This window comes from Malurus melanocephalus, unplaced genomic scaffold (genome assembly GCF_030028575.1).
Source record: "Malurus melanocephalus ecotype Western Australia unplaced genomic scaffold, MMel_1.1 scaffold_100, whole genome shotgun sequence".
Lineage (NCBI taxonomy): Eukaryota > Metazoa > Chordata > Aves > Passeriformes > Maluridae > Malurus > Malurus melanocephalus.
The window spans coordinates 2138361-2194605 of record NW_026623332.1 but is presented as its reverse complement, the minus strand read 5'-3'; the positions used below and the strand labels follow the sequence as shown (position 1 = coordinate 2194605).

The 56245-nt window shown below is 40.9% G+C and overlaps 4 protein-coding genes across 5 annotated transcripts in view; 3 read left to right on the top strand and 1 right to left on the bottom strand.

The window, feature by feature from the left end:
* The first annotated feature begins 3564 nt into the window (after positions 1-3564).
* DSE (dermatan sulfate epimerase) lies at positions 3565-37693 on the top strand. Of its 2 annotated transcripts, none has more exons than XM_057368993.1 (7): positions 3565-3701; positions 4161-4230; positions 16019-16487; positions 27609-27862; positions 31460-31699; positions 32710-32917; positions 34656-37693. In XM_057368993.1, exons 3-7 carry the CDS (start codon positions 16072-16074, stop codon positions 36418-36420), a joined length of 2883 nt encoding a protein of 960 aa, XP_057224976.1. In that variant the 5' UTR covers positions 3565-3701; positions 4161-4230; positions 16019-16071; the 3' UTR covers positions 36421-37693. The 2 variants fall into 2 exon arrangements, with proteins under 2 accessions (XP_057224976.1, XP_057224977.1); XM_057368994.1 differs by lacking the exon at positions 3565-3701 and adding an exon at positions 3817-3894.
* A 9355-nt stretch (positions 37694-47048) lies between these two features.
* CALHM6 (calcium homeostasis modulator family member 6) lies at positions 47049-49955 on the top strand. The gene is made up of 2 exons (XM_057368996.1): positions 47049-47716; positions 49476-49955. The coding sequence occupies exons 1-2, from the start codon at positions 47183-47185 to the stop codon at positions 49890-49892; spliced, it is 951 nt and encodes a 316-aa protein (XP_057224979.1). The 5' UTR covers positions 47049-47182; the 3' UTR covers positions 49893-49955.
* A 2592-nt stretch (positions 49956-52547) lies between these two features.
* The window catches only part of TRAPPC3L (trafficking protein particle complex subunit 3L), a 16034-nt gene continuing 12336 nt past the window's right edge, over positions 52548-56245 (bottom strand). The window contains exons 4-5 of the mRNA XM_057369001.1: positions 54488-54673; positions 52548-53470 (exon numbers count right to left, since the gene is read on the bottom strand). Of these exons, the coding sequence (XP_057224984.1) occupies positions 53351-53470; positions 54488-54673 (306 nt within the window). The 3' untranslated portion in view covers positions 52548-53350. The remainder of the gene's footprint in view (positions 53471-54487; positions 54674-56245) is intronic.
* The window catches only part of CALHM5 (calcium homeostasis modulator family member 5), an 8229-nt gene continuing 7106 nt past the window's right edge, over positions 55123-56245 (top strand). The window contains exon 1 of the mRNA XM_057368998.1: positions 55123-55930. Coding sequence (XP_057224981.1) covers positions 55391-55930 — 540 coding nt within the window. The 5' untranslated portion in view covers positions 55123-55390. The remainder of the gene's footprint in view (positions 55931-56245) is intronic.

Genomic DNA, 56245 nt, shown 5'->3' with positions numbered 1-56245 from the left:
CWAAGGCTTTTAAATGTATGAAGCATCAGCAGTCACTTGGTTTCTCCTCCCGAATGAGCCCTACATCACTTGCTCCATGTGGCCCTGCCACCTCCTTTCTCACTGTCATAGAATGGCGGCTGGGGCTTGTTCCCTCTCCACATCCTCATGATCCAGCTTGTCAATGCAGGAAGAAAAAAAAAGTACATTTCCCTTCCCTGCAARCCAGATAAGTACAGGATCTTCCTGGAAGTTTTTACTTCTCAAGAAAGGATAGATGCTACCAAGAGGTGGCTGCTCACAGTGTCTCTGATGCTCCAAACATTTTCAAGACATGTGCTGTACTTAGGTGCACAGTGACTTCAATGAGTGTGACCTAAAAAACGTGTCATTGTTGGAAAAGAGCAGCATTTCCCACACATGTTTGGCTCAGCCACATGGACATCAGGCATTGCATGTAATGTGGCTTGCCATAAAGACCAAGGAAAATAATGAGCATGCAACGCARGAGTAGACCAGTGTCTGACCTGAACCATTCTGGAGCAATGCCACACAAAAGGTCAGGTTGCTGTATGTTTCAGAATCACATGATGCAATTTAAGGAAATGACAGCTACAAAAACTATTAACCTCAGTGGGACATTTCCAATAAAATTAAATACATTTTTTTTTTTTAATGAGCAAATAAACTAGGGTTCTGATACTTGGAAGGAGAAAGGGAGTGAGAGATTTCAGGGGCCAAAGCAGCAAGAGAGTGAAAAATATATGATGGCATGTTACTGAGTCAGTCATTGAAACAATTTTATGGGTGGTGGCAAAAATAGATAGCCTGGGGACATKATTCATCACATCCTAATGAAGACACCTAAAACAGGTCAGATGAATACTGCTGTAAAAGAATTTCTTTTTCTCTGCAGTGTTGTAAACAGAGTCTAACGTGACTAGATCAGAGGTAGCTGCCAGTTAAGTATAGAACAAAAGTGCATGACAYGTTCAGAGGTTAGATGGATCCCACCCAAAGTTGCTGCTCCAAACTGACATTGTTTTATTGTTTAATTGTTTTCTTCTTGCTGTCAGCACTGAATTCACTGGCATGCAGCAAGGCTAGCAAACCACTGAGAGAAACTCAKCCTCAGCAAGAGGGGTTCTGCTCATGGCTAAAGAAGTGAAGGGCAGAGAGAGATCAAAGACAATCTGTAATCTTGCCTGTGCAAGTAGCATTTTGAACATAATCACACAAAACAGGACCTTGACAGGTCATCTGGTCCACCCCTTGCTCYAAGGCAATATTCATCAGACTTTCCAGATCTGAACCGTTCTTGTCAAATATATGTCCAACTTGCACTCAAAAAGCCTCCAGGGAAAGAGGTGCTATTCACTTCTCCTTTATTTACTCTTAAAAATACTTTCTTTATCCTAGCTAGCCTAAATTTCTCTTACTGCAATTTACATGCTGTTTTCAGAGGGTGAAGATAAGAGATTATTATCTTCTTTTTAGCAGCTTTTACATAGCTGAAGGCAATCTTCCTCCAGCTTCTATTCCTGAGGCTAATTTTTCCAGTCTTTCACTATACATGATGCTTGCTTAAGCTGAGGCCATTTTAACTTCAAAATTACTAGTGGCAATGCTGAAATTAATCCAGTCTGAACAGATCTCGCCTCTCTTAGATATGGCTGAATCATCCTATACATTTTAATTTATCTGTTTAGCCTGCCAAGCACTCTGAGTTACTGGGAAGTAAAAGGAGCCCTGTTTTGCACAAGAGGACATGAGGCAGAGAGGATGTGTGGCTCTCCACTCTGTTGGTATCTCCACCATGTCCTAACTGCACACCAGAGCAAGATCCAAGCAGCACATCCAATCCCATCCCTTCTGAGACAGAAAGCCAAGAGCCCATGCTCTAAGGGAGCCATGGTGTGCTTTGCCTGGGGATTCAGTCATGACAGGGCAGCAYAGGGCACTTTTTCCACAATACAGAGAGATCCACGCACAGAGCAAGGGCAGGATTTCAAAAGCCATTCATACATTATGCTTTTCAGAATTATAAGGGCATATTCCACTAACTTAGAGTCAGTTACTTAATATATTTACATATATAATGATGAAGACGTGAAAAAGTATGTAAACACCCTTCTCCTGATTACTTTAGGCACCCTGGTAATTCTAGAAATTCCTGTAGAATCAGCCTATTAGCCACATCTGGTCTGACTGTGAGTCTGCTGCTCTTCACATGTTCACTTGTATCACAACACCAATATTTTACAGCTCTGCTATCAATTCAGTAGAGCCTAATACCATTCAAATTGGTGTTTAGAAACAAATCTTCTAATGATTAATCTAGTGTTTGCATGACTGAAACTGAAGCACTTAGTGCATTTAGGCATGTCATTACTGGCAAAAAAAGCAAGGCTTCATTCCAGGTTCTGGCATTGCTCTTGGAGTTTGCAGCAACAATTTGTGGATCCCTACTCTTTAGGGCTGAAATTGTCAATAGGTATTGCTGAGAAATACAAGAGGAATAAAAGGATGAAGGGAAATTTATAGTTTTGTCTAGCTTCCACAAGTTTATTAGTCYTGATAGAAGAGCAGGAAATCATAAYGAACCTCTCTAAAACCATCCTCAGAAAATGTGAATTTTGCATTTTTAAATTGGGAACTGAGCACTGTTATGAGCCTGTTGACTGATTCAGTAACATTGTTAAACACATTACTAAAATAAGGAAAATGCTTTGTGAGTGTAAACTTCAGGTAGTTGAGACTGTCCTGATCTATATCACATTCAAGTATTTTTATTTTCATTACATAGTCGATAAAACATGCTAAGTTTTGAAGATYCAACAAACATTTGGAATTCTTCACTTTGAACTTTGTCTTGGCTGTAGTTACTGAGACAGAAAAGAGAATGTTCCGAAGGATCATTTATTTTATCCTCTTTTATATTGCTTTTGAATATTGCTTTTTTGCAGTTGAGTGACTGCGAAAAGTGTCGGGATGGATGACTTGAACAGTGACAGTGTTTCACCTCTTTTTTTTTCTTCTTCTTTTACAGGGGAAACGTTTATGCAAGTAGTCACCCATACTTGAAAAGAGCAGATTAACAAATCGGCTTTTTGTTTCTTTGCTGGCTTGAGGGGACTTTTGGAGGGGAGRTCCTAGTCCTTTCACGCACTACGGTGACAGCACTAGGGATGGACAAGGAACATGAATGGGACACCCGGGATGCTGTCACCTCCACAGCCATCCTGCCCGGTCCGTGGTACTGCTGCCGTACTCTCCAGCTCCAGGCAATCCTCTGCCCCCACTCCGGCGCTGGAACCGAAACATTCCCTACGGAGAAACGAGTCCTCCCGCTAAAACGGAGAATTAGGGCATTTCCGTGAAGTTCAAGGCGGGGAGGAACGGGCGGGGGGGAAAAGCCGTGTGCGCGCCAGGGATAAACAAACACAAGGGCACAGACGGAGCGAGAGGAGCTGCTGGAGCGGGGCGGGCTCCACCGCGCCGGGCCGCCATGGCGTGAGGGGCCGGCGGGGGGAGGAGGAGGAGGAGGACGGGGAGAGGTACGGAAGGAGGGCGGGGAAGCGGGAGGTGGAGCGGGAGCGGGGGAGTCACTTTCTTCCTGCGTTGAAAAACGCACCCCTCACCCCCTTCGCCGCTCCGTCCCCCGGGGCTGCGGAGGAGAAACTTTGTGGCAGGCGAGAGGCGCTCGGCGGCGGGCGGGGGCGGTGAGTGCCCGTGAGGGGCGGGCAGCGCTGCGCTGCGGTGCCTCCATCCCGCCGCTGCCGGGGCGCCTGGCGGCGGGACGGGGCGGAGCGGGGCGGGGGAGTGCTGGCTGCGGCTTTGGCAAGGGACGGGCGGTCCCAGCGCTGCCCCCAGCACATTCCCGGGGCTGTGCGGCTTCTCGGGGAGCGGCTCCAGGTGCCGGCGGGGCCGGGCTGAGGGAGYGGGTCGGCCGGGAGCGGGGTGAGCGGCGGGCGGGGGCCGGGGCGTCCCGCGGGGAGCAGCCCTCAGGCGGGACGGGCTTTTCCCGGCCATCCCGGCGGAGCGGGGCTGCTGTCGGGACACCCRCAGGACGGGCCCCGCTTGACCGAGGGAGGTGGGTGGGTGTGTGCGGGGGGACGTGGCGCTTTTCGTGGGAAGCTTCACCTGTGGGCGCCGTGTGTAACAGCTCCGCTCCTCCGCAGCGCCGGGACCGCAAGCGCCTCCGAGCCTTTGGCCACTGAGTTCAGCCTCCCAAACATGCGGGTGTGAAAGGTAAGCGGTAGCATCCTTGTGTTGTACCTAGGCAGGCTGAGAGTCAGGAAAAGAGCGACTTGCCCGATGCAACTTCCTGCCGCTTCTTTTATTTATTYTTTTTTTAATTGAAAAGTTTTAAGTGACCTGAGATTAGAGCTGTCAACTTGGGAAGGTCCGTCTTCTCAGCCCTGGGCAGCGAGTTGCAGTTCCTGTAGCTAGTACTGCATGAAAGCAAGGCATCATCACTTGGTGCGTCTCATGCCAGCTCATAAAATTCAATTTGGTATGAATGAAAGTAACCACCCTCTCTTATCTTCTGTCATTCCCTCTTGAAGCAATATAAAGCTGTGACATGTTCCTGCGTTTTCGATTTGGAGTGGCTTGGTTTTTAGCCATGAGCAATGGCAACATGAAAAGTAGACACAGCTGTGAATGAAATACAAGAAATATTGCTCAACTTGGAGATTTTTCAGTCACACTAAGAAGATCAACTGCAGTTTAAATAACACAAAAATTTTAATATAGTCTAAACAAAGACAAAGAAAATCTCAGCCAAAATATTGCCACATTATGTTTATCATGCCAGCTATTATTATAACTCATTGCAGTTTTTCAAGAAAGGAACAATTCGGCTGAAGGGCAGCAGTGGGAGTCAATAACTCAGATGCTGTTTATTATTCTGAAAGACTCTAGCTGGGTAGCCTTGGGCAAGTTGCTCCACCTCCCTATGGCTCTGTTTTCTTCCTCATAAAACAGATAAATGTGCTTGCTTGCTTCACAGCKGTGTTGAGAAGTTTAATTAATTAATTTGTTTTGTAACTACTTGTATTTTCTTGGGTGCATCTTTCTACAGAAGTGTTAAGTAGTATTTCCACTATGGGTTTCCTTAGTGTGTCTCATTGCTTGTATGTGTTTTTTTCAATGACCTTAATTAGCTAAGTTTTTAGGAGAAGTCARCAAAGTAATAGTTCTGGATTGGGATAGTCTTGACTCTGTAAACCTCACTGAGAYGTGAATCCAAAATATATTAACCACAGTGTATTTTAATGGGGCAGAGCTATTGATCCTCTTAAAAAATGAAGTTTTCTTACTATTCAAAGTAAGAGATTGCCTTTATTGTTTTGTTTGAGGTTTTGTGATGTTTCACATAATTTTGAATTGCCATGAGAAACACTCATGCGCTCTTAAGATAATAAAAGAAAAAGATACGAGAATGGTTTATAAGCATGCCTGTGTTCTCTGCTGTGAAGTCTGACCTCAGAAGACACCCAGTGCTAATTTTCCAGTAGACCTTCATGTAGAATTATTGGTTCTAACCTGTTCTTTGGTTATAGAGAACATTGCAAGAAAGAAATGCATGAACTGAACCATTGCTTGTCTGTGGTAAAAGTTGATTGATTTTGGTTGCCTAGGCAGCCTCAGTTTTTATTGCAGTGTGTTTTAGTTATTATGACTAGATATTGAGTAAATATCTGTACAACAATGGAGAGGAAAATATGGTTAATTACCTGGTCAAATGTGATTTTCATAGGTTGCATACAGTTGTAAGTAAAAAGGAGTATCTTAAAGCTGATTTTAGAGTGACATCTTGGGTTTSGTTCTTTTTAAAGGCTCATGAGGTCTGTGTGTAGCATTTATCTTCCTGGAGAACAATGGTACCAAGTACGTAAGCTTTTTTCAAACTGAATTCAAATAAAAACTAGATCAGTGGTGGTCAAAAGTCATTGACATCACCAGGCAGCTGTTGGGTTGTGAATGAACACAGGGAGTTTATATCCTAGTAGAGAATTGGTCTTATCCATCAGTACACAGCAGTCTGAGCAGTGAAAACTAGGGTTAAATGAGGAGGTAAATGTGTCCCTAAAACTGAAGTGTCCCTTCTCTCAGAAGTGATTGCATTTAACTAAAATTCTGTCACATTCTTAGTCTTGTGTATGGAAACTTGCACATCTGGCACCCACAGCATACTATAGCAATGAGCATAAATAAATTTAGTTACTATTGCTATTGTTTCTGGATGTTTTGCAAGAAATAAAGCACTTTGGCAAGGGGGTGGGGTGGAGCCTGAAGAAATTAAAATTGAAGAAAAAAACAGCTTTCCATAACCATTGTTTTCATGTTTAGACTTGGTAATCCAAAGAGATTGACTTTTTCTTAGCTAGGTGTATTTCATTGGTAAATATGTTAYCTCAGCAGCAAGTTTGTCCTGGCTGTTCTCACCTTCTTTGCTGTGTCCCTTCAGCTGAGGTAGATTGAAGAGCGCAGTTACACCAGTGGGAGTCCCCGAAACTGTTAAACCATGGTGCCAGTTTGTGTTCATGCCTGTAGCCACATATGTAATATAAATAATTCAATAGATTCTGCATTTGACTCCCTTTGAGCCAGACTTCTGTTTATCTGGGTAAACTTTGTGCTGATGTCTCTTAGCCCAGCTGGGATATGGTGAGGTGTAGCAGTGCTGCATTAGTAAAACCCCAAACCCTTGTGCAYTGTGCTTTGACCAGATTTGGTTACCTGCTCCGGACAAGAACTGGGCAGAGAAGGGAACTAAAGGAAATTTAGCAAATGCCATCAGAGATCTCTTTTCTGAATGCTTTGTCAGTACAAGTTTAGCAGAAGTTAACTGTTGGTAAYGGAGAGCTGACCAAAGGGATCTGGTCATTTTGGGGATCACATGAAGGACAGAGCACTGGAAATAATTTCTCACATCAGTTTCTGGCATGACACTTCCATCCACCCTTGGGACATGGTGAGGTGTAAAAGCACAGACACAATGTGGCTATTATGTACACAATCTGCAATTACCTTCGTTTTTCGTTTCGTTTTTCTGTCTGTTTTTCCTCTTGCTTAGACTCAGTTTATGCAGTAGGAATCAGCACTAGCATTGTTTATAGGGTAGGCAAAGGGTTGTAGGGACACTGGTCACTTGACTCAGCAGGTGTTATATCAGTACAGAAGAAATGTAATTTTAACATAAAAGTTCTTTCACCACAGTTGTCCTGGTTTATGCTCTTACTTTGTTTGCAGGATTTTTATCATAAATATTAAAAACGTTGGACATTTTTGTATAAACCTGGTATGCCTTCTTAAGCCTTCTAATCAGRTGGCTGTCTAGAGCTGTTAAAGTGTTTTGAAAAGTTGTTTACAAGCATTTCTGTGGATATGTTCCTTTAAAGCCTTTTAATCATATCCTTGCAATCATGGTTCATCACACATTTTGCCAAAATGATCTGTCCAGTTTCAGTTCTGCTATGAGAACCGTGCCTGCACAASTTACAGTCAGAAATGGGATCATAASATTCTAAATTTCAAAATTAACCCATAATGTAATGGTTGTGTTGACACCTGMTCACAGGTTGCTCATGCACACTGTGAGTAGCTGCATTTTGCTACTCAGTGTAATAACTGAAATATTAAAAAATGGAATAATGTAGCCATTTAGCTCCTACCTGCATTTGAGGCTTCTGTCCTTGAAATTGTAATCATCACTTTTATCAAGGCTTTTGTTAAGGATATTTTGGGGAACACTGAGAACAATGACAGCCTCGAAGGAGCTACAGGACAACACATTTTGTCTCTCCAGGTTTGTACCCTGAAAAAAAACAGTTACATCTGGGTACATGTTTATTATATCTATGATGACAGAGAGGAGCTGTATGCTCTGTCTATGAAGAAACCCTAGATAATGAGGTGACGGCAGGAAGCAGCAGAGGTAACAACAGAATTGTACCAAAAATAATGAAAAATATACTCATCTGTATCACCCTACCTGCAGCTGCCAGGTAGGGTGWTACAGTTTAGGTCCACAAACACAAAATGAACCAATAGTTCCGTGTGAGTACACATTTGGGGTCTGCATACTCACACTCTGAGATTATATGTAGATAGAATGAAAGCAAATGTTGATTTAAATTGCCTAAATTTCAGTCTACTTAGGTCCATAAATTGACCAACATCAGCATCTTTGGACATTGCTGGTGCTCCTACATCCTGTCATGATAATTTAACATATACAATTGCCATGGTGTAATCCCAGCTGGCAACTCAGCCCYGCASAGCCAYTTGTTCACTCCCCTCAGTRGGATGAAGAAGAGAATTGGAAGGACAAAAGTGAAAACACCCTTGGGTTGAGATACAGTCARTTTAATAGATAAAAGCCRCACAAAACAAAGAATTAATTCACMSCTTCCCATGGAYGSGCAGGTGTTCAGCCAYCCCCAGGAAAGCACRATTCCATCACATGTAATGGTTATTACATGGGAAGATAAATGCCACAACTCTGAACGCACCTTTCTTCTTTCCCAATATTACAGGCTAAACATGACATCATATGTTATGGAATAGCACTGTGGTCTGTTGGRATCAGCTGTCCTGGCTGCCCCCTCCCAACCCCTTGTGCATCCTCAGCCCTCTTGCTGATGGGGTGAGGGAAGAGGCAGAGAAGTCCTTGGCTGTATAAATGTTGCTCAGCAGKAACTAAAACATCCCTAAATTATCAACCSTGTTTCCAGTGCGAATCCAAAAYATAGCCCCATACCAGGTACTGTRAAGAAAATTAATGCTACCCTAGCCAAAACAATAAAAATAACACTAAAAGACTAATATAATTCTGTATGCAACACTGAGTCATAAACAGGATATGGAAACATAGTTAAAATGMGTTTTGATCCCATAGCAACTGAAGGATATGATGCATTTTAGAATTCCTSTCTATTAATACAAAGTCCTGTGGAAATGCTTTACAAATAAAAATATTTATTTGATAGCTTCAGCTAAAGTCTGTCGATAGATATACAGAGAGTGAGAGCTGGCTTTGTAAAACACCAGCAGAATCACTGTTTGTTTATGACACCTTGAAGGCAATTGAACAAAAGACAATTAAAACAATAAGCAGGGAATATTAAAACTGTTAATTATACTTAGGTGAGAGGAGAAAAACAAATGAGGGGATTTAAAATTTTTACAAGTATTTGGAAGAGTGAAGGTCAAGCCCAGAAGAGTTGGAAAAAGGATAGAAGCTAAAGTCTTGAATGAAAGCACTTGTTTCGGTATCAGAAGTTTCTGGTGTTGTAATCAGYCTCCTCAGAAATGAGGGAAGATGGATGGCATGCAGCTCCCTGCGGTGGTTTAGGCACAAAGAGGAGTTCTGACAGCAGTAAATTGGCTTTCCCCTTTTCCGTGTATGATTATTTTTTCCTGTCCTTGATTTGCACCTCCTGGGCATTGYCGTCACCCTGTGAAGTTTTTCCAGTTCTTCCTGTGCTCTGTGATTGTACCACTGGATCCACACAGAGGCTCCTGCTTGCCCCAGGCATTCTGTTCCATCATTCCCTTCTTGTGACAAGTGGYTGTGCCTCAGGGGCTGTGGGTTGCTGTCAGAGGAAACCCTAAACATCATTCCTAAATACCCCACACCAGAGGGTTCACAGCCTTACTGACCCTGAGTGGCTCTCTGTGCCCRGGCCAGGAAGACAAGCTACTTCTCAGTAGCTGCTAAAGGAATATTGTTTCACCACCCTGATTGTGCAGGAACCTTAGTTCTGTGCTTCTGAAGTGCTTGTTGCTGTCCTAGTCCTAAGCCCTAAAAAGGTGCCCTACCTACCTAACAGAGTAACACGTGGATGAATGGTTTGATTCACCTCTGGGACATTAAAGGAGCAGACAGAAGGAGGGAGAATGTCCTCCTGGCCTGGATAAAAATTCTCAAGCAGCCTTCCAATAGTGTTAACATCTGTGAAAACACTTCTGAAGTAAAAAGCAGGACCTAATTTTAATTATTGAAATGGCCTTTTGAAATTATGTCAGCACAGGATACAGTGCTGGTGTTCYAGAGGAAGTCTTTCTGTGGTAGCTTATAGTTTTGTGCCTTTGATCGTAAAAGTGACTGGGCTTTCATTCCCTGAATGTGGATGCCTTAACAGGCATGTCTGTACTGGTAGGGAATGATCGTCTGCAGGATTCTAGATATCAAAATTACTTCCTCAGTCATTCCATAGAGTGAAGTATGGAATAAAAGATACCGGTAAAGGTTAGTGTTAGTGCAACCAAAATATTACAGAGAAAGCATTTTTACAGGAGGATAAATTATAAAATAGAAGGAAATTCTAAATTCCCAAATTATGGTTTGGACATGCAGACCATTTAAATCATGTTTTTGCTTGAGGCAGGGAGAAGTTTATGAATTCAGTGTGTGTGTGTGTGTGTGTGTGCGCCCTGTTAGTTTAATAATACAGTGATAAAATAGACCAAGAAGCTTTTAACTGAAAGGAATTTACATCACAGGTATCTCACAGATCCTACTGTGAATTTGCAAGAATACTTTGCAGTTGCTGTCTTACCTGTAGCGTGGTGGAGAATGAACGCAACCCTCCATTCTTCCAGAATTATGGTCTGACACGGCTGTGTATTGCTCCACACAGACCCATTTGATTTTGTGTTAGATCAAAGGACAGGCACAAGTTTAAATCCTGACTGCTGACATGATGTCATACATTGATAATCCCTATAGGAGCTGGCTGTTTCTGGTTGCCGTTAGGATTTTTTCATAGCACAGCTGTTAGTCAGATGCAGAAGTTGATGCAAAGCTTCTTTCAAGGTATTTCAGATCATTTCAGAACAAGYGCATACTAACACCTGGGTACCTGAGCTATGCTTTATTTATGGCAGATGTAATTCTGAATTATATTTGGGATTTCAGTATTTAAGTTTTGAAATACCTTTGAAAGTGTATAATTGTGATGTAGCATGTTTTTCATAGTGAAAAAATCAGAGGAAGAGATGAAGTAATGTCCCCTGGTGGCTGAGGTTGTAATAGGTRTTTGTCAAGTTTTAAGTAGTGATTTTTACACCTTTCCAGTATTTTTATTGGAGAGGCAGATGGTCACTGGTTTTAGCTCACCAACCAAAAGGTGGCTGAAGGACTCCTGAATGCTCCTGACTCTTGGCACGTGGGAGTTTCCTACCCTGGTGTCTTGCCCCACAGCTTTGAAAGGGACTCAGCAGTACTGCTTGTTGTTGTAGAAGATACACAGYTTGGGACTTTGGTCAGCAGATTTGTTGTGATTATTACAGCACAAGGATAAGCTTATAGTTTTATTTGTTCTGCTCCATCTGCCACCTAATTATGCTGTATTGGATATGTTTCTCTGGAACTAAATGCAATGCATATATGGGAATTAGTCTCTATTGACCCTTTCACCTCTCCATTTTCATGGACCTGTCCTGCATTGTTTAATGCTAAAATGTCATTGGATTCAGTTGAAAAACTTTGTTACTCTCTCATTTTTAAATATGTTTGCAAAATATTTAGATTGGTGGTAAAACTGACTTGGTTGAACAAAATWGCACTTCAGTTGATGTAACTGTCATGATTTTAGAATGTTGCCATTATATGTCACCAAAATTTCCAGCTGATAAATTCCATGCTGTTCCTCTCATCAGCAACAAAGTCAATTGCAATGTGTGCAAAAAGATATTTCAGCTATTTGGACAAAGTGCAAAAAAAGAAGTTCCTACAGAAGTCTGCTTTTTTCCACTGTGATCCGACCTACTGCTCCTCGTGTTACATTTTGGCAGTTGTCAGCACTGGGACAAAAAGATGCACATTCCATTTGATGGAACAAGATTCCACACACATCTCTTCGCAATCTTACCTATTAGTTTCACAGTTTTGGTAGGACAGCAGCTGTTTCTGATTGTTGACCATTTCTTGTTAAAATATCTATTACTTTCTTACCTACTTTAGTATTGGGTGCTAAAATTGCTTATTTTAGTTCTAATACCAGTCCTTGTAATGTAATTTTTGACAAAACCGTAGTGATGCTGTTCWAAATGGAACTGCATGTTACAATATTACAAGCATTGAAAAAAATTGAGTTAAAAACCTTCTTTTTCACTGTCAATAATTTATGAAGTGCAAAAAAATTATGAAATCCAAGTTCATGCTGACTCAGAGGCCTACTCTACTGTAAAAGTTTGCACACTGAACCTGAAGATTTGATTTTTGTCAGTGTGATGGAGCAGATTTTCCTTTAAATGTTTGAACAYGTTTCTTACACAAACATTTGTTTCTCAGGTATCTCAGGTAACGATAATGAGAACTCTAGCTTTTGTTGAAAATAGTAGCTTCCCAGAAGAAGACAAAAAGTCTGACGTGCTGATGTCCCTACCTTAGGCTCTGGGAAGATCTTTTATTCAGAAACCTGAGTAATCTGTGGTGTTGTAATGCTTCCAGTTCGTGGAAGTTTTAGCCACTTGAAATCCCACCTTTTTTGTTCCTGAATTTAAATGTTGACAAGATGCCTGTGTCAGAGGTGAGTCATGGGCTGGTGTGGGGGATCCCAGCAGAGACACYGGCAATTTCTGCTTTTTAAGAAGTGATAGAMGTGTGRTCYCAGGAAAAAGCASMCACAAAACAGMGTGGCTCTTCAGAACTGATACTACAGGRAGGCATAGTTCTTTACCYGKTTTTAATTCTTAATCACCCACAAGRAGGTCAGATTGCTTCAAGGACAGCTGTGCAAGCTGGTGWCCTTAACAGTGCCATCATTTCCTCTCCCTCCTCCTCTGCCTCTCTCTCACTCCTCTTCTCTCAGTGATGAATTGACATTTCTACACACATGTGGCAGGAATAAGTAGGCCTATCTTTGCTTTTAAATAGTTTATTTGGTGAAGTTATCTCGATAAACCAATGTTTAGTTTAGTTAGTGGTTTCAGTTTCACAATACTTCTTTTTGGGAGTTCAGTTGAACATCTACCAGTTAATGCAGATGGGGAGAGCTAAAGTAGTTAAGATTTATCTGTTTTGGGTGTTTTTYCTGGAATAATTGATGGTTTTTACTGTTTGTTTATGCTGGCAGTGAGGTGGAAATAATTTTAAATGCTCTTTCAATCKAGAACTAAGTGACAACATTTTCCAAGCACATTGTATATTAGCATTTTCTTCCATGGGCAAGCATCCTTTATTCTCCTTTTAATTTTCAATACTTTATCAGGTCATGGTTTCCCAACTGAATAAAACCCCCTAGTATTCAGAAAAGGTTGAGTTCCTTGGTAAARCTTTTCTTGGAAGATGTGGCTGGTAATGATGTAGTGTAATATGAGAGTAAGAAATTCCTTTAGCTTTTAAAAATGGTATTGTGAGTGCACRTCAAATGATCAGAAGGCCTGGGCTCCTATTCTTCCAAGCCCTGTGTATCAAGCAAACTTACAGCAGGTTCACTCACAACTGGAAAGCTGGAACTTATGTGGGCTGTTACTTGCACAGATCTGGCTTCATCTGTGCAGATAATCRGGGTTCAGAGGTTTGTATGGAGTGGCTGCTGTGAGTTATTCTCTTCATATCATAGGAAGGGTGTCAGTGTAATTTWACCAAGAATAAATTATTTTCTACTCCTGSTTTYGTCACTGTATATTGACTTTCTTCCYGATCTTGACTCTGAATAAGCTGCTTATGAATATACAGTAGGTTGGTTTTCCAGTTATTTTGTTGTAGCCTAAACAATGTGATGCCGTGGTTCCTTCTCATGTAAAGGTGAAAAAAAAGGGTTTACCTTCTCTAGGAAATGTGCACCTGAATGAAGGGTGAAAATGGGAGAGGCTATTGAATACTAAGAGTACAGGCTATGCCTTCTTGGCAGCACGGGATGTGTTTGATGATGGTGTAATGTTGGGAAATGTGTTCAGATTTGCAAAGGAGCAGTTCTGGGAAACCTTACTGTATGTTTCCTAATTGCTGGTCAGAAATACCTTAATTTAGGGAGCTATTAAAACCATCCCTAAATTTATTCATATTCTTAATTCTCACGGATGTGCAGAAGTACTGAGAGAAATCAAACCAAAGGAAAGAATGCATGAAGTCCTTACTCCTAGCTGGGATTTTTTTCTGCCTATGTAAGCCGGGAAACTTTGAACATAGAAAAAGCTACAAGGATTTTTAGGGTTTTTTTGGGGGGGAGGGGTTTAGGTTCTTTCCTCTGCCCACAGTTCTAAAGGATCACAGAGGCTTTAAAAAAACTAAATGGTGTTTTATAGTTATGACAAAGCAGTTTTTTCATAAATTAAAAAGATTACATTGTGTTTTAATCATAATATGCTGGTTTGGCTGGTTTTTTACCTACTTCCTCGCAAAATGTACTATTGTATAATTTCCTTCATTATGGAGAATAATACAAGTAGATTTGAGTATGTCTGGATAAACTATGGTGCATGTTTCTTTTTGAATGTGTTTATGTGGTGAGAAACTATATAGGTATAGTAAAAGTGTTACCAAATAAACCAGCCTGTGATAATGTGTCCTGTAATAATAGGTTTGYATCCAAGACTGGGTAAAATGTTCTTACAAAATGCCTTAAAGTACCATGAAAATGCCATCTTCCATTACATTCCATTTGAGCAATTACGCTGCTCACTATAATAGATAAATTTAAGCAGTTACAGGGTGCAATATTATTTGTGCCTGAGGTAGGGATGTACAAGAAATTATGTATTTCTTGGCCAAACATATTTACTCCCAAATTAATTCTAGGGGTTGAGCATAAAAATCTAGAGGGTCWGGGTACCCAGTAGTCATGAAGGGTCCTTGTCTGTCAAAGTTGTCTCATATTAAGGACTTTGTTGAAACAGGATGTGGGTCTCTAAATAAAGTTTTAGCAGCCTAGGTTTCTATAAGAAAATTTTGGCAATGGAATAGGGACCTGTGGGGAGAAATACAAAGTTGCTTTGTACTCTAACTTCCTACAAGTTTTATGACTGAATCCTATGAAACAGGTTTTCCATGGCACAAAAAAAATGTATCTGTTTTTAGGTTTTCTTTCCTTCTATTTCTCCTATTAATAATTGAAAACTACTGTTCATTATTTACATAAAACTGTCTCACTTGAGCCTGCTTTCCATAACCTTTTCCCTCACAAGAATTCTAGGAATTTGCTGGCTTTCCTCAGGGGGATCTTGGCCATGTTTTATCTGTGACTTTAGGCCAGATAGTTGGTAATTTCTACAAAGTAACTTAGTAGGTTTAAATAGTGGCATTTACCAATGCATAGGTTTCCCATTTGAGCGCATTTCAAGAAGTCACATACACAGARGAATGTGCATTTTTATTCAGTGTTCAGCCTTCTTGGTAACTGGCAGTAAATCTCCACATGTGAAATGGAAAGCCCCTTGGAAAAAAGTACTAATAATGCAAACCCCTAAATGCCCGGAAGGCAAGGTATTTCAGCTGTTTTTCTAAGACTCTGCCACTTACTGTTTCCCTTTTTGATTCCTGACTTGTTTTTCTTTTTTTTTTTTTTTAAATGAGGACGTGTCAGAACCAGAGGCCTTAAGCACGGTATAAAGTGACCCCGGCACAAACCTCCAGCATTCCTCATCTTTCCCTCTCCAGCTGCTAACATCAGCCAAGKCAGCACGCAGGCTTGGCTGCCGCCAGCTCCCTGACTCTCCCCCTTCCTCCTGCCTTCCCGCCCTTCTTCACTTGCCAGTACAGTCAGCGCTGCTTCATATTAGGCACCCTCATTTGAAATCTCGAATACAAGAACTGTTGTTGTGTCCCTTCCACCGGTATCAGTTCTATTAGAGGGAAAGATGGGGGGAGGAAGGGTCTTTCTTCAAAGTGTGCAGCTTTTTCTCTTGGATGAATTGYTCAGTAGATGTTTAGTCTGAAGTGTTCATATAGAAATGATTTGAAAGTCACCTGGACAATACGTGGGGCTCTTCARATGGAATCATATTTCCAAGAGAGGCTCCTGAATTATAGAGCCTCACAGATTCATTTTCTAACTCCTTTTTTCATGTCTGTCTATCACAGGACATTTCAAAGATGGTTTGGCTGCCACTGAGACCTGGAGATCGGATGCCACAATGAGGACTCACACACGGGGAGCCCCAAGTGTGTTTTTCATACACGCGCTTTGCTGTGCCTTCGCCTACAGCGCCAGGGAGGACCGGGACGCGATGGTTCCTTTTGTCAATGCCAACTATGACAGCTACCCCATGCTCTACTTCTCCAAAGGGGACGTGGAGACGCTGCGTCTCCAGGCYGGCACCACGCACCGGCACATCGCGGCTCGGCTGATTGAAGCAGTGCAAACCATGCTGTCCAGTCCCCTGGAGTACCTTCCTCCCTGGGAGCCAAAGGAGTTCAGCGCTCGCTGGAATGAAATTTATGGCAACAACCTTGGGGCCCTGGCAATGTTCTGTGTGCTTTACCCTGAAAACATCGAGGCTATCAGTATGGCCAAGGATTACATGGAGAGGATGGCGGCTCAGCCTAGTTGGTAGATTTTTGTCTTTTTTTTTTTTTAAAGTTGTTCTTACTGTATAAACTACTTACAGCTGGAGGAGTGAGTGGATGAGTGAATTGCTTAAATTATGTCAGTTGTTCCAATATTCATTTTAACAGTGACTAACTTGCTGAATGCTTTTACCCTCCTCTGGACCAGTAGTGACACACAGCTTTTCACCTTCACTGGGTTTACCTTCTTGAAACTTGATCTAAAAGGAGCATGATCCTTTGAGCACCACCCTAATTGCTGTAAAAAAAGGTAATACAAACCCACTCTCAATCAGAAGGAAGGGTTTCACTTCTGGTTTRTGGCAAGATGTGCTGAAAGGTAGAYCTATRAAAGGTGTAATTAGGTGTAGATAAGAGTGACACTCTTGGGTTTCTGGAGTCTGCTCTAACATCTTATCTGACCTTTGGTTCAGATTGCAGCTTCACTTGGCTGCATGGTTCTTGGGTCTCTCCTTAAGACATACTAGGACATGATAGTTGTCCATCTGATGACTGGAACTGCCYGAGTAACTGGCATTTTGATGGCCACTTCCTGGATTAACTTGCCCTGGATATGAGTTGTCATCCTTTCAGGTTACTTCTCTTCTCCGTGCCACTTTCTTTTTCTGGGGTCAGAAATTAATATTCTCACTGTAGAAGTGATTACAGAGTGGAGACMCCAAGCTCCTTTTCATACCCATCTGTAATTTATCTCCCTTTTTTCTCAGACAGATGCATTTCCCCTACTTCCCTGCAGCATTTGGTGCACCTTGCAGACCATGGTCCAGGATTGCTGTCGCTGGTTATAGGTCAGAGCGTGGGAATCTGGACTCTGCCAGGACAGTGGCACCTGCCCTGGGCAGCGAGCTGGAGCTGGATGGGGCACTGCTCCCTTCTGTCATAGCYGCTGTTCTACAGCTCTGTGGTGAGAGCAGCTTGCCTGAAGTGTGAGTCAAGATTCAAGTCAGCACAGGAAGAGAAACATTAGCTGTTCAAGCAGTATTCATTGCTCAAACTACTATTCCTTACCTTCTAGTAACCCACTAGTAGTTATGCCACTATAAATGGCATCCATCCATGGACCATCACTGGAACTATGCTGGATTTGAGCTAGCATAATTTAGGATCTCTATCCTCATGTTGGGCATGATTCAAAACACATTGCAGTGTTCAGGTTCCCCTACACTAAGTACTAAAATGGTGAATGCCACGCAAATATATGAGCTAGAGCAAAACAAGTGATGGGAGAGAGAAGGGACTTGCTGGCCATATACTGCCTGCATGTCACAGAAGAGAGGACACATGGGATTTGGGAAGAAAAGTGTTGTCACAACGATGGTGGTAATTTCYGAAATCTTCCACTGAAGCATAGCAATACAAAGCTTCAGTCTTACTTARCTCTGGAGACAGTGTGTATTTCTACTGGCACGCTGACAGAGGGATATAGCTTACAGAGGTGAATCCAAGGATGTGTGACCATCTCTGATAGGAGACAAACTGCTCCAAATTCACCTTCCACCTTASTTTCATTGTTAACACTCTTTCTTAACTTGTTTTGGGTAGTGTATAGTTACATGGCCATCTGTTTTAATAAAATAAGAAAGAGAGGGAAGCATTATTTTGAGTAGGAGAGCTTGTTTGTGTCTGTTTTTTTTCAGTTTCCTGCATCTCACTCTCTGTCTCAACCTTTTTTAAGTTACTTGTGTCCTGTGATTCCTGCCCTGGATTAATTGCAGTWGTTCTGTCTCTTATAATGATCTCCTTTGTCCCAGCTGACCAGATACTAATCAGAACYGAGCAGATATCCCATTTCCACTTGGCTTTGATGCCATTTATCTGCCTCAAACTACTTGTTTTTCTCAAGCAAGTATCTTGCATTGCCTTGGTGAAAGAGAAGCCATGCTTTTCCCATCTTTCCCTTCTGATGTCGACATCCCATTCACCAACCAGTCAAGGTTTAATCAGGSTTCTCTGCTTTGTGAAAGAAGTGGCTGCAATGTGCTTGGTAGTAGTGGAAGTGCAGAAGGAGGAAATCATAAACACAGGCGATAGGGTCGGGCTAAGCTGCCCTTTGTATAACCTCCAGCTGGCCAGCTCTTCAAATGCTGTGGCAGAAGCATGGATCTGGTTTCCATTTTTGTTTTCCCTCTGAGGACTTAGGTCTGAATGCTGTCAACATGGTATTTACGCTATAGCTCCATCAGTGATGGCAGCAATATTGATCTCGCTCCCTTTTCCAACAGTGGTTTTCAGAAAAGTAGGAATGTGACGTCTCTGAGGCATGAACTGCACTRTCTGGCTTYGCTCAAATAGGTTAGCAGGTTCAGWAGCTGAAGGAGTGGGCAGACAGATTATGTAAATCTGTTTTTCCTAAGAAATTAAAAGTACCAGAAATGCATGCACTTCTCCACTTATGATAAGACTAGTAGAATAAACATGATAAATAAGAGTTGTGGCTGTTACATGAGCTGTTCTGGTACTGTCACAGTATTGGAATTTTTTGTCCAGTCTATCTAGGCATCTTTGGKTTTCCTCAGACTTTGGGAAAGTTCTGAGTGATAAATTATGACTGTTGTCCTTATTAAATAATTTGAGGGTACATGTGTTCTGATCAGGAAGGTGGAAAGAAGGAGCAGTCTTGATGTTGCCTGACTTTGGAGCCCTGAATATTAGGAGAGTCATCTACCAGAACTCCTTGTTTCATCAGCAGAGAGGGCTTTTCCAAAGAGGTATCAGTAAGGTAAATAGAACAAATCTCTCTCGAGACTTCTCAATAATGTGGATGCTAAGAGTGCCATGTAAATTTACTGGAAAAAATGTCTTTTTTATCACTGAGAGTTCGATCAACATGTTGGAAAGTTAAATCTAGCACTGGCAGCTTTATTCTTTCAATGGTATGATTTGGATTTCTTTTCACTTCTGCTGTCATGGCATTGACTCTAAAATAGCTTTAGAATTAAAAAATAAATTCATCTTAATGATTTTCCTCTGAGTTTTGTGGCAGTGTTAAGTAAAATTAAAGTCTTACCAGAAAAGAAAGGTTTTCTAGTAAGGTTTATGTTTTTAGCATGTGCAGTAGTTGAATAAAAGAAATATGGTTTAAAATGTTGCTGGTTATTTGTTCCAGAATGCTAGGAGATTAAGGAGACTGACATTTTATATTTCTTCTTTACATTAGTGAAATCCTCAATAGTCCAAATATCRTTCAATAATCCAAGATACATATATGAGAAAGTCTACTGCTAATTGATATATACATAGAAGGGGCATGTAATTAAGCACTCTTGTCCTATCTCATCTATTAAAATAGTCATTTTAAGTCACATAATGAAGTCCAGCCTTAACTGATTTCCCATTTGTGTCGACTAACAGAGGTTGAGCCGTTTGTCRTAACAACCCTTGTTGATAGGCATGCTGCTCATTAGCAGAGCATCCCTAATGGCTACATCCTGGAGTAGGTTTACATTTTAAATAAACAGAGGGGCACTGGGTAATAGCTAACTATAACAATCACCCAAAATAATATGGGAACGACACTGTTCTGGAGACGAGCAACAGCAAACAAACGTGCATCGATATTTTGGTTAAAATAGATGAGCGTTAATGGTTCTGCCTGTAAAAATTAAAAGCTGATTTTCCATGGATTGGATATCTAGATACTGTCTGAAATCTTATGGAAAGTTTGTCCTTATATTTGAACCATATTGTCTTCTTTTAGAGGGAACAGAGGATATTGATGTGTTTTCTGGCATTTTATCTCWGACTGGCCCCTGGAGCACTCCCCACCAGAAGGGCGTTTTGGCCGAGGGAATCTGTACTYGTGATTCTTTCCATATGCTGCTGGCTTGTCCCGTTCCCGTACTGAGCAGAATGATGTAATTGGAGTCACACAGGGTGCAGAAATGAGAGTTCAGTCAGATTCTCTGTTTTGGACAAAGCAGTGAAAAGCTCTCTTCTTTACTAAGCCCACCTTACAAACAAATGCCTTGGAAGTTCACAAATTCTGTGCCCTTCTTGCAGCAGGAGAGATGTCCTGATTTGCAGTCRCTGGAGAGATTTCTATGGATTAGGGAGTTTTTTTGTTTCGGGTTTTTATTTTTTGCACATAGGTGATGCCCATTTTTAAAGACAAGTATGTTACCAATGTGCAGTAAGGTGTGGGATTTAACAGTAAGGCGGCTCTGTGGGTTTCATGGGGCAGATAATTACTGTCAACACATGTAGACATTCCAGGGAAATAGCAGCAACTAAGTAGAAGCTAACAGGAGGCTTTGACAAAACAGATCTGTGACCTTTCTGCTGTTTTCTTTTAAACTAGCAATCGTGTAGCCTTCTGTCAGTCACTGTTTATGAGAAAGTAGTGGAGTATCCTATAGGACCCTTGCTGGTAGTATCCAGCTAGTGCCAAATGTTGAACAATACAGATTACAAAGTAAAAATAGATACATGTAAATAATTAAACGTGGATAATCATTTAACTGAAATAAATTCATATATGCCAAGTTGAAATAAAACAAGTCTTTGTGCTGACAGCAGAAATTTATAACATCTGTTTGACTCCCAATAATCAACCTGCAGTCACATTCAAAGAACATTTAGGGGGGGCTTTATAAGACTATGGAATACAAGTGAGTATAAAAGAAGCTTGGAGGATGCCAGTATGCGGTCTCCTACAGAGAGGAAGAAAAAGAAGAGAAAGGGTAGGAGGATGAATTTGGTATCTGGAAAATGTATTATGTTAGTAAGTGAAATATCAAACCCTTATGCTGTTTTTTATCTTCTACATATGTAGTGTTTAAAAATAGAAATTGTGCGTGTCTGTGAAATTAACTGGATTTTGGAGAGCTTCTCTAATATCTTGGTTTTAAATTGATAGAGGAGATAAATTGGTGATGAAGTTCTGTGATAGCTGCAGGAAGCTTGCTTTGTGGCATGACTGGTATAAAAATTGGCTAGACCAAGAGCTAGAGGTAATCTCTTGAAATAATAACGTAATTAAATTCCTGTATCTGCTTAATATGAYACTGAGAACAACTAAAACAGAGTCATTTCTACGTTATTAATGTGTCAACGCAGAAGCATCATGATGGGTGCTAAAAGCAAGCCCTGTGTGAAAAGGACCCTCTTGTGATCAAAGCCAAAAATGAGGGAAGGTCTGAAAGAAGCTTTAGAAGCATCAGAATGATGATTATAGACCCATACGGAAAAAGAGGCAAAGAGGTTAAAAAGTAGATTAGGATTTTTAAGGAACTGAAGTTTTACTTGCCTCCCCTAAGCACCTAAGCAGTACAACTCTATTTTTATAGTAAGCTCTTAAAACTTCTGTCTGTATGTTGCCCTTTTTTTCCATACTGACATGAATGTAGCCTTTTACATTACACTCCTTGGCCTTTCTTCTGTCAACTGAGCTGCAATGAACACAAGCATGTCATGGGTTGCTGCTGAAACATGGCTGGTAAAGACAGAGGGGCAAACTTGTTTTACCTTTGACACTGAAAACATAAACCATCAGTTTTTCAAGTATGCTTTTTGTTCTTAACTTTTTTGTTGTTGCAAATGACTGAACACTAAAGTTGTGCAGATAATGGGGGGGTTTTGTTTTGGCAGCCAAACAGAAGAAAGTGCAAAAGGGTAAAAGCTGAGAGGTTGTTTTTGGGTTTTTTAAAGCTTCTTCTTTTTTCTTCCCAAAACGACAATTGTAGAATAGTACTTTAGTTATTAAGAATATATTCCATTTAAGCACAAGAAAATACTTTGTTTTGGAGACTTTGTAAGAAAAATATTTAAGATTTGGTCTAGTTTATAAAATGAATKTTGGTGGTCTCATTGCCCTTGGCAGGTGTGCTCCCTCTTGATATGTACGCTTTGTCTAGCCTCAGAAGAGTATTTCTGTTTCTTGTCAGATGGGAGGTTTACAGCTGTGGGTCAGGACAATAGCAAGAGTGCCAAGGCATTGCTCTTGGCATTGGGCAGACAAGCTATCCCAGGATCCAGACGTCGATTGGCCCCATTATGTGCCTTATTTGCATTCACACTTGACATTCAGTGTGCATTAAACTCAATCTTCCTGTTAGCTGGCTGCCATGTTTGGGGTAAGTGGCATCCAAATGCCCTGCAGGGCTGTCYTAGAACTAATTTTAACCTGTAAGCCATTAGAAAACTGAGTCATTTCCTTTGTATATGTAATGAGATTGAGGATTGCACTACTGAGGAGGAAGTACGGGCATCCTTCCTTCAGTCTCCACCTCYAGGAGTTACTCTGCAGTAATTTGTTACGGGAAAGTTTGGAGCATGAAAATTCAGGATGTGGATTACTTGTGTAACATATGTGTCAGCATGTGCTAAATTCTTCATTTTGCATGCACTGATAATCATGTTAGTTGTTGACCTAGAGGCCAAAAATCAGATCTCACACTGCTTGGAAGGATATTCTGTGTCTTAAAGTGGGTTATTTTCTTATTTACTTCGATTTGTTCTTTAGAACTGGATACACTGTGAAGGAAAGATGACTCTAAACATCCCACAATGATGATTGGGAAACTCACTTGAGCAGTAGAATTTGGTTTAAATCCTACCCTTAACTGGTCAGGCACTGGTTTTTCCCTTGGCTTATATTTCTGGGAGAAATGCTAATGGAATCATAGAAACATAGAATGGTCTGGGTTGGAAGTGCCTTAAAGATCATTTAGTGCCAAATCCCCTGCCATCGCCTGAGATACCTTGGGCTAGACAAGGTTGCTGAAAGTCCTGTCCAGCCTGGCTATGAACACTTCAAGTTTTGGGGCATCCACAGTTTCTCTGGGCAATCTGTGCCAGTGCCTCACCATCCTCACAGTCAAGAGCTTCTACCTAACGTTTAATCTAAATCTCTCCTTTTTTAATTTAAAACCATCCCCCCTTGTTTTATCATTGTCTGTCCATGCAAAATCCTTCCTTTTTTATATGCCTCCCTTTAGGTACTAGAAGGTTTCTGTAAGGTCTCCCTGGAGACTTCTCTATTCCAGGCTGAACCACCCCATCTCTCCCAATCTGTCTGCATARGAGAGGTKCTCCASCCCTCTGTTGAGGACCCCAGAGGATTTGCAGCACTCTAGGTGGGGTCTCACAAGGGCTGGGTAGAGGAGCAGAATCTGCTCACTCGCCCTGCTGGCCACACTGCTTTTGATGAGCTCAGWTGGCTTTCTGGGCTGCAGGTGCACATCATTGGGTCATGTCCAGCTTTTAATCCACCTGTACCCCAAAATCCACCTTGGTAGGGCTGCTCTCACAGTCAGTTCTTCTCTCAGAATGTACTAATGTCGGGGATTGCCAGGAGGTGACCCTACTTTCACTAAAGACGTAGTTATTTAGTAGTGAGAAATTACAGGATCCCATTCCACTGAGAGAAGACACAGTAGTAGCATCAGGAATGCTGTCAGGAAGTTGAGAGGCTGTAGTAATCTTGGCTTTGCTGGTAATAGTGGTTTTTATTTTACATCCAAAATTTTATGCAAATAGTGTTCTTATTTAGAGCTTGAATTTGCATTTTATGAAGGTGTTGTGTATACATAAAAAAATGCAGTGCATGCATGAGGGTTCTTGGTGCCGTAAACTGATCACTGGAAAACAGGGTCTTAACCCTTCATTGTAGAAGGTAGCAAATCTAAAACAGATAAACCACATTCCACCATGCTAAAATTCTCAACATATGTAGGAAAACCACACTAACCCATTATTTCAACCTTATCCATGATCTTTTTATTTCTCCAGTTTCTTCACAGAAGATTTGTATCAAACTCTGAATGTTTAAAATGCAGTAACAAAAATATTTTATGTGACACAGATGAACAAAACTTTAAAGAACACCCCCAGGGATGTATTTATCCTGTGCCAGTCATAAGATTTGTCTAGAACAGCAGGGTTTTTTTTTTGTGCGGAACAATGCACATGGCTGTGGATGTTTATGAAATTTGACCATGAGGCAGCACACCTGTTCAGCAACTTGTGCTCTTTCATAAACCATCTGAARCTTCCAGATAGGCACCTCCTCCAAATATACCTATACCTAGAGATACAGGTATATAAGAGTAAAAAGGTATTGTAGGGATGACATTATGTTTTAGAATATTTTAAAATTTGCCATTATTTTAATATGTGTTTTAGAATTTTTGGAACAGCTGCCTTTGCTCAAAGCGTGTGTGTCTGCAACTAAGTAGTTGTTTTATATTAAAGAATCCATTATAGATATTTTTCTTTACTTTGAATTTTTAATTTTTGTTGCTTGTTTTTGTTAGTTTTTGTAATATCTGATGCCTTTCAAGGATGACAAGGCATGTTTTGAGGTAAAGGTCATTTCTGGTATCAAATGCACTTAATTGTGAAGCTGAAGTTCGTACTCTCTGATAGTAAGTTCCAGTCTTGAGTGGCTTGTTTTGCAGGGAAAGGCATTGGCATATTTTTACCTATCTTTATTTGTATAAGTACACACAACTTTTCTTGGCAGTTAATAGTTAGACCAAAACCACTTTTTTCACATACATTTGGTGCATGCCTGTGGCTCTGTGCTTTCCCACAGTTTATCAGCCAGGCTATTTACCAAGTCTGACAGTGGGGGATGCATTTGAAAAATGAGAACATAATTTAGATGCAAAAACCATGGAGTGCTTGCTATTTGACCATTCTTCTTGTGAATCRTGTTCCACATGTTTGGTGTACATTGCTTGGTTCCCTTGAAACTAAGTTAAGGGGAGTGCACTGATTTATTGCARCTAAAGAGTTGTTATTTCAAAAGAGCTTCATCTTAAAACAGATGTTGACTGTGGGTTTGTACATTTAGAAATGAAGATTTTTAAATCATCATCTTTAATTTTCTCTATTACTTGTGTGTAAATCTCCTCTCTGAAATTTTATACCAGGCTTGACTGTGCGGAATTGCATTTTGAGGGAAGTTATGACAAAATTGCTTGTCTAACCCAAGCTGGATAATGATGTCAGTATCTATGATTAGGGTGCCTAACATAAGGGTTTTCACACTGAAAGGCTGTGGGTTTTGGTTATTTTTTTTCCTGAAGAAATCAGAAGCCTAAATGCAGTTATAACTTGGCAATTTAGCACTTCCCATATAGAAAAGTGCTTTCTGTTTTGTCAGAMGTGTTGCCATGGAGACTAATAGATGCTCTTATGCTGTACAATTTGATGCAGTATTCTGTTAGAAACTGTACATAAAGTTAGCATGCACCTTAACAGGGAAAGATACAATAAATCAGTTCCACTGGCAAATCCCATTTTAAATGAAGTCAGGTAAAGATCAGGCTTAAGCAAAATATATTTAAGCAGAATCTGATTAGTAGCTTATGTGTTATTAAAAGGATGCTGAACTTTTAATTAAATATTTTAAATCAGCTCAGATTCTTTCATTGCAGTTTTCTTGCACCCTAATGTATAGCTTGGCCTCAAACTCTTTCTAATTGTTCCAAGCAGATGCCTTTAAAGTGAAATTTCCTGTACCCATTTGAACTCTGGTTTCTGAATATGCAAAGGTTTAGTGAAACTAAAAATACTTTGGAAACTAGAATTCATGATATAGCTGATCAAAGGAAAGTTTCTGTGTCAAAGGATTCCTGGCAGGAATCATGGTGCCAGAGTATTGCATGTAATTGGCATAGAATGCAATTTCACTTTTATGTATAGGATCAACAACGTTTTAAGAGCTTTTTCAATGATAAGGAAAGATGAAAAAGCAGAAATAGAAAATTGAGATTGACAAATAACCAGAAATATATTTGATTAAAAAAAATTAATTCAGTTAATCAAAAAACATACAGTTTCCTGACATGTAAGTATGAATGTGCCAAATTTGAATTCTTCCAAAAATGTTAAATATGCTGAAATAAAAATTAAAAGTCCTTTTTTTCTCACTTGCACATGTTGTCTTTTACCATCGTTGCAGTGCCTTAGCCTGATGGTCATAATTTCTATATGGTTTATTAATGCATTTGGAATGTGAATAAATTCTTCTCTAGCAGAATTTTTTTGGTTTTATCTTACTCTTTTGGGATTTTTTTTCTTATCTGTTCACACTGCTGCTTACACAAACAAAGATGAAATCATATTTATAGAGTCATAGAATAGTTGAAACTGGAATATGTGTGCCTCCAGGAGCACAGCACTGTTTCCACTGATTGCAGTAGGACACTSATCTCAACAATTTAAAATTCATTTCTGTAATTAAAAATATATTGCAAAAAACGTGAAAGAAAGCAACTGATGATAGTTCAATTTATCAAAGTTTGTTTTCACTATGTATTCCTTACATTTCCTTTTCTGTTGAACCATGGCCTGGTACTTACTTGCTGTAAGTACRACAAAACTAAAGTCTTTGATACACAATTTATGCTTGATTTAAGAGGAGCATTTGTTCTACACAACCCATATTATGAATTTTCRTGATATAAATGTACTATTTTGCTAAGTTGAGTGTAATCATTGGATACAAGCCAGTAGTTCCTAGAAAATAAATGTTAGTATTGGCAGCATTGTACTTCTTTTCTGTCTTAGCATTAAAAAACAGTGTTTGTTAAGTAGGTTAGTTTGAACTGTAGTCAAAGTGAGTTTCATCTTCTCTACTTCTGTCCTTGAATGCATTTGGGATATGAGGAAACAATATAGTGAGTTATTTTATTATACTTGCTTTAAAGACAGCTTTAGTCCCATAGGCACCATTAATCATCAGTTGACTCCTTTGGAAAAGAAAAAAAGATTTGTTACAGGAGGTTGGAGGCATATGAACTATGGCATATTACYTTATCACCAAAATTATATGAATCTTTCTTCAGATGAATAGTTTCCATTTCTGTACAATCAGTATTCTGCCTTTCTCTTAGCAAAAACCTGGAATATTTCAAATACTTTTTTGATATTTATCAAATTAATCTTTCTAATAAAGTTAATGAGCTTTGAAGGTTTATGTTGTCCATAAATAGGAAAAAAATGGTTTAGAGACTTGGTAAGTAGCTTACTACTGAATTAAAATTCAACCTGAATTGTCTGACTTTGGAGACATTAACCCATATACATATCACAGTACAGTAAGGGGAAAAACTAAGTGGGTGAAACTCAATTAATTGGCATCTTTCTTTMTTGACAGGCTAGTGAAGGATGCCCCATGGGATGAGGTCCCTCTTGCTCACTCCTTGGTTGGTTTTGCCACTGCATATGACTTCTTGTACAGCTACCTTAGCAAGATTCAACAGGAGAGATTTCTTGAAGTAATTGCCAATGCCTCGGGATATATGTATGATGCATCCTACAGACGTGGATGGGGCTTCCAGTACCTGCACAACCACCAGCCTACCAACTGTGTGGCCCTGTTGGCTGGAAGCCTGGTTCTGATGAATCAAGGTATGTGCTAAGCCATAGGAATGTTTTTTTCTGRAGTGTATCAACTCAAATCAGCAACTTACTTAAAATTCAGCATTTAAAGTTCAGGATTTGATAAATATGCTTCTTGGGTTTGCTCTTTTGCTGCTTAGTAAAATTTAATTTACTGAATAGAGGCAAAGGCTATGGGTGGATGTACAATGCATGGTGTGTGTGTATATAAATTCAGTTTTCTAAGTGATTTGGAAATTCTTGTGTGCAGTTTGTCCAGTCCAGATTTATGGACAGTGTCTTTCAGAGTAGATTATCAATGATGAACGATGCAATYGGTCTCCTTACACAAAGTGTTGTGAAAGTCAGTGGTCAGAATCACCCAGCACTCTGAGTTGGGAGCCAGACAACAGCATAATTTGGAATTTCATCCTAGACTTCTGTGCTGTCTTCTGGGAGAGGTGCAAAAGTGTGTCTTTATCCACTCAAATGCCACACCTTAAGACCTTTCTTCCCAGCAGCCTTGTCTATGGAGATGAGCAAGGCTGTAGTTTTTTTTYCCCTCTGAACTCTGTATTGCACCCCATAACCAATATCTGTGCCAGGTATCCTCTTCTTTGCTTTGAGCACATAAAACCATCCCTCCCATTTCCAAGATTAGAGCCCTGGCCAGTAGCTTTTGTCTGCTCTATTCGGGGTGTGTTCCTCTCCCTCTGGAGAATTCAAGTCACAGAGTTAGAGAGAGAAAGCAGGTAAGCAATCCTGACTTTAAACCCCTTCAACTGAGAGATGGAAGGCATGGAGCCAGTTCCTGCTTTTATAAGAACGAATCAGTATTTCATCAGGTGATTAATTTTTACGTGCTAGAAGTATTTTGAAAACATGATTCCCAATGGAACTGCTTACATGCTGCAAATCAAGGAAAATCTAGTTTCTGGATGCTGATGGTGTTGCCAAGCTGCTGAGCTCTGCCAAGCACAGGCTCATCCGCACATCACTGGAGCTTTCAAGTGCCCAAAGAAGAGTGACAAARAACTCTGGCACCTACTCTGTTTGGAGGGTCATTTTTTGCTAAGTGCCTGTCAAAACAAACACAGTGACTGATGTGTATATGCTGAAAAACATCTAGAGCTTGTGTGGAAGTTATTCCCTATCCTCCTGTCTTGCCTTCCACAAATTTGAGATTCAGGCCATGTTTATTCAGTGGGTCTTGCTAAATTTCGTGTGATTCCATCCTTCCCTARGCCTTTATTGGTGCAGAAGGCTGGAAGTTTGCAAGATGATTCTGCTCTTCGTTGGACAAGCAATAGTAACATCACAAAGCTGGGCAATATTTTTTTCACTAAAGTGATGGTGTTTGGAAGGCAAAAAAAGTAGGAAATTCATGAGCAATTTGAAAATCATAGTAATATTTCAAATTAAAATACATCAAAATGGACTGTGTATATCTAAATTAAAATTCCGTTGTTTCAATATAGAGCAACTTTATTTTTTAAAAAATTGCAACTTAAATGAACTTTTTCTATTGGTCTAAAATAAAAAAAAAAAAATTAAGACCTATAACTTCAATATGAAAGACATAATCTGAAAGAGAAAAAAAAGAAAAAAAAGGGAGAAAAGGGATGAACATATTATGCTTCTGTATCAGATACATAGCAATCACAAATTATGTTTCCCAGTGTGGACTTTTCTCACAGAAGGTTTAAATTCCAACTAATAAGTTCAACACAATTCAGCTATTAAAACTTATAGAGGTTAAGTAGYCAATTTAAAAGCATTTAAATGTTGCCATAGGAATGAAAAATGAGACTAATTGAAATKAATTCTAGGCCCATACATGTAGGGATGACTTGACACTTAGACACTCAGCTATTCAAAATAGTAACTTGAGTAAGGCCTTGATATAGATACAGATACCTGGTTTATAAACTGCTAATTTTAGGTGAGATTTGTTCTGATTTGTTATGTAGCCTGAAGAATGTTGCCTTTTACTCTTTTCATTTCGATGTATTATTATTCTTCTAGTGTACTACAATACAGCACAGATATACACTAAGTAAACAGAACATTAACGCATTGCAGTGGTAAATGCACAGTGCTAAGCCATGGCAAATAGCATGCTTGCAGCAGGCAAAAACTAGCTTTTGTGGCTTTTATGTCACAAGGGAAAACAAAAGTAGAAACGTTAAGGGTTTTATTCTGGCACACCACTGTGCTGCCAACTCCATCAGAGTAATGCACGAGTGTCATAATAGCTGTGAGTAAAGTGGCAATAAGTAGTACCACTGKCCTGTTGCTCAGCCCTTCCCCATCACAGTTTTCTCTTCAGCCAGGCATTTGAAATACCATGCTAGATTCAGTTTGTCTGTTTTGCTTCGACAGTGCTGKTTTTTTTTCCTCTCTGCTAACTGAGCAGAGTTTGGCAGCCTTGACTAGTAGGATGCCTGAATTACTCATCACTCTGCTGAGCATAAATACAGTATGAAACACTCTGAGTAGCAGGATTGAATGTAGCTGCTTCTCCCTTAGCCTGACATATGTGTTCATTCAGCAGGCACTGCTTCACCACATAGTGGGGTGTGATGTGTGCCAGCTGAGCTTTGCTATTATGTCTGGTTAAATCAGTGTCCGCACACTTTGAGCTGAGAGAACCCTGAGTTGCCGTGTGGAAGCACAAGGCAGTTGATCTCTGSTCAGTGCTACCTCTCTTGCTACTCAACCCAAAAGAAAATAAGAGAAGACACATGGCCTTTCCTCTGCTAGGTTCCATGTGCTGACTTCTGCMATACAAAAATGCAGTGCTGAGAGCCTCATGCTTGTGTTTAGTGAAGGCAGATTGGCATAGAGAAGGTTTCTCGTGACMTTTTCCCAGGTCCTGATTTGTGTAGAGCAGATCAAAATAGCAAAATCTCTGAAATGCTTTTYGTTAGAAAAACTGAAACTGCCTAGGGCTTTCATATTTGGAGGCTGAGAATTTATCTACTTGGAAGATTAATTTTATTCTGGAATTGAGGATTCTRCTTTTAGAATTAACCATGCAAAGCTCTGCCAAAATAGCTTTTATTTGGATAACTCTTTAGGTTGTACAACAAACTGAAAATATAAGTAGAACAGACCAGGTCTTAAAATAGAACATGAGTTAGTAGAATATCAGTCAACTGCAGCTCAAATGTGAACTTTTTTACTTTTTCAGTTTCAGTGGATCTCCTTACCATGCTGGTGATCCTGATCAGAATTGTTGCATTATTGGAGCCCTCTAGTGGGGCCATCACTTTGTTTTCATACAGCTTTAATTTGAAATGCAATAGCCTTAGTTTGGCCCTTCCCTTTTTGCACGTCCTGAATGCATTAAGGAAATTTTCATTTTAACTTGTAAAGTGTAAGTCCCACATTATTGGGAAAGGTGTTTCATAGATTTTTCCCCTGCTCATGTGACCTTCTTTTGCTGTGTTTAAATACAGTACTTTATTTTTCACCCTGGAAGCACGGAGAAGCTGCAGCAGTAGGTTGTWTTGTAGACCCCTGGATTGCAGATTCCTTGCTGTGAAGGGTCTCACCGTGGGAGTACAGATGGCATCTCTGAGCTGTTGTGCTGTAATTAGTTATGCCAATGTCTTTTTCTTTCAGGCTACCTTCAGGAAGCTTACTTGTGGACCAAGCAAGTGTTGGCAATCATGGAGAAGTCAGTTGTCCTGCTGCAGGAGGTCACAGACGGCTCCCTCTATGAAGGGGTGGCTTATGGCAGCTACACAACCAGATCRCTGTTTCAGTACATGTTCCTTGTCCAAAGGCACTTTGACATCAATCACTTCAGCCACCCCTGGCTCAAGCAGCACTTTGCATTTATGTACAGGACTGTCCTGCCAGGTAGGTYCTTTGGGTGAACGAAGACGAATCTTTTATTTTTGAAGCAGCAATAAATTTCATACTTGAAATAGGCCATCTTAAAATAASTCTCTACTTAAGTTTTTAAAAATAACMATTTCCTTGRATTTTRCCYTCRTCTGTCATCAAAACATCCTTGTTTATCGCTGCTTATTAATGAGGRACATCTTCCACTAGCCCATGCTGCYCAAAGCSCCATCCAACCTGGCCTTGAACACTGCCARCAGTGAGGCACCCACAMCTTGTCTGGGTGACCTGCACAAGGGTTCCACCAGCCCCACAGGAAAGAACCTCTTCCTTATATCTAAACTAGGTGTACCCTCTTTCAGTTTAYGGCTGTTACCCCTTGTGCTGCTTATTTGCAGGACACTTCTTTAGGAACTTATGCTGTTYGAATTCCTGGTTAAAAATACTTAGATAACTCTTTTGGAACCCCAGATCTATCTATATATGTAAGGGGGCTGAACGCAGCTTTGGCATGCCAGTACAGGCACACATGTGGTGACTCCATGTGAGACTTCAGGTATCCTTTGGGGAGAGGTTCCTAAGAGCAAAATGAGCTCACACTGACRGTTTCAAGGTGAAGCTGATTTTTCTCTTCCTTGGGGGCACCTCTGGTTTATTACTTTGGAGAGTACAGATTCATGTAAGAAAAGTGAAAGCTGTAAGGGAAAGTTACCTCTGCCAGATTTGAGGGAGGAGAGGAAGTGGGTGGGACATTGCATCTCACATTTTGTGTAGTACTTTGGCTGTCTGTAGTACTTTAGCTGTCTGTAGCCCAAAGCCAAAGAAGAAAGCTGAATATTCAAGTTTGCTGCAGCAGAAGGAAACAGCTCCTGTGTAACCTATTTACGACTCATTTACAAGCAGGTCTGTAAACATCTGAAAAGGCTGCTTCTGTTTGCACCGCTTGGCTTCACCTTCACGCTCTTCAAAAGAATTTTTGTGTGCTTATTTGTTYTCCCTAACATTCCTTTCCACTTTTTCCCAAGGGTTCCAGAGAACCGTGGCCATTGCGGATTCCAACTATAACTGGTTCTACGGGCCGGAGAGTCAGCTGGTGTTTCTGGACAAATTTGTCATGCGCAATGGCAGTGGGAACTGGCTGGCAGAGCAGATCAGAAGGAACAGAGTGGTGGAGGGCCCTGGCACACCATCCAAAGGGCAGAGGTGGTGCACCCTCCACACCGAATTTCTCTGGTATGAAGGGGGATGAGTGGGCTCAAAAGGAACCTGGCAGCTGTTTGCTGTTGGTGATAATTCATTATCTTTAGATTTTGCACTGTAGAAGCTGAAATGAGGCTGTCCATGTGCCACCCAAGGTCACGAGGTACTCACTTAGCACAGATGCACAGAACAGGTTGCTACAGGAAACACCTTGGTCTCATCCTACATCTGCTTTTATGGTTTCTTTCCACTATCTGTTGCTTTCACAGAATATAGGACATTCTAAAGGAACTGAACATTTGCCTGTATGTAGTCTTTGTTTAATTTGGTCTATTCTAGTATGGTTTAATCTGTTGTGTTCTTTTATAATTAATTAGACTAATATTTAAAGCATAGTTTGCTTTTAAAATTTCTGTGAAATAGTATAAACTTTCTTTTAAAAGCTAAAGTAATCCGAGTGGTAAGACTACTATTAACTGGATTTGCACAGTAATTTGCAAGTAATGCTTGGAAAAAATGCCATGCTAGATGGATGTTTTCTCATGCAGTTTACAGCTATGCTAAGTTCTATTGCAATCTTCTAAAAATAAGAAATTAAAAGACTCAAGAAGCTGTAGATCCACATATGAATTTCCTTAGTTTGTGGAGATACCAAGTATATTTTCAAGGAGTCAGTGTAGCTATATTTATCTGTCTTTCAAGAAAAATCTAATTTGATTATCTGTTGGTTTGCATTTAKGATGTGCACATTAGAGTGCATGTTTGTTAGGCTCCAAACAGCACTTACCTTGTTAGTTGCAAAATACAAAATCTCTCCTCTACAGCCTCATCCCATCATCTTTTTCTCCTGTGTCTTTATGGAGATCCTGGGACTGTCTAGGGCCTGCCAGAAGCTCCTGGTTCKCTGTAGAGAATAAATCTGATTCCGGAACCATCTAAAAAATATTACCAGGCTTAATGATGCTTTTGTTTATTTTGATTTCTTAAAAACAATTCCAGAAGGTTTTGTTTTCCTTGGTTGTTCTGTTTTGTTTTGGATTTTTATGGGTTTAACTACCACAGATAAAATTGTAAGCATTGTGACCCCTTCKGGAATTTGGGCTTCTTTTAAAACAAAATGTCTTATATCTTAAAATTTATACAAGAAAAACCACGAAATTTTTTTTCAGCCTAGTTTAGAGAAAGAAACCAACATGCATTAACTGMTATAAATAATAAACATTTGTCCTTTAGAATGCCTTTTCATTTATTTTTAATTTTTCACCTATTCTGTTTGAAGACTGTGGGCTTCTGTAATCATAATTTTGGGGAAACAGATACTCTGCTTCTCTTTGTTAAGTAGTCAGTAAATAGGCTGAAATGCTGATGTCTAGTGCAGAATAGACAGTGTGTAAGCCTGGTGCTAATCTGCCTTTTTTTTAAAGACCCATGTTGCAGTCAGTAGTCATTTTACAAAAATATAAGACAAAACATGGCTAGTTTGAAGTAAGTGGTACTCTGATTTTTGAACTGCAGGAAGACTGCTTGCTTTAAACACAGCAGATACTTTCAGCTAATTATTCTGTAAGAAGTGCACAACAAGTTTTTATAGGGATTAGCATGATGAATACTAATTACAAGTTTATTATTAGGAAGCATAACTGTAGGCTTTATATTGTTTGTTTGCTTCTTGATGTAAATACTGAATTGTTTTTTGAGTTTTCTACAGGTGTTGCTAATGGAATCAATCAAGTGATTTTTAACCCCATTTTTCTCATCTTTTTTTTGACAGGTATGATGCAAGTTTGSGCTCTGTACCTCCACCAGACTATGGGGTTCCTAAGCTGCATTATTTTGAGGACTGGGGCGTGGTGACCTATGGAAGTGCTTTGCCAGCTGAAATYAACAGGCCTTTCCTTTCCTTCAAGTCGGGAAAGCTGGGAGGACGTGCAATATATGATATTGTTCATAAGAACAAGTACAAAGAGTGGATCAAGGGGTGGAGGAACTTTAATGCTGGCCATGAACACCCAGACCAGAACTCCTTTACTTTCGCTCCCAATGGCGTACCTTTCATAACAGAAGCCTTGTATGGGCCAAAATATACTTTTTTTAATAATGTGTTGATGTTTTCTCCTGCTGTGTCTAAGACCTGCTTCTCCCCATGGGAAGGGCAGATTACAGAAGACTGTTCCTCAAAGTGGCTTAAATATAAACATGACTTGGCTGGCGACTGTCAGGGACGAGTGGTTGCCGCCACAGAGAGAAGCGGGGTGGTTTTTATCAGGGGAGAAGGAGTGGGTGCCTACAATCCTAAACTGAAGCTGAGAAAATTGCAACGAAACCTCATCCTTCTCCATCCCCAGCTTCTCTTACTAGTGGACCAAATCCACCTAGAGGATGACAGCCCTCTGGAGGCAGCGACCAGTTTCTTCCACAATGTGGACGTGCCTTTTGAAGAAACGGCTGTYGATGACATCCACGGGGCTTTTATTCGGCACCGTGATGGGATCTATAAGATGTTCTGGATGGATGACACCGGCCGCAGCGAGAAAGCCACCATCGTCTCGAGGATGTACCCCCGTGGCTACCCCTACAACGGGACCAACTACGTGAATGTAACGACCCTGCTGCGGCGCCCCGTCACCAGGGCCATTTACCTTTTCATYGGGCCCTCCGTGGACGTGCAGAGCTTCACCGTCCATGGAGATTCTCCGCAGCTGGACGTTTTTGTGACCACTGGCGAGCACGCCTACGCCGTGTACCTGTGGCCCGTCGAGGACGGCTCCCGCTCTGTCTTTGCACAGGTTGTYGCAGACCGCCAGAAAATCGTCTTTGACAGAGCCTCTGCCATTAGGAGCGCCACAGTGCCAGAAGTCAAGGACTACGTAGGGATCGTGGAGAGGAACCTGCAACATTTTAAGCCTGTCTTCCAGCAGCTTGAGAAGCAGATCCTGTCTCGTGTACGCAACACGGCCAGCTTTAGGAAGACTGCTGAGCGCCTGCTGAGGTTTTCAGATAAGAGACAGACTGAGGAGGCCATTGACAGGATATTTGCAATCTCACAGAGGCAACAGCAGCAGCAGCGTGCCAGAGCGAAGAAAAACAGAAAGGTAGCCAAAGGCTACAAGTTTGTTGATGCCGTTCCTGACATTTTTGCACAAATTGAGGTGAATGAAAGAAAAGTGCGACAAAAGGCACAGACTCAAGCACAAAAAGAGTTGCCTGTAGACGAAGATGAGGAAATGAAAGATCTCCTGGATTTTGCAGATATCACTTATGTGAAGCACAAAACTGGGGTGTCAATCAAAGGCCGATCAGGGCTGGCACAGATGGTGACGACTGCTCGAAGTAGTGCCCCATCAATATCAGCTTCTTATACCCGACTCTTTCTGATTCTCAACATTGCTATTTTTTTTGTCATGTTAGCAATGCAGCTCACCTATTTTCAGAAGGCCAGGAGACTGCATGGCCAAAGATGTCTGTATGCAATACTTTTAGTAGATAGCTGTATATTATTGTGGCTGTATTCTTCCTGTTCTCAGTCACAATGTTAGCAGAAGACCTCTACTAGTTGACCAGTTTATGGTCATATATGTCTATGCAAAAGCATTAACCCTAATAGGGCCAAAGTTTATCTCTTTTTTTTTTTTTTTTTTCTTTTCTGAAACATTCCAAAAACAGCTGGGAAAAGATTGTTTTCAGACCAGAAGGGATTAAAGAATAGGGCAAGCAATGAATATCTCAGAAAACTCAGTAAGTACTCCTCTTTTGTGTTTGGAGTTGGGCCTCACATCTGAGGGAATGTTATGCTTTGTTCATCAGAGTTCAGTAATGTAAAGTTGTAATTAATTTTTCAGTGAGAAGAGCCCTCTTAATAGGCTTGTTTCTAAGGTCTTTTTAATGCACAATTTGGTTTGCATGTAGTGAGTTTTAATTTCAGGCTGCTAGGGATGTCTCTGGACATTCTCTTAAGATGAGGACATGTATATGAGGCAGATCTTAGGAGCAGACTTCATTTCCCTTTGCCAAACCAAAGAATGTCTCAATATGTCTCAACACTCTATATCATTATTGCAGACCCTTTTATCATGTCATCTCTTTCACACTTTGCACTCTGGCATAGTGGGGAAACGACAATCATGTCATTGCTTGCCAAGTGAGAGGCACATCACAGGTAGGCAGTAGTAGAAGGCAAATATGGGGTTAAATTGATGTAGAACACAACGCAATTCTCAGGAAAAAAAAACTTATAATTTAGCCAAGTGTAGGCTGTAGAAGGCTRAATGCTGTAGGGTCTGATCTCCATTTTACAAGGCAGGGTTTCACAAAAGTTTTCTATAGCTTCAAGCATGTCTTAATAGGGAAATAATGTCCTCGATCACTGCCCTTCCATATGTAATTTTAAAAATACAAAGAACCAAAGCAATCCTGTGGTAACCTCAGCAACTGCCAGTGTGGAAAAATATGTGTTAAGGAAGTATTTAATGTCTCTTGTCTGTTCACATGGCTAGAAAGAGGACAGTTAAAATTTTGTGAACAGCTCGTTCTCTATAAAACACCAGCAAGGGTTCTGCAAGCTCTTGGTGGCCCCAGGTCAATTATTTGGGGATTAGTGGTAAATGGAATCATGTGGTTTATGACAAAAATMGGTTTGACATCTCCACATATATTCCCCTCTGTTCATTAAACTAATTTCAAAAATTCATAGCTATTTGAGAGAATGGAAGCTCTATGGAATTGGGGCATATCTGTATGTCTTTACAGAAAAACAATTCTTCATTTGCTAAATAAAAGCATAATAATTATAGAACACTTGTTTTTCTTTTATTTAATTTTTTTCCTGATAATTACAGTAATTAAGTTCATCAGCACTTGGTTCAAACACAAACCTTTGCCTCCTCTTCTTTACACCATTTAGTAGATGTGTGCTATCGCCATTATTCTTGTTAAACCTTCAGCAAGTCTGTATGTTGAAATGTGATGAGCTTTCCTTGTCTAGACATATTGTGTGAATGGGTCAGAATATTTTCCTTATGTTCCAGCTACTGAGCCAGTTCTGAACTCTGTATTCCCATAAATAAGCTCTGCTGCAGTTTCCAGTGCCTGGATTTATTCAATATTTGTTACATTTAATCTGAGCAAAGATTTAGGTATCCAGGTAATTTCTGATCCATAGTCACTGGATTATGAGAGCCTTTGAAAAGTAACTCAGCCCACCTAAGACGTGTGAACACCTTCAAGGTAYACCTTCCCCTTTTCCCTAATGCAAAGGGCACCTGGAGTAGTTGATTGTCTATTTCAACTCACTCACTTTGTTTCTTAACGCAAAGGGAGCAGAGCCTGGGGAGTATCACCCCTACAGCTCCCTGTTGGTAGTGGTGCCTGCTGAAAGCAATTAAACTGTGACAGGCTGTGGATAACTGGAAATCTCTTGATTTCTGCCTTTGCACTGTGATGACGTAAAGACATGCAAAAATAGCTGTTCGCTCATGTTCAATTTTAAAGACACTGTTTTTTTCAATATTAGTTGATACTATTCTTAGTCATGAAATGCCAAAAAAAAAAAAGCGTATATTTCATGTCTATGCACATTTACCCTCTGTCAATTTGCTATTGCTTCGAACAACCAGCTATATAGAAAGCCAGCCTACAGAAGTCTAGAAGACTTGAGAAATACCTGCAWTTCTTTGTCTGCTTTGTAGTGTGGCATCTAAATTCTCACATGGGATTTGTGCAGTTCTCAAATGAAACTGCAGGGATTAGAAATTAAGGTACAGTTTTGCACGTTGGCTCTCCTTTGCACTGCATTTCTCTGTGCAGTTCCAGCTTTCAAAGAGGTGGCTCCAAGAGCTGCCCGTGCTCACAGCCAGGTCTCAAAGCAGCTTTTAAAGCAGAGCAGCGTTCCAATGAATGGGGTGTGTGCAATGATGCAGTGAAGGGAAATGAAATGCAGCCGCCTGACCTCCTGAATGAGAGAACAGACCCATTGCAGCATGAAGTGTGCTTCCAGGGGTTTTCCAGCTTGTGCTTGGTTTCCATCTGTTAAGGATTTATGTGTGTATGACTGTCATTACTCGCTGCTCTGAACTTCACTTCCACAGATGTAACATTGATTCAGATTGGGCAACCAAAGAAGCAAATTAAGCCTTAATTGTGCTGACTGTCTTTTAGATATGAAAAGAATCCTTACTTATTCTTTTCCAGGCAAGAGCCTTTAAAAAGTCCTTCTCCAGTGGTTATGTAAGTTTTGTTTCCACTCTTTTTTTTTCCATTCTTGTCTCTCATTTCTTACCAAGGATTGTAACTTTTTAATGGATTTTGAAACAAACAGAAGAACAGATGGTTCTATCAGTAATGTGGCATGGGCAATGGGGTGTTGGGTAGAAGTGTCTGTGTCACAGTAAGGAAACTGTTCAAGGCCTCGGATGGCAGCATACACTCGAAAATCCCAGCTGCCTTTGCTTCACTAGGAAGTGCAGTGTGGAAGAGCAGGTAARTGGGATCAGCCTGACAGCACTACTGCCTCGTGGCAGAGCTGGAGAAGATGATGTTCCTCAACACTTGCTTGTGCAGGAGAGGATGCTCTCCTCACCTTTGCATCCTTTGCCCAAACTGCATGAGAGAAGCAGCCTTGGTGAGCTCTGTGTCTGTGGTAGAGACACTGAGCACCTGGTTCATCCAGACTGGGAATATTGAACAATTTTGGAAATGTCACCATATGGTACCCAGCAGCAAAGTTATTTTTCACTCCCTATTTTAAATGGAGTAACAACACTGAGGTGTTTCTGGCTCATTGTTCTGCTCCCATTCTTACTCTGCTTATTTTTCATTTCTGAAAATGCTAATTTTCTTCATYTCTGGCCATAGGAAAAAGTGGCTGTTCAAGAACTGGGTATATGTGGATGGGTTCCTGTATTCATGTGAGACCCTGCTGACTTCACTCGATTTCTCTTCAATAGTTGCTGCTCAGTCATGCATGCTTCATTTCAGGGCTGCAGTCTAATTTACTTCAAAGTTAATTCACTGTATTCTGAACAAAGAGAATGGCAATTCAGCCCACAGGTAGTGGTGTATATGTTTGAGAGTGGAAGTGGAATCTGGTTCTTAGATTTTTTTTTTATGGTTTTTTGAGTCCTAAGAAATGGCTACCTATGTTATATGCATCATTGTGACTGAAGGAAGCAAARGGAAAGGAGCACTTTACTTCATTTCATGAAACTTGTAAGATCAAAGCTTATTCTGAAGAACTATATGTCTGAAATACATCACRTTCTTCTGCTGGCCTATGTATTTTCCACTGATGAAAAGCTTTTTCTTAGAGTTTGAAAGTGTATAGAGTCTGGAAAATAGCTGTATTTCTGCACCGGGACATTACATTCACATTTATTTGGTCTGCAAAAGGCTGAGTGGGGATCAAACATACTTTTGTCTAACTTTAATCCCTTTGCTCTGGCTAGTCTGTTAAAATCAGAAGGGTAACTCCAGGCAGGTAAGTCAGACTGAGTTAATGCAGCCAAGGTGTCATTTTCTGTCCTTTCTTGGCAGCTGCCTCCAGGAGCTCTCTGCAGCAGAAGCAGCAATCCAGTGCTGGATATGTCTGTCCTGGCATCAGTAATGGAGAGTGTCCTCCAAACAAGTTCAGCTTTGAAACAAATAATGTCAAAGCACTTCAAAAAAAGAGTCCTGGACCCTCTCAAGAAAGGAACAAAACTATTACCTGCTTCAGGCAGGTAGGAGAGCTGAACCAAACTACACAATATATAAGTGCATTCCTTTAGCTAAATGCACATGTAGTATTTTCCCTTTCCAGATGCTACCTTTCCTGCCAGGTTCTTCAGGCTGATAAAGGAAAGCAACATCCATAGCAGTTTTGATGATGTTTAGGATGCAGAAAACAATTGCTAGCATTTGAAACACATTATTGTATAAGGTATTTAGCATGCTATTTTGATGTTTTTTTCCATTTGACTTGCACCCAAAACCTTAAGTGATTTTATTGGTTCTACTCCTGACTGATCCTGGGACAAGCAAGAGGAAAACTGTCCCAGTCTAAGCCCCAGGGCTGTGTTACCATGAATAATAATCCACAACAAAAGTATATATGAATTTATGACTGTCTCCAAAATACTAACATTTTTTTCACCAAACATTCCATATTGTGTCTAGCTKTGTACCTACCCCTAGCTGGAAGGCATTCTTCAGGGAGGTGGAATGATTCTAAAATCATGAGTACAAAACCCCTGGTTGCCCACTTTTATTCATTAAAACTGTAACACAGGAGGTGAGGACTGCCAGGAAAGGCGAGTCCATTGGATGTGCCTACAGGAAATGCCAGCGAAGAAAATTTGAGGAGGATTGGGGCACRGAAACTTCCTACACTGCCACACTGCTGTGAAAGTAAGCTAGATGAATTCACCCTGTGGGAAAGGGGAATACATGATCAGCATATGCATTTCTTTTTATCCTTAAGGAACAGGACTATCCTTGGGATGAGGAGCTGAAATCTTTTGAAATCTTTGGGACATGTTAAGGAAGGCCAAATTGCTCCATGATCTAGTAAAGATGGAAAAGTAGTTATAGTAGATCTTTGCTATTAATTGTAGTCTAGAACTATATTCACTTTACTCATGCTTGTGCTTTTTTTTTATGGCATAACCCTTATTTTGATCACGCAAAGTAATTTTATTCTTTCACTAATTAAGGTTGTCATGGAGTTTCCTCTGGTGTACTCTACTGCAGGTTGGTAGCCATGGGAAAATGGGCAGAGGACCAGAGTTACTGGGAGGGCTCTTAAAGAACTCTGCTTTTGTGTAAGCTAGAGGAATATAGATGTCCAATAATACTATAAAATACAGCTGCAAATGCATGCAAATAAAATGACAATGATGATGGAGTWTTTGAACATTACAGAATAAATGAGGGCAGACTAAGAGACTTGGAAAGTTACTGCTAACATAAAATATACGCAACTGGGAATATTTTCTTCTTGTGTGCCATATATCATTCTTTCCTTTTGAATCATATCTTCCCATTAAAAAAAATGGAAAGTGCACACACAASTGCTGTTGAGTGTAATAGAGTTCARCCTTTAATACAAGCCAGACGTAGTTACCATAGAGCCTGACATAGCTTGTATAATTTGTGGTAAGCTGAAACAGCTTGGGTATTCTGTAGGTAAGGATTAGATTGATTAGAAAAATAYATGAGCAAGGGAGGTTGAGGATCAGAAGCCAGAAACTTTTCAGTTCTTTGACAGCTTTGAAAAGGATAGGGTCTCAAATCTTGGGCTGCACTACTGTTAGGAAAAAAAAATCTATAAGCAACAAAATTTTGGCACCAAAGGAACCCAGGACGGGAAACTGGAGACTGTGGTGTACTACCATGAACTAAAGAAATACTWAATTTGTTCAAGTTTAAAAAGAGGAAGAGGATTAATTGAATATAAAAGGAAAGAGCATTTTTTGGAGCACGTGATCAGACGCCTTTAGGACACACACATACACACACATGGAGAGCAACAGATCAAATCTGTCTGATAGGACAAGGGGAAATGGTCTTAAGATGAAAGAAGGCAAATTTAGATTCTATATCAACAAGAAATTCTTTACTGTGAGGGTGGTGAGGCTCTGGAACAGGTTGCCCTTAGAGRTTTTGCCCCATCCCTGGGTGTGTTTAAGACCAGACTGGATGGAGCCCTGAGTACCCTGGTCAGTGGAAGATTCCCTGCACATGGCAGGGAAGGTTGGAACCCAGTGATTTTTTGAGTCTCTTCCAACCAAGGCCATTCTATGATTCTATGACTCCATGAACTCCCAGCTATTCAGCAATTCCAAGGCAGAGACGTGTGATTGTGTAACCCAAAGAAAGCAAGGACAAATGGAATACAAAACATCTAAAATAAGAGTATAGAAATATTGGGGGTTCAGTGCACTTAAATTTGCAAAGTAACTTCATGGTATTTAATTTTCCATAGTAAATGAAAAAGACTGAGCTTTTCTTTCTCAGAACTGACTAGTTAACTACACAAGGTGATTTACCTGGTTTGTCTTAAATATAATCTCTCTCACCAAGGCTACTTGATTTCATCATAAAACATGACAACTTCTACCTTTCTAATYGTATGCTTCTATCATATATTTTTATAAGCAAATATATATTTATGAGCAAATATAAGCTCAGCAAATATTTATYACTTAATCCATAGTCAGCATTAAAGAATCACACAGATTTATTTATGGCTCACTCAGGTTGTAGATTGAACAATAAAACCCTCATACAGCTGGTTGCTGTGGGACATTTGGACTGGGTCACAGGATTGTCCCCATGCAGAAATGAGACATGTAGGGGACCCATAGTGGTAAAATAGCAGCAGTAAATTATGGCAAAGGAAAAATTAGTGCCATGATTTATGTGTCTCTGTACCAGAGCGCACCCGTCAGAGCCTCCTTCAGAGCCACGCTTGGTTTTCCAGACCTGTTTCCTTCCTACCCACTAAAATTCATTTTCAGCCAAAAACTGCTAATAAATGTAATGCCTTAAAATAGCAGTATAATGTACACAAATGCTTGTAAGCCGTGCAGGCCCGGGCACAATGCTACTTCTCAGGCTGCTGCTCTACTTAGCATTAGTACTRTTAATGATTTATGTGGTGCCACTGAGCCATGTGACGCTTCCCAAACTTGTAAGAAGGCTGGTTCAACCATAAAGTCAGAAACTTCCTCAGTTTCACAAACAGAGGCACTGAGCCTCTGGGGGAGGTCAGTCCACCTGGAGGGAGGTGCAGATCTGTTTGTGGACAGACCTCCAAAACGTTAAACATTAATTTCACCTGGAACAAGACAAAAGGATTACAAGAATTTTCCTAGAATAAAAAGACTTATTATCCACGTGTCTTTCTGAACTGGAGAAATACAGCCCACAGATCTTTCAGTTGAAGAAGCAAGTCCAATTCTTATAAACAGAAAACGGATGCAGAGGTGCTTTTTTCCACTGCATCCATGAATGTGCAAGATATTAGAGTGTTAGTGTGAAGAGGGAGTTGAGCTTCATAAAACTAATAAGAGGAATTTGGGACAGGATGGGCTTGGATGTAGGAGCTAGGAGAATGACTTATAGGAAAACAAAACCAGTCTTTTGCTTTTCTGAACAATTAGAAAACATTCCAGAAAAAAAAAACAAAAAAAAAAAAAAACCAAAAGAAAACCCCACAAAAAAATAACCAACAACAAACCTACTGTAAGGACTTATCAATGTAACTAGGACAAGATCTGCACAATATGTACTGGTAAAGCCCCCTAGTGCACACACACAACACTTACACACACTGCATTTATGACCAGTGTTATGCGCTTTATTGAACCACAGAATTAGTTCAGGCTGCAGCYTTTTCCACATAGAAAATGTTTGAGGATCATTCATCTGCAAATTAAAGGATAGAAATTAAAATGTCGAAGAGAAAATAAAGTAYTAAACAAGTCCATTTGTTTTCAGCTGACCCCTTCATTTTAATGAAGACTATTTCGAAACAAAAAGATGCATTTTGTTCTAAAAATGTCCATCTTTTAAATTCTAACATTGTTCCCATCCCCCTTGGAATACATGAAATTTAATGCAAATCAATGTAAAAACAGCCATTAAATTGGAATTCTGGGTCCTTTTACAGAAAACTGTTTTTCTGAATACTTTCCATATAATGCTTTGCAGCTGTTGTGGCCAGACAAGTGTTAACTTAGAGGGCAAGAAAGAGCTGCCCTGGGAGGAGAGAGCTCTGTGTGAACAGAGGGCTCTGTAACTCCCTGATCCCACAGCTYCTCACACCCAGGAGCCCCCTGGTCTGCCCCCAGCTCCCAAAAATGCCACCAGCTGGTTTCTCCCTGGCCACCCCTGCTCCCCCCTTTCCCAACCGGGGTGGTCTCTCTTCCCTTGCCCGCCACTCTCTGTGATTATTTACTGGAAACATGTTTTCTTGGAGGAGAGTTAATCCTTTTTCATGCAGAGCTCCGCTCCCTTTTCCCAGGAAGCTTGTTCCTGAAATTGTATTTTATTATAGATAAATAAAACACTGCTAAAATTAGGCTCAGAAAGAGAAGTAGCAGGGTTTCTTGGCTCTGTGCTTTCCCCTGTGTGGTCGTAATCCGTTCCAGAGAGCTGCCTCTGCTCCTTTGGCTCTCTTGTTGAACCAGTGGTTCTTGGAGGCAGCTCATGTCCCTGTCTTCGTCAGGATGTGTATTTGCAGCAATTTCACCTTGAATCTTTCTGCCATGCTGACACAGAATCACAGAATCATCAAAAAGCTTTGGGCTGGAAGGATCCTTAGAGATCATCCAGTCATGGGCAGGGACAGTTTCCATGTGACACTTTCCACAAAACCCCATCCAACCCGTCCTGGAACACTTCCAGGGATGGGGCATCTGCTAAGACTTTTTCTGCTGAGAAAGTGAAATGGTGAATTCTGCTTTTAAAGTGGGCTAATCACAGTCTCTATCTGCCTCTAAGTAAAAATCAAGGTARCAATATTTGCCAATAATGCAAAGTTATTCTCAATATTTAAAAATGAACCTCTGCTTTAAAGAGCTGGAGAGATACTTTCTTAGGCTGCCTGGCCAGAAGGCAAAATGGCATTTCTGAATCAGTAAATAAGAAGTGGTGTTCAAAGTGAAACCAAATCCCACCTTCATACATACACTAATAGATTCTGAGCTTGCTGAGATTACCCCTTAGGAACTAAAGGGGTTTCTTATTATAATGCATAGCTTCCTAAAATACAGATTCATGGATGATTTTTTAAAAAATTTAGAAATTATTTCAAGGAAATAGAAAACAAATGTCAGTATGCCTATGTAACACTGTCATTCAGTTGCATCTTTAATGCACTGAAAATCTGATATATTTATTACTTGCCTTCATGAAAAATGATATCTGAATCCTAGACAACAGTTCAGGTGGCAACATGGATAAACAAAGTGTACAAAGGTATTCATGAGATGAGTCTCATGAACTATATTAGGGTCTCCTCAGCCTGGGAAAGAGAAGGCTGTGGGGAAGGTGTTCAAGATCATGAGTTGATAGAGGCACTCTTTTTTTACTCTTTCACTTCCAGATCTTGGGGGGCATCAAATGGGACAGTGTCAGGTTTGAATGAAGGTTAAGCTTCATTCAATTCTTGCCATGCACTTCAACACTTGCTATACAATTTTTGGATGTCAGTAAGTCTGCATGGGTTAAAACAACAAGGGTTAGATACATAAGAAATCCCTGAAATGCAAATTCCCAGGGTCTGAGTGTATTGCCAAACTTTCTTTCCCTGTCCATGATATCCTTCAGCTATTGGCTGTAACTACGATGTGGCTGGACTAACCTTCAGTCTGATCCATTCTTCCTGGTTTTACACCCTTTTTGCTATGTCATGGTATCATACTGCTCCATAAAAACAMAGTGTTCTCCAGACCAAGGCCAGCATTCCATTTAGCAGCACGTTTTCCTCTGCAGCAGCAGCAGCAGCTCRGCACAGAGCAYGGCACTTCTGGTGTGAGTCCATCAGCCACCTGAACCACCACTGCCTGCTCTGGAGCTTCCTTACCATCCTTCAGCTGCCCAAAGAGCTGACATGGGAATTGTGAATTTTAAAATCTCAAACCTCAAAATACTCTTTTTGTTTATTGGAGCTTATCAGGTCTTGTCCAGCAAGACCAAAAAAGCCTCAGTGGTTTAAAGATTAAACAAACAAGGTTCCACTGCCCTTCCCGATGGCAAAGGCAAACAAATCCATGACTAAATGTTACTTAAAACTAAAAAAAAATAAGAGTTGTATCATTTCAACATAACTATTTAAAAAAGATTGACTGATTATCTTAACAAATTGATATTATTATAGTTGAATTTTCTTTCATGAGACAAAAAGTCGTATTGTATTGCTAAAAATAAGGCAGGATAAAAATCTGCATACAATTGTGGATGATTTTCTCRCATTTTATTTACACTTGGAATCAACTGCCTCACTGAAAAGTTTCAGTGAAMAGATGATGAGATTTAAGCCATTGCTAGTTACAGAATGTGTGGACAAACACAAATTATTTCTATAAAAAAAATCTTCATGGTTTTGCCATTGGTAACTGCAGTGAGTTTCCCGTTTCACYCTGCTTGACTCCAGTGGGCACATGCCCTTTCAGTTCCTCTTCAAAGGGCTGTTTCTGTGCCTCACTGCATCACCAGCAACAGAAACTGAAAGCTCTGCAGCCGTGGGAGCTGCAGGACACTCTCTCTTTTTGCCTTTTCTGACAGAGATTTGGCTTTCCTCAAAGGAAGGGGAGGCAGAAAATGGASAGGCTACGTAAGGCACTGGATTTCTGCATCCGCCACCAGACCATTCTGGGCTACAGCATCGTGTCCCTGCTGACGGCTGCCAGCGAGCAAATCTTCTCCTCCGTGGTGTTCAAGTGTCCCTGCAACTCTGGGAACATGCTGTATGGCTCTTCCTTCCTCCTRGTGCCTGCCTTCATCCTCTTGCTGCTGGGCTACATGGTGAACGCCAGGACGTGGCGCCTGCTGACAGGGAGCTGCTCTCCAGAGAAGCGTCTCCAGTGCAGCCCCCGGGGAACCTGTGCCCGCTACAGCCAGGTGCTGGTGCAGGTGACAGCCAGAGCCTTGGTGGCCCCCCTCACCTGGATAGCGGTGGCCCTGCTCGGAGCCAACTTCTACGAGTGTGCGGCCAGTGGGAACAGCCTGATAAAGGATTTCTTCTGCAAAGACAAAGGACCTGAGTGCCAAACCCAGCTGCTGAAAACACCTTGTGATGAGAAATTGTCAGCACAGATATYGAGTGAACGGCTCAGCCTTCATGCACAGTCCCAGGTAAAGCCTCGCTGCTCTTCTCCTCACTATGGCCTTCAGCCCTGGCTGYTCAATATGTAGTGGTGCCTGCTGTTCTTCTCTCTTATATCATATATTATCATGTACCAAAAACACACAGATAGCAAAAATTCATTAGTGACAAGACAGTAACAGAAAATCAGTAGGTGTATAGATAAGCTACTCTCTGGTTTGGCACATTTGCATGGTAATGGTTTGGCGCTGTCATTTACAAAACCTCATTCAAAGCTGGGCAGGGAACCAGCCTAGAGAATGGGACTTTCCAAGTTTTCTTCTCTCTTAAAAGAAGTGGTGTGAGTTCTTCTCTTTCCCCACTTTTACGCCTCTAAATACCTCAAACTTCTGTAAATAGACATTAGTTGAGGGGAAGTGACAACACTAACAGACGGGAAAGTGATGTCTCCTTGCAGCACAGTTGTTGCAAKGAGACATCTGGAAAGAGAAGAAAATAAGGACAGCTTGTTTGACTGTAAATCTCAGTGCTTGAAYCTCATAATAATTTCACACTTGTATTCCAGAAGAACAGTTAAAATATGTATCATCTGTCTTGTTAAAGTTTCTCATGCTGAAGGCAAGCTGCATGATCAAAACAATAATACTAGTGCGGACTTTTTCTTGTTTGGAGTGAAATAAAAACTCCAAATTTTGGCAGCACTTCARTTTTGTTTCTACATTTGTGTGGATCTTGTCTTAACTCCTGTAGGAAAATCAGGTTTCCCAAAATTTTCTCAGGAAACATTAAGGGTTGGTTAAGGGAGTTAAGTTTAYAAGAGTTTATAATTACTTGGATTTTTGTAAGTTCCCATTTAGAACAAATGCTTATTAAAACAAGGAAGTCTTTATATTTGTTAAATGCTTAGCATGCTGCTTCTCCAAAAAAAAGGCTGGAAAGGGGCAAACTCTAAGCCACCGAATTCACATGGGATAAGAAAAGAGCAAAACCAAGGAAGACTGACTATTACTGATATTGCAGTGGAATATAAAAGAAACATCCAGTCAAACAAAAATAAAAAAGGCATGAGTGCATTTTTATTACTGACCAGTATTTTTTAATATCCAATCTACTTCCAAGAAAATTAAGAACCAAAAAGAACACAAACTCCTTTTGCCTTAGCATTGAATACTTTTTCATTTGAAAAAAGTCATCCCAAGGTAAAAGACCATGTAGCAGGACCTCTGCCTGGAACTTCCACCTAAGTACCCCTGGGAAAAGGAGGGACCAGCATCTGCCAGGACATCTGGTTTTGATGGGACCTCTCAGATTTGTCTAGGGATGTAAATCAGGTATAAAACAAGAATGAACTCCCATATTCAATATCCAGACCTGTGTCCTGCCTACAAAACATACAGGACACAACTTTTCCTCAGTGCTGTGCAAAAGCTAGATGGTTTTGCAGGCTTAGACATCAGGGAGAGAATCTATGTTCCATGAGAACAGAGCAGTAGGTGCTCTGATTCGCAGCACAAGGCAGACAGGGTGATTCTGTACCCTCTGCACCATAAATCTGACCACAACTGCTGAAACTGATGGTCAGTATATTGCCTTGAAAGTTAAGAAAGCTGGATATAACTGATTAAATAACCTCTCCACTTTCTCTTTTCTTGGTTTTCATCCTTAATCCAACAAGATCAGCTCAGGGGTGCAGAAGCTCYCATATTTCATATTTCTTCAATGTTTTTTTCTATACTCCCACATCTGGCCATGCAAAAACACCATTAACATATGCATCTTTCTTCCCAGCTGATAGGATGGTTCCTGATAGCCAGCATCATGACTGTGGCACTGATTTCAACATGTGTCAGCCGCTGCTGYTCCCCAGTCAGCCATCTTCAGCTCAAGTTCTGGAAAATTTACTCAGCAAAAGAACAGGAACTCTTTGAGAGCAAAGCCAAAGATCATGCAACAAAGCTGGCAGAAATAAATACAARTTGCTTTTTTGAAGCCACTGACCCAGCACCATTTCATACTCCCAGCAATGAAGACTGGTGGAAGATTTCGTTCTTGTACACCTTCAACCCACAGGAGCAGTATTACAGCATGATACACAAGTATGTGGGCACAAACAGAGGCAACTGCTCCAAATTCCAGGAAGAAGGTCAGGATCTCAATGTTTTAGCATTTGTGGATGAAGCACACACAAGCATTTCGGGGTTATAATGGAACAAATCCTTTGCAATGCTGGCAGTCTTTTAACCCTGCTGATGTAAGAAGGGTCTTATTCACTGCTTTTACTGAAATCTATGCAAATTGARTGTCAAAGCTGATAATTGTAACCCTCAGCAGATTTGCTTTTAAATACATTTTAATACTTTTGCTTAAGTACATTTAAATGGTAGTTTTCTTGTGTTGCTGTCCATTGAGAAGAGTTATGTGTGAAATAATCCGCATGTACAAAGATGTCGGCACATACTATGTCAAATTATTACAAACACCTTAAAAACTCTTGGCAGATGGAGTGACAATACCAAACCTTATCMAAGAGGCAAAAAGGAATGGAAGATTTGATCAGAAATCCTGCTTAGTTTATTAGCTCCCTCCTTACAATGAAGCTTTCAGTGAAGCTTAGAACAAGCTGTAGATTAAAATATTTAGCTTGTCTGGAGGGGTTAGGCTCATGCATAACGTGGCAATGTAGGTGAAACTTCTATATTAACAAACATTAAAAACACATTCATATATTTAAGGACATTAAAAATCTGCWATCCATATTAGCAAGTAGTAATATTCTTATCAAAGAACATCTAATTATAAGAAACAAAGTTTTGAGTGAAGAACCATAAAGGTCACTTCTCTTCTGAAAAGCTTTTGTTTAAGAGAACATTKTAGAGATGTGAGTCAGATTGTTTGGTCCAGGCTGTCATTTTACTCTTCCCAGAAATCCTCTCTTTCTACACAATGAACTCARAAATTATTCAGACAGACAGAGAGKAATCCCAAGAAGTTATTTGTTCCATTCATTTTGCAAGGAAGAAAGGAGTCTATTTTTACTAGCTAAATATAACGAGCCTGGAAGCTTCTTTCTCACTACAAACTGAAAACATAATGGCGAAACAAGATTTAATTCTGTATTAAAAATTTGTAGAAAAGATTTTTTAAAAGCATTTATTTTGTGACAGTCACTGACTTGCTCAGTGCTCTTTTCCTTCAAGAAACTTGATGCTAACAGAGTGACAGTACAYGCTGGGGGCTGACCTCTTAGAGAGATTCTCTGTCRAGAAGGACTGGGCTGWGTAGKTGGGTGACAAGKTGACTGTGAGCCAGCAGKGCCCTTGCAGCCAGGAGGRCMAGTGGTGTCCTGGGGTGCACTGGGAAGAGCGTGGACAGCAGGTCAAGGGAGGTGATCCTGTCCCTCTGCTCAGCCCTGGTGAGGCACATCTGGAGTGCTGTGTCCAATTCTGGGCTCCTCAGGACAAGAAAGTCATGGAGCTACAGGGGAGGGCGCAGCAGAAGGGCCAAGAAGTTGTTTATGTTCTGGAGCACCTCTCTTTTGAGGAGGGACTGTGGGAGCTGAGCCTGTTTAGTTCTGGATGAGAGAGGACTGAGAGGGGATATCGGTAACACATCTCAAAGGTGAGTGCCAAGAGGAGCGTGCCCGACTCTTAGCAATGGTGCCCAGCAACAGGAGGAGGAGCAATGGCCACAAATTAAAGCATGAGAAGTTTCTCCTCACCATGAGTAGAACTTCTTTATGCTGAGGGTGGCAGAGCACTGGAACAGGCTGCCCAGGGAGGTCATGGAGTCTCCCTCTCTGGAGACATTCAAAACCCACCTGGATGTGTTCCTGTGTCACCTGCTGTGGTGACCCTGCCTTGGCAGAGGGGGTGGACTAGGTGACCTTCAAAGGTCCCTTCCAATCCTAGCAATTAAGTAATTCTGTAAGAAAACAAGGACAGTATAGGTTGTTCACTTTCAAGATAACATTTTTTTAAAAGAGAATACTTGGCTAGTCTTGCTAGAAAAAGCAAAAATGGGCACGGCCAATAAAGCCACGTTCACCTCAATCATAACCAGCAAAAAGCACCTGAGGGCTGTTGCACAAGCAGAGAAATCAGATAAATTCCACAAGACCTTTCATCTGTAACTTAAGGAAAAGTAGTAATAATAATTTTTTTTTTTTTTTAAAAAAAAAGGCAGGGAAACTTGTTACTGATTATAACATATTGCTATATATTGTACATGTTGTCATTTCTTACTGGCAGCAGGTAAAGCAGCTGGGCTGAGACCAAGGCTGAGTAATGAATACTTCATTTTTTGCTCCCTTCAAAATTGCTGTCTTAAAGCTCCATTACCCTCTGCCACCACTGTACCACAGCGCTATGACAAACCAAGGAAGAGAGAGTATCATGAGCACTGTGCAGGTCTGGTGAGGATGAACCGTGGTAAGAGATGCCCCCACTTAGTGTGATTAAGAGTTAAACAGCCTGAGGGAAAAATAGGATAAGGCACAAATCACAGTGATAAAATCAGGGTTAACTCATGGCTGCACTGAACTTAATTGTTTGTATTTCTGTTTAAAACAAGCATTTTGGTGAGCAGAGGGTATGCTGGCTTTGTGGGTAGGGTGCTGTGCTAGGACTTGGGGTTTTGTCCAACCCTTACCCARACATCTTGCATTACACCAAACAATTTTAAATCCTCCTGTAACTCCAGTCACTGTGAGGCTGCTCCTTCTCTACTTCCCAGTCACGCTGTGTTAACAAGTCCACTGCCAAGAGGAAGATGTTCCACAACTGGTGGTGAAGGCCAGGTAGGGGAGGTGAAGGTAAGGGTAGACAACACGATGACCAAATCAGTTGTGTGTCAATCTCAGAATTTTTATTGAAGTTTCCTTAGACTGGTACAGATCCACAGTGACTGCACATTAAATACATCATGCTTTGTTCAGTGTGTGGTCACAAGATCATTGCTCTTGGAGAGAAGGCTGACAYGAAAAGCCCACAGCTTGGAGCGACACAAGCATTGCTGTGGTTCTGAGATTGCTGCAGCSTGGGTGCACATGGGACTGAGCAGAAGGGCCAGCAAAACTGCAACACTGTGGGGCCTGAAGAGCTGCAAGGAACACAGCCTTGCAGCTCCTGCTGCCAGAGAAGCCACATCCCTCTCTGGTTTCAAAGACAGCAGGATGTTGGAGTGGAGGCCAATGACTGGCAATGGACACAACAATCCATGCACCTGTGAGTGAGAAACTGAGAACAGCAATCACAGAGGATGAATCCTYTATAGATAACCACACACAGCCAGGGAAATAAAGCAGCCATGCTTTGAAACATTGCTGACAAACAAAATGGGAAAAGGTCCAGTCATCTTTATCTGAAAACTATTGGTATGCAATTGAGTATTTAGCACACACTATATACTGAGATAAAACTTCCATTTAGCTCAAGAGCATGGGTATGTGAAAAGCTAGGGCAGATGATTTTGATCTTTTTTACTGATATCTGTGTCATGACAATTAACATTGCCCTCTCCTGTCCTGCCCCTCCTCTTTGCTGCCCAGCTCTCTTCACCTTTCAACCAGGTGACTGGTTCAGCAAAGCCATTTTTACCCTGCATGTCTTCTTTTGAAACAAAACACACAAAATATACCTCAGCAAGGGTTTCTCCAAATACTTTTTTCATTTGTTCCTTTTGTGCTTTCTGTCTTCAGGCTTCCTTAAAAATGTAATTCCTATTTCTGTCACAGCATCACCCTTCAGCCTGTCCTGGAGGAAGGTAACTTCTGCTGCTAATTGAACCTAGAAAGAATCAGGTCTGATCAGTTAAGCAAAGAAATGCCCAGTTTTCCACCCTCCTCCAGTATTAATGAGGCTTTTCTCTCTCTCTCTTACCACAAGAGGACCCCCTTKCTCAGGTTTCATAGGAAACAGATTTCTAGATTGTTTTAAAATAGCTTCCCCATAGTGTGAATTGCCATTTAAGCAAATAAAAAGGAAGTTTATGTATATTGGAATTTATATATTACCCTTCATCCCAGTGCTTTGCTTTCTTTTGAGACCCTAATGCTTGATGATTTTGTGATCACAGAATTTCCTGGCATGTACTGAGACTTATTATATACTTTTGTTAATTAGTCTTGTATCAGATACTATCATTCAACACTGCAGGGCTGAGGCTTTTTTCTCCTGAAATATAAGCTATATGCCAAAAGCAGCTCAAAAGTAATCTCCTTGAAGAAGCTCTAYAAGTCAGAAATTTTCAAATTACAYYCTTTATTTGCATTTTTGTAAAAATYTTAAATTTAGGAGCAAAATTTGGAATTCCATCTCACACACTTCTGATGCTTTTGCTTTAACATTATACTCATACTCACACTTTGTTCTCTCTTTCAGCAGTACCACRGTAACCTGAGAATATTGTTTATCTTCACATGTTTTAAAAGAATCAGGGATGACTATTACTGGCTACAGCTGTGCAACAAAGTGTGATAAGCTCCAGGAGCAGCAGAGAAACCCCACATGCCCTCCTGTCTCTCCACTTTTAAGTGTTATCTCGCTTCCTGATCCCACCTGGCTTTTGCACCCAATTCAGCCGCTGAACAGCCAGGCAGGGACAGTGTGGAGCTGCCCTAATCCGTGTACTTTTCTACCTCAGGATCCAGGATCAGCGCTGTTCTCTTTTATATAGATACAGAGATTTAACCTGAGAGGTTAAACAATGCTGCATTTCCTACATTGGTCTGAACAAGTGGTTTTGTTCCCCTGTGCTTCAGCAAATTAACAAAGAAAGGAGAAAACAGAAGTGCACTTCCTTACCATTTCCAGGGCACCCCGAATCACCCCACAGAGGAGGTTACAATAGCAAAGTGATGCTCGTTCTGCTGGCAGCTCCTCCACAAAGTCCACTAGTGGGTTTTTGTCCAAAATTAAGGAGAATTCATTCCCCATGGCACTACTGCAGCTCACACTAGGGGTGACCCCAAGGTACATCTTGAAAGCAACCTGCAAAAGAATGAAACTCGGCTGTTTGAATACGTTGTGTGCAAACCAGAGGTGAAACTTTAGAAACCTCCAGTAGACGATTTTTACCCTAGGAAGAAAGGGGGGAGAGCCAGACAGGTGAAAAATCAAGGTCCGTTTGTCTCTTCTGTGATCAGCTTGAGCCAGMAATGCAAATCCAGCGCTATGTGAGGCTCTGGGGAAACACAGCAGAGAGCTGCTCTTTGATGTTCCTGCATTTACAACCCCACACAAAGCGGTTTTACTGTTACCACTCGTCTGCTTTCGGTCTGCTTTCAGTCGTGTCTTACTCCCTTGGGACCATTAGCATCTATATTAGCTCATTTCACTACCTCGCCAGCAGCTTTTCTAATCACAGCTCAAGACCTCCTGCAACCGGCCGAGCGTGTGTTTTTTTCCACTCTGATCTGCATCTGCAGCCACTGAAAAAAAAAAAAAAAAAAAAAAAGAAGAAGAAAAACTAAAAATATCCCAGCCCACCAAGAACAAGAATGCCAAGACTGCAAACTTTTATGTCACTGTAAATCGCAGTGTGTGCCCTGCGAGCGCCTTCTCAGTGACATCACGGCGTTATCTCGGCAGGGCGTGGGCAGCGGGAGAGCGGCGGCTGCTCCTCCTCGGCACGGCTCTGCCCCGCTGCACGCCGCCAAAGAAGACGAGAAACCCTCTCCATTTGCACCTCTTCAATGAGTATCAGACATGGATGCTTTCCAAACGATCCTCAAGTTCTTTATGAACCGGAAAACCGCTATAGGTTACAGTTTTATGGCGCTGCTGACAATGGGAGGCGAACGCGTGTTTTCTCTTGTTGCTTTCAGATGCCCTTGTAGCAACGAAAACTTCAGGTACGGTCTGGTGTTTCTCTTCTCGCCAGCTCTTGTTTTGCTAGTTATTGGATACTTCTTGAACAGCAAGACCTGGAAACTCTTTACAGGCTGCTGGGGAAATCCCAGGAAAATATTCCCCAGAGGGAATGTCTGTCATTTCTTTTACGTTTTTGGACAAATCACTTTAAATGCAATGGTAGCTCCAGTGATGTGGCTTTCTGTGGCTTTGCTCAACGGGACTTTTTACGAATGTGCCATGAGTGGCTTGGACAACCCTGCCTACTTAAAAGCAGTTTGCTACAGAAAATCTGAGMAGTGCTTTGGAGARCTACACAAGGTAGCCTGTGACAAAAGCTCCATGCCTTTTTCAGAGAGTGATGAACTGAAACGAACGCTTCAAGCACAGTCTCAGGTAAGAAAAATTATAAACAAAGGGCATTATCCAGATTGCACTGCTGCTGTGATTTATCTCTGGAAGATCCTGATGTCAGATGTTATGTTAAAACAGTTGGCTTCATGTAAACAATGGTTTGGCAGCCTTGCAAAACACAGTAAATCCATCTTTTGGTTGTTTGAGCTGTTCCATATTTCTCAGAGGGCCCCACTGGTGGCAGGTTCAATAAGACCAGAAAACCTAAAGCTTTCTTCCTGAATGGAGATTAGTCTAAAGAGAAAAAAAAAAAAAAACAACAACCAACTGGACTGTTTAGGAGTATGAATTAACAGA